Below are 72,089 nucleotides of genomic sequence, written 5' to 3'. Positions count from 1 at the left end.
TCACGGATGCTAAACAACCTGCATTTGTTTTTATATCACACTGAGATGTTGTTTGGGAATCAGACAGGCAATCTGAAGCTCGGAGGAGGCTGGCGGGTTGCTGATAACAAATGAAACCCAAAGGGCTCTAAGGTCAGAGCTATTCTCACTGATATTCTTCTTAAATCAGCCACTATCAATCAGATCAGTTCTGCTAAATTTATTCTGGAGGCAACAAAAAAAAACTTCAGTAGTTAATTAGGCAGTTAAGAGCATTCATTAAAACTAACTAGCTAGCAGGGCGGTGTCACAGGTGCCAGAATTGTACACACGTGATAACGCTGTGTCCCCACCCCCATGCTCCTTTGATATAAATGCTGTGTTTACCTGCCATACCCCGTGCTATTGGGCCACATATATTCTGATAATTCTACTTTAGTTTATAAAATGACTCAGACTTGAAGATGTCTGAGACAGTTGAATGCATCTCAAAGAACCAGGAGCTGAGGCTGCACTACAAATATGTGTTCTGTATTACAGAGGAGAAAGTTAATTATTAAATAACCCTCCTAGAACCTCCCAGCTTGTGATGCAACAGAGTCAGAACTGGCATTGATTTTCTCACTGTGTCCCATTACACTGGGGCAGAGAAAAGTTGACCAAAGGTAGGTAATGTGTGAGTGAGTAAAATAATCTTGTTAGTTGTGATATATTGATGCAATTTCAAACTAATTTTCCCTAAACACTGAGAAAGGTATCTTACTGGGATCAAAGAGAGAAGAAACAAGGCCAAAGCCTAATGGATTCCGCACTGAAATTGCTTTTCTGGCTATATTATTGGCAAAACAGAGATAAGAGTGTATAGTCCATAAGTACAATCTAAATAACTAGAGGCTATGACCCCAGATTTTAACTGGCCTAGATAGGAAAAAGCTGACTTGTCCCTGGAGCAACCTTTTAGACTTGAAATGTAGGATTTTGGGGTATTTTTGTTTGTTTGTTTTTAATGAAAACCATTGATGGCTATTTAAAAACTGAGTTCGTTTTTAATTGAAATAATCATTTAAATGATATGCACCATCATAAAAATGGAGTTGGATTTTCATAGTTGAATTAAAATGAGCAATTCAAAAGGTGACTGTGGGCTGAGAAAAAAAAAAAAAGGTCTCCAATTAAAGCCTGCGCTGTGGAGTCAGGTTCAAGGCTGCCCCTGTTACTCAAAGCATGGCTCAGGCCCCACTGAGCCCCAATGACCTTCAACCTTCTCAAGAACCAGTTTCTTCCTCTGGAAAATGTAGACAAAGCAAACCAGGCAACATTGTAAAGCAAGGTTAGCAGCATCGCTTCTAACACTGCAGGGAACTTCCTCTGGAAGTTGGTAGGATTAAGCACAAAATCATAGGCTGTGCTCAATAAATATCAGTTGAGTGAATGAACAAATTGGAAAATGTAGAGCAAGATTCCAGGGCCACCAAGGAAGCAAGATGGATGGCTTATGATGGAAGGTGCTTCCATCTGGAATTCAGAGTGGGACCAGGACAAAGGATGACTCAGCTGTGCCCCGTTTAAGTAGACAACAGACAAAAGATGATGGTGGGAGAAATTGGGCCCTTGTGAACTGAAGTTAGGGGTGTAAAATGGCACATCTGCTGTGGGAAACAGTGTGACTGGTCCACAAAGGCTTTAAGACGGAATTACTGTAAGAATCAGCAAGTTCACTTCTGGGTATGATCTAAAAGGCTTGGAGGTTGGAGTCTTGAAAAGATATTTCCCATCCTTGTCTACACTGAGGCATGATTCACAGTAGCCAAGACACAGTGCCGTGTCTGTTGACAGGTGACCAGACACATTCAGTGGAGTATGCCTGCCTGCTGTACAATGGAGCCAGCTTTCAGAAAGGAAGAACTCTTAAATACATGACAGAGTGGCTGTTATATCTGGAGATGTTGTGCTCAGTGAAATGAGCAAATCATAAAAGCACAGAACCTACCAGTCCCCATTGTTCTGAGGTGTCTAAAACAGTCTAACTCCTAGAATCAGAGAGGGGAATGCTGGTGGTAAGGGGCTGGAAGGGGGCATGAGGAGTTGTTGGTCAGCAAGCAATAAAGTATCTGTTACTGCAGGATGTATAAACTCTAAGCATAAGCATAAGCAGTGTGCCTATGGTCACAAGTACTGTATTGTACACGTGACAACTAAAAAGGAGAGACTTCATACTGAACGTTCTTACTACAATGAAAATAACCCAGAATACTCAGAACAAGGCTAGTCTAGGCTTAAGGTAGGAAAACAAGTGAAGCGTGCCTGGAATGGCCAAAATCTTATCAGGGAAGGAGTGTTGCCATGACAACAGAAGAGACTTCTGTCTGTACTTTCCATGTTAATCCTTAGCTGGAGAGGATGCTCCAAAGAGAAGGAAGCAAATTGTTTGCCTGTGGACCCCAGAGGAACAGGGAGCTGTCAGTCTCCCTGTGCATGACACAAAGCTAACGTCATCAGTTTGGACGTGAGGTGGCTTGTCCTGTTAGAATCGGAGTGAAGTCAATGGTTTCAACAGCTCTTAGCAATTGTGCTCCCACAGGACAGTAAACAGTTTATAGCCCTGCCCCAGAGACTAGGGAAAGGAGGAGATACGGAGAGAGAGTCTGCAATGAAGAAGAAACAAAAAGTCTGATTTAAAGTCCTACCAGGGAGACAATTTCACCTCACATGGCTGGGGATAGGGTGGAGTAACTCTCAGCAGTGCTCCCCAGGAGCACGGCCACACAGGAGTTTTAGAACATTCATGTGGCTTGATTGACCCGCACTCTACTCCAACATACAAACTATAAGCAAAACATACAAAGGTGAGATGAGTTTTAATGATTATTGAGAAAACAGCACAGCAACATGTAAGCCCCCAACTGTGCTTTTTATTATTATTATTACTAAGTATTGGATACAGTACACGTCCTGGAGATATGGGTTGCATTGGATTCAAGCCAATATCATAAAAGCTGCTGTCTGTCAGCTGGAGGCTTTGTGACACTTTCATCTTCCCTGTTTTAGTTCAAAAGAGAACTCCTCTCCGTAATTCAATTCCCAGACTACCTTTTGAAGGCGTCGCCTGTGTGCAGGTGGAGCAATCACTTCCTTTCTAGGTGGCTATTGTTGCAACACACTACTTCCTTTGAACCATCACCTGAGCAGAAGGCCCCAGAGACTCACTCAAGAACTGACAGCCACTGAAAGTCTTGAGAGCAGGGCCAGATGACACAACCAATGACCACTATGAGGACACACTAGCACCCCGAGGTGCTCCTGGGCGGCCCCTTTCTGCCACACACCGTCCAAGAGACACCTTGCTAAGACCTCGCTTGCCCATGCTGGTCCATACAAATTTTTGTGTAGTAAATGGGAAATTTCTAAGGCTGAATTTACACAAATAATGGAGTCCTTTCTTGGTGGCTGAGAAAGGGAGGGACCAAGGTTAGGGTGGTATTTGAAGTTCTTATGCAGAGCCTTCTAACTGGCCATCCTGGCAACAGGGGGAGGCAACTGGAAATTCTTGAGTTAATTTTTAAGCACCCATGAGGGAAGCAGAGTGTGTAAGATGTCTCAGTAGAGGCCGAGCACAGTGAGCCAAGTCCTCCCATTCCCAAAGCAAGCCAGGCATTTATAACGGTTGAAAGCACGGGAGGAGCATGCTAGCACGGTCCAGAAGGCCAACCACAGAGGAAGGGGGATAATCTCACTGTCCCAGGGCAGCAAGCAACTGGGATGAACAAAATAGGAGAGATTCAGCCACACAAGTCAACCTCCAGAGCGCGCTCAGTGAGAAGCTTCTCCGGAGAGATAGAAACAAGAAAAACCCCAGAAAGTGTGGTCAGAGACATCCTGACACTTGATAGGGCCTTTGACCTTGACAATTGAGTCAGCGAAGGGCTCTTTGAATATTGATTTCAAGGAATCAAAAATAACTGAGATGAGTGAGGGAGCCTTTCAAGATGGGCTAGACGTCTGCACATGCGAAATATGGAACCTATATTTATTTGCGTGTCAGTCGGCAGATAACTTTTGTGCAAAATGCATCTCAAGGAAGTTGGAGTGATCTTTACTCCATTGTTATTGTGTGAAGTTATAAAAATTTATTTCCTCTTGGGATGTTTTGAAATGCTGTAGCAAACGGAAATGTCTCCCACTCCCTGACGGAGAGAGAGAATAAGGGCTTCTATTGCCAATAGAGTTAAAGCAGAACTAAGTTGGCTTTATATTGTGTGTGTGTGTGTGTGTGTGTGTGTGTGTGTGTGTGTCTGTTAGACATTAAAGTCAGGCTGCCTTATGCAGAGCCATTACACTGACAAATTCCTGCCTAACAATTGGCTTCTTGTGCTCTCATGTTAGGCAGGTCTTTGCCCAAAGAGTGCCAACCCAATGAACCTTAGGACTGTACATACCAAGAATGCATCATTTGCTCATGTCTGACCTTTCTCTACAAATAAAAAACCAAAAACCCATAGCAAAAAGGCCTGCCCAATCCTCAGAAGGCTATCCAATAACACATTCATAAACACTTGAGTGTAAATCTAGAAGATATTTTTGCAAACACAGATAAACCCTTGGCACAAGGAAGCAACTCTGATCCCTTTTCTGTGTTTGGAGAAGGCTGACCGCCATCCCACCTGCTAATGGCTAGGGACATTCAATTCATTATCAAGCCCTTACTAGACTGGCACGGCTGCTGTTCTTAAACGAACAGGGTAAAGGAGAAAAATCAGAGGAAGAAAAAAGTGTGATAAAAAGTATAAATTAAACATTTGAGGTCTTAGGTAAGTGATTAATTGCCAGGGGAAATGAAGATAAAATTTTTCCTTCACTTGCAAAGAGAGGATGGCATAGGGGCGAATGTACAGCTAAGCCCCCAAGTCGGGGACACTTGGAAGAGTGGCTCCTGGTGCTTTAGCAACCAGCTGCCATTACTCTGACAGTATCTGATCTCATTCTTCCTATGCTACCTTTCCTACACTGAATGAAAACAGAACCCAGCCATGGAGTTGTGCAAAGGTGAGTATAATCTTTACAGGGAAAAGCATAAGGAAAAAAAAAGCTCCTTTGTTTTCCTGCTAGCAGTAAAATGTATATTCTCTCCAGTTCTAGGAGAAAACAAATGCATTTTGGGTCTAAACATTTCTATCAATATTAATCAAACTGAAAGTCTTTTCTCAAGGGCAGAAATAAATTTCAAAATATTGTCCAACCTCAACTATTTTGAGATGTCTTTTCTCTGTTACTTTTTATGCAGATGAATTCCTGAGCATAGCTGAGATGCTTGTATGGTGTCTGATAATGAGTCTAGAATGCTTGGGGGTGGTGAGCACATGGCGCGGGGGGCGGGGGGGGATCCCATCTATAAATACAAGAAAATTAAAAAATAAAGCATTGCTTTGAGATAATAGCAAGGACCTGAGACCATACGGTGAGAGTCAACAATCTGACTAAGGTATACAGCAGACCTCTGCCCCCCCTCTTCAAAGCCCCCCGAATCACTACAAATCAGAAATAGCAATAGGCTCCTCTGTGCCTTGTCAAGTTTTCTTTGATGGCCACTTAATTTTGCTTTCTTCATACTATTAAAATAAGTTTTCATATATTTCGCTTTTTTTCTTTTACAAAATATAACTAAAATCTTAAAACACAAAATAGCAGACTATTTCTTAGTCATCTCTCCAAAACCCGAATTACACTCTGCTCCTATCATTCACACACATGCCGGGTCACTGGGATCTGTGCCATCTCCTAATGAGCCGCAGCACCTCTGGTTGAAGCTCTGGCCCTTGGAGTTAAATGCCCTGAAGTGCATCCACAGAAGGATATCAGTTTAATCAGCAGATCCTAATAGCATCCTAGAAACCCCTTCTCTGTATGGTTCAGCCTGCCAAGGCTTCAAAGTGTCAGCTGAAACATTAGAAAGCAAATATCCAATCAAAGCCCTTCTCAAAAAGTCATTTAGTAGCATGTTTATATACTCAGGTTTGGCAGTATCTTATGGAGAACACACCTGTCTCAGGCATAGGTTTGTATAGCAAAAGTCAAAATAATCGCTTTTAAAATTATTTTATTTTTAATTTATTTTTAAAATAATAGTTTTAAACTTGAATTTTTCTATATTTCTTGATATGTTCATTTTGGACATATCTTTGGAGAAATGATTGGATCCAACATTTTATAAACCAGGTAAAATTTCTGGTTTGGGCTGAGAAGCAGACTTTTAACCAAGGCCAGGAAAACCACTATTCAAGGGCATCAATATTGTGTGTGTGTGTGTGTGTGTGTGTGTGTGTGTGTGTGTGTGTGTGCCTTTGTGTGTGCAAAGAACCCTAATAAATCAACAGCAGCCCTGCCCCAGGCTATAGTACATAAAGAAACTCAATGGCTTGTCAACATATCCAGCTCTAAGACCAGACTTTAAATCCTATATAATCGACAGGTTGAAAAATGTTAAGCGTGAGATAAACTGTAAAATATGCATTAGCTATACATAAGAAGGTTGAAGTTTACAAACGTCAAAATACTGTGTAATTAGCATTTAGTGAGATCTTTCCCTGATCTTGAGTTTTGCACCAAGAGGGAGGAGTGGATCCAAAAAAAAATACACAAACAAACAAACAAACAAACAAAAAACACATAAACTACTCGTGAGCCTTTTATTTCTCCTCAGACAAACGATCTGAGCCAGCCATACTAAACCTCTGTTTTCTTCCTAGAGATAGAGCTTTCCTTCCCTATTTGCATATCTGGCATTGGAAGCTGGGGGCTTTCTGCAGGTCAGCAGCCCCCTGGTCTAGTCACACAGCTACATGGAGCTTTAGCTTTGAGGTGTTTTCCACACAGTGATAAAGCGAAGTTCTTTTTTATTTTTTTTTTTTTCTTTCCTGGAAAGAAAGGCAAGAATCCTGTTGTTCAGTGACTCCGCAAGGCCCTCTTGAATCTAGAACAGCCTGATATCCTGGTGGGATTTTTTTTTTTTTTTGTTAGATTTGGTTAAATCTTATTTTCTGCAAAGGCAAAGAAAGGTGACTTCTGAATGATCCATGAATTAAGGAAGAAGGAGGAGAAGGAGGAGGAGGAGGAGGAGGAGGAAGAGGAGGAAGAGGAGGAGAAGGAAGCCCAGATCTTCTGTAAAGGTTAAAAGAAAAGGGAAGGCGCTAGAAAAGAATTCTCAGAAACTTATCTGAACTCCAGGTGTAACATCCCCCTTCCAGGGTGTCCTGCCCCTGTCTCCAACAAAGACTTCTAGGCCATATGGAGAAGGGTGGGTCCTAAATGATTTGCTTTGGAGAAAGCGAACTTCCTTCAGTGGTTTCCAGGGGAAAGTTGTATTCCTTAACATATGGCCCATCCATCCTCCTTGGCCTTGGGGACCTCACAACTTTTTGGCACTGTCATGGCATGCTGCTGCCCTGATGGTGGTCCCAGCCAAGCCCCGGTTGCTGACCCTACGGACCAGCACTTTGGAAACAGGGATTTTTGTTCTGGGCACCTCACTCCTGGCTGGTTGCTGGTGCACCACCGGATGGCTGGACGGAAGGTTGGAGAGATGCTTGATGCTAATAGGGATTTTAGAGTCCTTCAGCAAGCTGCCCGGTGTTCTCAGAGGACACGTGATGGTGCCTGGAGACACCGGCTTTAGCCGGGACAAGCAGGGTGGGTCCTCTGTGGCAGGAAGGGTGGCTGGGCTTGCTTCAGGTTCAACGTAGAGATCGCAGAGAGCATCGCCACTGTCGCTATCCCTGGGGATGACCACCTTCTTGCTGCTGCTGCTGTTGCTGATGCTCTCTTCTTCTGGGCCAGGGGTGGTGGAGTCCCAGTAGCCCTCATCGCTGTTAGGAACACCTTCTTGATGCTCCTTCTCCGGATGTTTGGGCTCCTCCTTCTGCTGGGACTCAATGGGAATTCTGTGGAGCCTCCTGCGCTTGACCGAGGACATGTCCTTGGCTGCTTCCCCACACCGGGTATCACTGGAGGTCTCAGGGGCCAACTTGATGTCGGAAGCAGTGGCTGCCTTCGCTGCGCCTTCTTGAGTTCCTTGTCCTTGGTCCTCAGTCTGGGACAACATGTCCCAGAATTCCGGGAGATAGGTGTCGTCCACCTGATCCGGGCTGGCCATCTCCTCCCCTCCTCCTTGGTAGGCCACCACGCTGGCGTTCTTTTTAGAGAGAACTGGCTTGCCTGGCCCGGGGACATGCTTGTCACAGCTGGGGCCTGCCTCTTCTTCTGGGTCTGCAATAATATCTCCACAGCCTGTAAGAGAGTCAAAGCTTTTCAGTGAAGTCACGTCAGAAAACATCAAACAAATACGATCTGCCGACGGGTCTGAGGGTGGATCAACAGAGGAAGGGTCAGGGACAGCAGACGCCCGGCCGCTGCCACCTTCGGAGTCGACAAGGGGGACGGTCTTTATCGGAACGTCACCTGTCTTGGACGCATCCTCGGCCGCCTGGACCTCACCGGCTCCCGACTCGAGGGCTGCCCCGGGCTTCTCCTCGCGCCGATGCCCCTCGGCGTCCTCTCCCCGGGAGCTTTGATCGCCAGAGCCGGTGGGGCTCCCGGCCTCGAGGCAGATCCGCTCCGGGGCGCTCTCGGCGGACGCGGGCGCCTGCTCTCCCCCTGCGGGCTCACCTGCTGCGTGTCGCGAGGCGTCCTGGCCCGGGCTGTCCGGGCGGCGCGCGGCTCGGGGCGGCTCCTCCTTGACGCACTCCAGGCTGGCGGTGAGCGAACCGGGCAGAACCAGGTTGCCCGGGCCCGCCGCGCGCACCGCCTTCTCCTCCTCCTCCTTGCCGCGCTTGTCCCTCCGGTGCCAGCGCATGCTGCTGAAGATCCCTTTCAGCCCCCTCTTTTGTTTGCCGCCAGCCTTGCTCGCCTCGGCATGGTCTCCCTTGCCGGTCTCCGATCGCCCGTTCTTTTTCAGCAGGGAGAAGAAGCTGTGGGACTTGGCCACCGAGCTGCTGGCCAGGGAGCCCAGGCCAGGCCCGGAGGGTTTGGGGGGTCCGGGGATCGGCCGGGCCCCGCTGTGATCGCTCCCGCCAGGCGGCTCCTCCTTCTTGCTGCCCTCCAGCACCAACACCTCGGCTAGTCCGTCGTGGGTCCTGCTTCTCACCATTCCCGTCGGCCCCGAGCTCTTCCCATCCCCTTTGTTTTTGACCCCAAAAATGCTGGGCATGGTGCCCCCCGATTTCCTTTTCTTGAATAACTTGAACGCAGCCTTATTGATCTTCCCCGACGGCGGCTCTGCGGCGGGCGTCTCCGCGGCGCACTCACAATGCGAGTCCATGTCTGCAGCGAGGGCCCCGGCCTGCTCCTGCCTCCCGCAGACCCCCGCGCGCGCGCCGCCGCCGCGCTCGCTGACAGCCGCGCCGCCGCCGCGGCTCCTGCCCGTCTCCATGGAAACCGAGTGGGATCAGCCGCTGTCGTCAGCCGTAGGCTCGCGCCAGGCCACTGTCACCCGCGTTCTAAATCAACCTGAGCGGCTCTCGCTGCTGCGCTGTGGCTACTGCAACTGCGGCGGCTGAAGCGCACAAACCGGACTATCTCCCCTCCTGCCAAGGGCTTATATAATATCCTGGGTGCCACATAGGTTTTTGTGTAGCAAGAGCCTTCATCGCAGCCTCGAGGCGAAAGAAAAAAATGAAATTCATAATTATGGGCTTTGGATCCCAGTGCGTTGATTCTCACCACCTCAGGTTCTTCTTCCTCTAGCCCAGCTTTTCCTAGGATCGCAGCTTCAAAAATTAACACATGCGTCCCCCATGTCCACAAAGAACAATGCCTTTTCCTTTATCATCTGTTTTGGACTTCATGCAGCCTCCTATCTTTCTCCGGTCCTTCACATAGGTCTTAGCGTGTGGGTACTAAGCCCAAGAGGCACCATGCCAATCTGTTCACGCCTGCGTCTGGTCCAGTGCCGAATGTAGTCCTCTTCAGGTTGATGCTGTATTCTGATCATGTGGCTCTGATTTCCTGTTACAGAAGCAACAGCCGTCAGTCAAATACCAATTAGCAGCTCTCAGCAACGAAAGTGCAACAGTCCCCTAGGGTTCGCTGGTCCTTTGGGAGACCACAAAGCTTTTATCCCCCACCCCAGTGACATGGGGCTTAAGTCACAGAAGCCACCAATTGGTCACAATAGACTGAGCACACTGAGAACTTAGGTTGGAGAATTCTGATCCCTCTGCAGGTGGGTCTTAGAGGCCTGGGCTCAGTCTTCCTCTTTCATTCAGGGGTATGGTAAGTATACCTCTCTCTGTTGTGCCCAGCCTACCCCTGTCTAAGAACACCCAAGGACCCCACTCGCTGTCTTTCCCAATAGGACAGGGGGGAAAACCAGACAGGGGTCAGAGGTCGTCCCTGTGGTTGCTTCTGACCCCACTGGTCTAGAGGCAAAGGGAACTGGGTTCCAGAGAACAACCTGTGTGGGTAAGGTTTCTGTGTTCTGACTTTGAAGACAACTGCTAACATTGTAGCTTTTCCTAACCAAGGGCTTGCCAGCAAAATAGGGAAGGATTTGGAAAAGATTCATGTTTTATAATCCTTAATAACCCTATTTTAAAAATATTGATTATATATAGTGATTATTTGATTGTATATACTATTTACATACAAACACCAGTCTTTCCTGCTTCTCTTGAATTTATTTTCCACAAGTTACTTATATTTTGCAGATTCAGAGTTACTTATATACTGTACTTATACTGAACTGCAGATTCAGTTGTTGGCCAAGGCAGCCTCCAGGGTTCACAGTTAGACCATGGAGTTGAGCAGTCATGTTGCTCTTTCTCATCTCAATGAAAAAACGGCTCTAAACTGAGACTGGAATCAAAGGACCTTTCTGTTTTCAGAGTTCAAACCCCACCAGCTCTTTCCACCTACTAACAGGACTCTTTATGGACAGAATATACAACAACAGACTTTTAAAAAAAAATGAGTTTTCTTTTCAAAATATTTACTTCTTTTGTATGTGTGTATTGTGTGTTATGTGTCTGGGCACACACGTACCACAGCAGAGGACAACCTGTGGAAGTTTTCATCTTCTACCTTGTGGGTCCTAAGGATCAGTTATCAAACTTGGGGGCAAGAATCCTCACCTACTGAGCCCTCTCACTGGCCCACTTCCTGAAGCTCTAATTGATCATGTGACATGATGGAACAGAGTCCCGTTTGCCCTGCAAAAGATTAGACATGAAGAACTATAAAGAGAAAGTCACTTGTTATTTCTTTGAAAGCTTTTGGAGGACAATTGGAAGTCTGTCTCAGTTCTTTACACACACACACACACACACACACACACACATCAACACACCATGCTGGCTAGAAAGTGTGTTACTATATATGTAACCATGCCAGTCTGAAATTGCTTTAGACCACAATTGGGAGGAACAGTCTAGAAAAACCACAAGTCTCGAAGTCTAAGAGCTGGAGTAGGTGGCCTGCTTAACCAGTAGAGCACTGCCATCTACCAAGATAGGCCAAAAGTAATTCATCTACATAAGAATTCTTGAATCCCCAGAGAGAAAACTGATCAAGGAACATGGGATTGCTACCATTCCTTTGGGACATAGATACTCAAAGAGAAAGACAAAGCAGCTTTCAGTGTAGGGAAGGCTCCTTGGTGGCGAGCCATGCCCCTGCGGAGGAAGGAAGCAGGACACTTAGAGTCTTCTGCTAACCCACTGCAGACCACAGGCAAGGTGAGCAAGGTGAGCTGTAGACTGAGTGTGGACTCCCAACTTCCTCTCCCATGTGAGAGAGAGCAGTTTCCAAGGACTTCATCAAAAGGACTGCACAGGTCAGGAAGAGGGCCAGAGCAGCAGGATGGCTGATGGGTAGAGCTAAAGGCCTGCTGTTGAGTGTCAGGCTGAAGTGAAAGTCCAGCGGTATGAATCAAGGCGAGTTGTTCTTCCCAGCTAAGAGGTGGGGCAACAGCCAGGCCTGGCGGTGCAAACCTGGAAGCTCAGCTGCATGGGAGTCTGAGGCAGAAGAATTCAAAGTTGAAGGCCCAACTAGGCTATGGAGAGGAGTCAAGAGCAGCCTGGGTGATGCAATAAGACCCTGTCTCAACATGAAGTAAAAAAGAGCTGGGATATAACAAAGAATTAGACCATTTTCTAGTTTGCCCAAGGCCCTAGAATCAAACCTCCTCCTCACCACCTCTGCAAAATGGGGCAAGTAGAGATTATATTTGTACAAACAGAAGCATTCTTCTAAGGACAAGCAAGACATTCAAGGTGATTTAACTAGAGGCACCTCAGTCTGTTACTGTGTCTCCTTGTATTCTTTCTCCTCTGTGGAGGCTTGATTTAGAGAGTGAAAGTTGGAGAGAATAAATAGGGGCGCTGGGGGGAACATCCAGCGGTTGACCGGCTCCAGAACTAATGAGGGTCTCTACAAAAGGGTGAGCAGCAGACTTTTCTGGAAAACCCATGTCAGCTTCCTGCTTGTGGGACCAGGGGAGATTCATTATTGAGTTGGTACTAGAGGACATTCACAACAAGAAAAAGACTGAGGAAAACACCTTCGAGATCTAGCACCAGTATTGCTGAAATCTTAATGTCTTCTACATCGCCTAGCCCTGCCTCTGTCCTAAGCTTGCTAGGTAGAATCTTCCACTAAGTGGAATCTTCCATCAGGTGAACCCCACACAGAGCACTGCCTACAAAGGGCTGGTTGAAGGGTTCCCTCAAGGTCCCTGTGTGGCTGCTCCTGGGGGGAGGACGACACTACAGGTCACAGCATTTAGGATGGGAGAGCAACTGGCCTTGAGCCTTTAAAGTATTTAACTGGGGCGATCTGGGGATGTGATTCCTGAGTTCGGACTAGCACTTGCCACCTGCAGACTAGTTAGCCAGTCTGGATCCCACCCAGCCTCTGCTCTTGTCCACTCTTGCCTATGACACTTTTCCAAGGTGTGCTCTTGAAGTGGTCATGTCAACAAGATCCAGCCCAAAGCCTTCGTGAGGGACAGCGTCAATATGTCCATAGGCCCAAGGCCAAGTTGTCATCTGGGTCCAGTCTTCACAGTTTCATGTTTAGATCAAAGGTGTAAGTGACCAATACAGGCAGAGTGAGTGCTTCTCTGCAGTGCTAGTGAGTGCCCCGGGGACACCAGCCAGGCAGTGGCTGACAGGTCTAGCAACCCCAGCAAGAGCAGTCAGTTTCCTGGAGCTACTATAACAGACAGCCACAAGCCTGGGGGCTTAAAAACAGCAGGAATTTCTCATCCTGTAGTTCCAGATGTCAGAAGTGCACATCCTGGTGGCAGAAGGGCTGGTTGTGACTGTGAGGTCTGTAGAGAGGCCCTGCTCCTTGCTTCCGACTGGTCCTGCTTATTGCGCAAATCCTTGCTGCCCCCTTGGCTTTGAAACATTTCATTCCAACCTCTGCCTCCATCGCCACGGACACGGACATTCTCTGTACGCCTGCCTGTGGTGCTTCTCAGAATGATGCCAATTGCGTCAAGGATCTACCCTTTGGAGGTGCCGAGGGCCTAAGTTTGAATCCCCAGTGCCTAAGTAGAAGGTCAGGTGTGATGGTAATCCCAGTTCTGTGAGGACAGAGACCAAAAGGATTCCTAAGGGTAACCAGTTGCCAGCCAGCCTAGCTCCAGGTTGAGCAAGAGATGCTGCCTCAGTGGAACAAAGCAGAAGGTGACAAAGCAAGATGTCCATCCTCCTCCTCTGGCCTCCACAGTTACACACATGTGTATACATATACAGAAGTCACATGCACATGTGTACATATACAGATCCCATGTACATGGTCCATCCTACCCTGGTACAGTGTCACCTTACCTTATACCTTAGTTACACTTGCAAAGGCTCTATTTTACAATAAGGTTCCACTCACAGGTGCCAGTGGTTAAAACGTCTCCGTATCTTTTGAAGCATACAGTTCAACCCACCGCAAGCATTGTTGCCTACAGTGGTGACAGCATGAGCCATTCATTCAGTCCTTGAACAAAGTCACCAATTCCATTGACCCAGACATTGTTGTTCTTTGACTCAGGCACAGGTCATGGTGGACATGGCCTGCTCCGCTATAAAGGTCCCCTAGAAGTATCCAGGCTGTGGATGGACTTTCTAGGGATGTCAGCGATGCGGAATTACACTATGATCTGCCCAAGTAAACAGAAATGGTGATAGGCAAGAAGAACAGGTTCTGCTGTATGACGTGAGACCCATAAGATACCCCAGGACGATCCAGGAGAAACATGTATGGGTATCAGAGTTCCCACACAGTAGGGAGAAGAGAACAGGGACATGTTGACTGGGTTTCTGACATTTCTGCTCATGCCCCTAAACTAGAAAAGTCTGAAAAATACCTCAGAGTCTCCAGCAGTCTATTCTTCCAAAGCCTTTTTTTCCCCCTCCTCCTGCTTTGTTTTGTCAGAGACAATCTCAAAAAAAGATTCCATTTTAGAATGCAGGGTGGGATGGGGTCTCTTCAGCTGTCATCTCCAAGGCAAAGCCAAAATCAGAACAAATGAGGTCAAATAGCAGAGGGTGTGCAGACAGGATGCCAAGGCTCTGGGCTTCAAGCAACAAGGGTAGAGAGCAGCCACACTGACAGCAGGGAGTCAGGAAGTTAGCTGATCCCAATGGAGGCAAGAAAAGATCAGCCTGCCAGGAGAGCCCAGGGCTGGGAGCTGGGAACTGAGGCTGGAAAGGGGATGCAGAGCCAGGCTACACCACAGTGCAGAGGTGATACAAGGGATACAGAGGAGCCCTTGCTCCTCTGAGGGAAACTCTCCTCTATATCCATTTCTCCATCTACAAAGTCGGCACCACACAGAGGCTTGGTCCAACCCACTCAGCAGACAGACAGGTGTGAGTCGCTCTAACGGGCTAGAGTAGGTCCTCCGTTCAGGTTCTTCTCCTTCCACCTCAGCCTCCAGCCATTAAAGAAAGCAGCAATAACATCCTAATCAAAATCCTTTCTGGAATTACCACCCTCCTCAGTCAGTGGCAGAACCCCTCTGCTCTCAAGTCCCTGAGCTCAGAGACAGCGTCTCCTCCCTACTCTTCTGGAGCTATCCAGGGTGGAGGGTGCAGGGACCCTCAGCTTGACTCTTACTCTCTTTCTGCGAAACAGGTTCACTGTGTACAGGGATAAAGTTCAGGGAGAGATGCTGAACACTCACCCAATACCACACACCAGTCCCCTTCTGCTTGCTCATGCTCAGAGAGGTAAACTTAACACCACCAGCTAGATGAAGCAACCAGATGCACACACTCGTACACACACCTGTCCAGACACCTGCACAAACCTCACACCTAGATAAGAGAAACACACCACACACACACACACACACACACACACCACACCACACCACACACACACACCACACACACCATACCACACCACACCACACATACCACACACACACACCACACCACACACACCACACACACACACACTACACACCACACACACACACCACACCACACCACACACACACACACACACCACACACACCATACCACACCACACCACACATACCACCGCACACACCACACCACACCACACCACATGCACACACACACATACACACACTGAACTCCAGGAACTGAGGCTCTTATTTTTTCTTGCATCTCTGCCTTTCTTTCCCAGAAAATTTTCCCACCCTGGCCCATCACTAAACCCCAACATACAACAATAACATATGCCCAAATGACTATGAACATATTCCTTGAAATGTTTTTTATTTGCCCCTATGTACACTGCATCTGAGTCCTAGGACACATCAGCTCACCTCTTGAGCTAGTAATTTTCTATGAACCAGAACCAGGCTACACCACAGTGCGGAGGTGATTTTCTAATTTTCTATGAACCTCATGCAGTGGTTGGGTCCACAGATGCCCGTGTCTCTCAGATGCCCTGCAGATTTCAGTGATATGTCACAGATGGTGAGACCATTTTCTACATAGTGTCGGTCAATTTGGTCGCTTCCCATAAACTGATCGTGACTGGGCTTAGCTGGCAGCTGATGGAGCTGCTATCAGGCACCCCTATCACATCAGGCAGGGGCTCATGGGTAGTCTTCTGGGGCAGTGAGCTCCACCAGCTTGTCACATGAGCGGTGTATTATTTCCCTTAATAGTTTGATATGTGATGTAGGGTTTTTGCTAGCTTTTGTATCAGATATAGCCCCAAATCGCAGGAGTCACTTGTCTCATCGTAGCAAAATACCACAGACTGAGTTATTCACAACTGTAATGACTATTATCTTATTTAATTTACTTATATATCCCATCACCACCATCACCACCATCAGTGTGTGTTCATGAGCAACTGTGCACATGTGGGGCACATAAAGGAGTCGGAGAACAACTTTCAAAAGTCAGTTCTTTCTTCCCACCGTGGGTTCCAGGAATCTCAGTCAGTTCTCCAAGCTTGAACATCAGCAAGTGTTTTTATCAGCTGCGCCCTCTCACTGGCCCCAGATTGTATATAAAGGATAGAAATGTGCTGTCTTCTGCTGGAGACAGAGAAGTCCAAGGTCAAGGCCACGAGCAGATGTTCTGTATGAGGGTTTGGCCTTGTGGTTCCTACGCGGCATTATCCACTTGCATCTTCCCATGGCCCCCTTCCCTCTGACCCTGTTATAAAGGCACTGATCTTAGCCACAAGGGCTCCACCCCCGTGACCTAATCACCCCCAAAGGCCATCACCTTGGAGGTTAGACTTTAAGCACATGAGTTTGGGGAGTTCAGACCACAGCACTCACCAACCAGTTCTAGACAGGACTACAAGAGAGGAAGGGAAAATGATCTGTCCCGGCCATATACCAAAGTCCAGGGGAGGAGCAAGCAAGTGAGAGCAGACCTGAGATCACCCCACTTTCCATCTCCTCTGTAGGTTTACTCTCCTTTATTTTCCACGTTCCTCAAAACCTGTGTTGTGTCTACTACCTGCCAAAAGCAAGGGAAACCCAAAGAAACCACCTGCTCTCAGCTTCCAAGTAAACCTGTTGCTTCACTCCCCCTCCCCATAGTCACTGGATTTTAAGTAACTATAATAATCTATCTATCTATCTATCTATCTATCTATCTATCTATCTATCTATCTATCTATCTATCTATCTATCTATCATTCAGAGTTGGGGATCAAACCCAGAGCCTTTCATACGCTAGGCAAACTAACTCTGACCTTAATAACTTTTTAAAAAGAGACTCTTACACAGGCTAACCTCAAACTCGTGTGTGTGTGTGTGTGTGTGTGTGTGTGTGTGTGTGTGTGTGCATACACAGCTAGGAATAACCTTAAACTTATGATATGCTTGCCTCTTCCTCCCAAGTGCTGAGATTACAGACCTCATGTATGCTAGGCAAGTAATCTACCAACTGAGCCCGACTGAAAATAACACTTCTGTCATGTGAGTCGTGTTGAAAACCTATCAATTGAGCGTGATCAATGCTTAGTCTAAAAACCTCCCCGAACCTTATCCTGAGGAAACCTATTTAGACTCGCTCTCCTGAGCCACACCCTTGGCTCTGTAACAAAGGAAGCTCTTCTCTTTTGCCAAAGTCATTGTCTCCACAGTTAGCCTGTCACAGGCCTGGCTCAGGAATTCCACTCTCAGCTTGGCTCTCAGGTCAATTTGCCTTTTCCTTAAAGGAGAATAAATATTTGGGGTTAAAGTAAATGCACTTAGTACCTGCATGAAACAGGCTAAACTAAACACCTGGCTGTAGTGATCCCACCCCCACCCCACCCCCACCTCCAGGGTATATTGAGGAGGGCCTCTGTCTAGTCCATTAGTCAGTTCACTAGGCCTGCCTGCTGGGTGCTGCTCTGAGCACAGAGGATGCCTGCTGCTGGCAGCACCAGGATGCTGGCCCATGTGAGGGTCCATGTGCAATCCTTTAGCTCATTAGGCTGGTGGCATCTTTGTTCCTTCCTTAGACACTGGGCCAGGAGAGCCAGGCTCAGCAGCTTGGATGTTATTTTGTGTCTTTGGGTATGGGGGTGGAAATCTGTTTTCCTCTATGATGGGTTAATCCCCACATAACCAGGCTTCCTTCTGTGCCACATCCTCACCACCTACTGGGTATTCTTCATGGGCTTCAGGGTAAGACCCTGATCTGGCTTTACTGGTCTGTCATTTGTGCTTCTCTTACATCCACCAAAGCAAGCTCCCCCTCTCCCCGCTCCCCCCCCCCAAAGACAGAATTCTTAGCAGATGTATTCAGTCTGGGTTTTATCCTGGGCTCACACCAGCGAGCTTATTAGCCAAGCTAACTAATGTCCCCCCTGTCTTTCTTTTAAGTTGGCGACAAAGACCAGAGTCATGAGATCTGCCTCTACCCGGCCCCCCAGTAGCTCTCCTTCCTATGTGATTTGAATTGCTCCTGAGCAGGGCGGTGATGCTCCCTAAGCATGCAGCCCTCTTACAAGTGTCTGTTTCTATTTAGCAGAAGACTGGAGCTCCTGTAGGAAATTTGTAGGTCAGCTGGACTACACAGGCATAAAAAGCAAGTCCAGCCAAAAGGAACAGCAAAGCTATGGCCTGGGCTTCTTGAGGTGTCCTGTCTGATTACCCAATTACTACGGCATAGATTAAGAAGGATTAACCCCCAGAGGCTGGACAGATGGAGAGCACTATTAAAACACCCCATGTAGGGGGCTTCAGAGGCAGTAGCAGGAACCACCTGTCCCCATTTCGTCAGTCAGTCTGTCCTCATTTGGAGCCCTAAGATCATTGGCTCTGGTTGAATAGCTCAGGACCAGCCCTCTTCTGGTCTAGCAGCTCTGCCCTCCTGGCTTCTCTCCCTATCTCTCACCATGTCCTAGATTGATGTGGTAGAAGAGCATTCTGTTGAATTACAAGGGACTTTGGGGCTATCTCCCAGGGCCCCCGAGGAACGGATCTGGACATGTTATGAGACTGTAACAGACAGGGCGTTTTCAACTCCAGACATGTTTCTCTTTCATTAACTATTAAACAGTTGGTGTCCCCTTTTGAGTGTCAGTAATTCAGACTCCATCAGAGCTATGGAGCTGTGATTTCAGAAGCAGCAAAGGAGAAATTGCTACCTGAGATTGTGTGCTTTTTCACGCACACACACTGGGAGGTGGGTAGGGAGCCTGGGCCTGCATCCACCCTGACTTTATGGGCAGAATGGTACAGAATGGACTATTCAGTAGCTGAAAACACACAGGTTTCTCCTCCACTCCCAAGTCTTTATCTTCTAGATTAGGGGTGCTGGCTTCATAAGAATGTATCTAGAAGCACTAATGGCTGATAAGAAAGCATACCAAGTCAAAGGCAGGGCAGCCTCCATTAGGGACGGTATAGCCAGACCAGTGCTTCTTTTTTTCATATCTAACTGAGCCAATTGAAAAAAAAAACAGTCTTAGGCACATTGAAAAACTGCTCCATCAACAGGGGCCTCAGCACCATCAAAATAGGGCCTGTGATGGAGGATCCACAAGTCCCTCAGGTACATCCAAGCTCTGCTAACACCACCTATTCATGATCAAGTGTGTCCAGGAAAGCTCCTCTCTCTCCCTCCCCCTCCCCCTCCCCTCCCCTCTTCCTCCCCCTCCCCTCCCCCTCCCCCTCCCCTGTTAGTGGATCAGGATGAAGTTCTCAGCTACTTCTCCAGCACTACACCTACCTGCCTCCCTGCTTCCTGCCATGATGATAATAGACTAAGCCTCTAAAGCTGGAAGAAAGCCCCCAGTTAAATGCTTTCTTTTATAATAGTTGCCTTGGTCATGGTATCTCTTACAGCAATAGACGGGTGACTATGGCATTCCTGGTTCTAAGCAGATTGAATGGCCGTCAACAATCCTGCTTCTGATAGTGTCTTACAAGCAGGCACAGCTGATCTGCTGAAAATGGCAGCTGCTTCTCTGGAAGGACCACATCAGCAACAGTGCTGCAATAGCCTACATTACCAAAAACCTCTCTTGACATTGAAATTCATCCACGGATCTGCAAGTTTCAAAAACTAATAAGGTTGTTGGTGCAGATCTAGATTCACCAGCCTAGCCTCACATACCTTTTCGTACCTTGCTGTACTGATGGGTTTTGTCAATCTGACACGAGATAGAGTCATCAGGGGATAGAAACCTCAGTTGAGAAAATGCCTCCATAAGATTGCCCGCAGGCAAGTCTGTGGGGCATCTTTTTGATTCGTGATTGATGTGAAGGGCACTGTGCACAATGAGCAGTGCCATCTCTGAGCAGGTGGTTATGGGGATGTATAAGAAAGCAGGCTGAGCAAGTCGTGAGGAGCAAGCCAATAAGCAGCATCCCTCCATAATCTCTGCATCAGCTCCTGCCTCCAGATTCTTGCCTTGTCATGTCCTGGTTTCCCTCAAAGATGGACTGTGATGTTCAAGGGGAAGCCAAATAAACCCTCTCTTCCCCAACTTGCTTCTGGTCAAGGTGTTTCCTCACAGCAATAACCCTCACTAAGATACCTGCTTCGGGAACACGGTGACAAACACAGCTGGTCCCAGGCTCAGGTGTCAAACAGGTGCTGCCTTCATTTCCCATGATCTTGGCTGTAATAGTAAGAATTAGGTCTGTCTGAATGACCCCCAGAGCTCTGGATTTCTAGGGATGACAAACTGTGGCTTTAGCACTCCAGGCTAGAGTCTCACCTCACCATAATACTGTCCATCAATTGCCAGCCTTCCCAATTCTCCAGAGACTGGCTCAGTGGGGGCAGCCTCGAATTAGTCAGTCTCTTTGAACTTGATCCTCTTATGAATCTGGGTCAGACATGGCATCATACTGACAGGAGCTGCTCCCTTATCTAACATGGTGTGGCAAGCCTGGAGTTCCAATGGAGGAGGAGTCCAAGCTACCTGTCATAATTTGAATCTCTGCCTCTAGGGTAGAATTTTATTCCCTTGCTGGTAGAGGGGAAACATTACAGAGGGGAGAAAATGTACCATTTCGTTTGTACAGGTCACAAAGGGCTTTGTAATGACTAAAGATAGGAAAGGGCCCTCCACAGCAGGCAGTTATCTGCAAGACTGTAGACCTACATCTTCCTGATGCGGCTCAGGAGCTCACCTGGCACAGTTCTTCCAAAAGCTTGTGCTATCTGACCTCAGGGTTCTAAAGTCCAGAAAAATAATCTAAACATGAAGTTGTTCCAAGTGTCATTTAAATGATTAAATAAGTTCAATGGAACCCAGAGCAACTGTCACCATCCTGGGACTTTCAGTCTGGCACCAGCCGAGGCACCCGAGAGGCCTTTCTTATGCTCTGATTAACATGCCCTATTTCTCCAGACTACAGTTTATGAAAAATGTAAACCCTCTCCATTTACTTTGTAGATCACTGAGGCCTTTCCTCCACAGGCTCTTTCTGGCTCTGCCCTGCCCTGCCCAGGGCTGCCTCGGCTCTCTGTTGTCTTCCTGTTTCTCATGATGTGGTGATGTACCATGATGATGAGGAGGGTCCACAAAGGGCCTGGGACCATGTTTCTCAGCTCTGTCTCTTACCCTCCTCTGGCTCACAATTCCCTGTAGCAACTGACAAATGATTCCCCAAGCTTCTCCCCACAGCTTTTCTTTCTTTCTTTCTTTCTTTCTTTCTTTCTTTCTTTCTCTCTCTCTTTTCTTTTTCTTGGGGGTGGGGTGGGGTGGGGGGAACCCGTTTTGCCCTAAAAGGAAATCTTGTCTCAGCTGCTAATAATATACATTCCCTCCTCACATTATCATATGAAGAATGTTTTTGTGACATGGAAAAATGCTTATGATAACATGAGCTAAGCAGGAAACAAGTGACACCATATTAAAGCTATACCACATATAGTCTTAACTGTGGAAAATATTGTGCTTCAGAGGGAATTTAAATCAAATATAGCTGGGTGGGTTTTGTTGTAGCAGTTACACACTGCTACTTCCCAGGCCTTCAGTAGTCACGCAGATATTTGAGCCAAGGTACCTGGGAAAATTATATTGCCATTTAGGAAAAAAAAATGTTAAAAGTCAAGAAGTGAGATACAGACAGTGTGGGAGAGGTAGGCGTGGCTCCCTTCTGTCTCCACGAGCAGATAGCACTGTTCCAACCAATGTGCTATCTTCCTGATTTGCATTCATAACTACCGGCATCAGGGTGGAAGCTGGTTTAAGGTCTGTGAAAGGCAGATCAGTCCAGCCTTCTGTTTTCCCCTCATCCTCCTTTTATACAGCCCCTGTGACCCACCAGCAAGATGTCTTGAGGGGAAGAGGAGTCAGTAGCCTACAGGGATGAGGTGAGGATCCTGTTGCAATTGAAGGACAGCTTAGCAATGTCACCTCTAGCATGTTACTTCTAGAGCAATAAGAAAGTTTGAATATAGATGGGTCTTCTTGTTTCCCTGGCTTAGGAGAACCTTGGTAGTCAGCCAGGGAAACCAGTTTCTTACCTCTGTTGAATATTTAGCCTCTGAATAATCTAAACCCATTGCACTGGATGCAAACAACACACTATGGTGCAGCTGACAGACATTAATTCAAAAGAACGTACGAGAGGGGCTCATATTTTTCTGTCTGAAGCAATTTCCCTGGCTTTCCTGATAACCATGTGCTAAAACTTTCTCATAAATGGTGTGTGCAGACATACTCCCATAACTTCTTTAAGTCATTATGAGAGATCCATTATCCCAACACGCTGGATGAGTTTCCTATTGTGTTTGTGAGAATGATACTGTTTTGTCATTCTGAAGGAGTGGAATTTCCTTCGTTTGTAAGTGAGGCACTGTATTTACATAGGGATACCCCCACCAGATCCCCTCTTAGGCTGTTCAATCTCCCTCATTCAACCCTAAGGGAGCGGAGCAAGAGTTCCCCATCATGATCAAACATTTGGAGCATGCTCCATGAAGGAGAGTGTCCTGGATAGTTTTACATCAACTTCATACAAGCTAGACTCATCTGAGAGAAGGGAACGTCAACTGAGAAAATATGTTTATAAGATCCAGCTGTAGGGCATTTTGTTAATTAGTGATTGAGGGGGGAGGCTCAGCCCATTGTGGGTGGTGTCATTCCTGGACTGGTGGTCTTGGGTTCTATAAGGAAATAGGCTGAACAAGCCATAAGAAGCAAGCCGGCAAGTAGCCCTTCTCCATGGTCTCCGCATCAGCTCCTGTCTCCAGGTTCCTGCCTTGTTTGAGTTCTTGCCCTCACTTCTTTCAATGGTGAACAGTGCTATGGAAGTATAAGCCAAATAAGCACTTCCCTCCTCAAATTTCTTTGGTCATGGTGTTTCATTACAGCAAGTGTGATTCTAACTAAGACAGAGGGAGACCATAGACCTCTCCTAGATGTGCATCCTATAGGAGAAAGAGAGATGGGGTGGTTCTGAGAGCACAGAGAGGGGCTGTACAAAGGAAGAGGGAAGGATCTAGAAGGAAGTTCCTGTTGGGAAGATTCCAGCTCCAACTAGGGTTCATAGGTAAACATTACAATAGGACCCAAACACCAGAGTGATGCGGCTTCTTCACCAGCAATCCCAACTTCTTATACATTGTGATGAGGATGCAGATAGTGTCAAAGCATTTGTCTTTCTTTCCAACCACATTATGACTTAGATCCCTTCCTCTACAGAAACTCTAGAAGGTTCTAAACTGAGGCAATGACAACTGACTTAGCTTTTAAGAATGATGCTTGACAGTTATGTGGAGGTTAAACTTGTGGCACAGAGTAGATAGGGTCTGTTTCAGTGACCTGGAGGACAGCTCATGCAGGTGCCATGCCTGCGGACCGTGTTCTCAGCCTCATCATTAGTGACAGCTCCGCATCGTAACGTGCAGCCTGTCAATAGAGACATTTTGAGAGCTCCCTGTGACCTCTGTGGCCGGATCTTTGACATTTATTCTCTAATGTATTGCTTACTGAGCCCAGGACATAAAGTATAATGTCCTAAGTCAGGAGCCAAGAAGTGTACTATAACTCCAGACACCTGGGAGGATGGAAAGAGGGTGATCGTTAAGTCCCCAGCCAGCCTCGCCTATAAAGCTTACAAAATCTACAATGAAGAGCTTTTCTGTGACTAGGTACAGTGAGTGACAACTCAAAGGTACAAGTGAAGGGACTTAAGCCCCTGTAGGTGTGAGGACCATTAGGTGCTTCCTGGGAACAGCTTCACGATGTTGACCTATGGAGGACGGCAGGGTCTTGCTGAGCAAGGTCTCTTAAGACCCAGTACCACCATGTGGGATAGGACAGGAGGATGGAGATAGGACATGTGTTCAGAAATTATGAGTGACGTTTTGGGGTATGACTGAAGATTCACAAAAGAAACAGATTCTATAAGGGAAGCTTAAGCATACGGCAAGACACGAAGGGAGCTATAGATGACATCACTCTCTGGGGATGAAGGATAGGGGGATAAAGGATGCTGATAGTCAGTGACTAGTCTATTTGCCTCTGGCTGACTTTCATCTGCATGCCATCCCCAAGAGTAGATGTGCCCTGGAGACATACACACTCCTAACTCAGGAAGTTTATAGGAATGTCTTCCTGAATCTTCTCCTTAGAGATAGCCATCAAAGCAACTGAGAAGCACGGCCTCCCCAAGAGACTGCCAGAGAACCAGTCAGCAAGGCCAGAAGGAGAGGGTGCACAGGGCCCAGCTTGGAGAAAGCTTACAGCAGAGGGCTGGAGGAAGAAGGAGAAGCCACGATGGTGTCCAGATGATGTCACAGCTCTGTAGACCTCAGATGTACTGGGGACCTGATGGTACAGCTGGTTTAGGGATGTTACTGATGGCCCATATCTTGCCTGTCTGGGTATTCTGTTATTTCACCGGATATGGTAATGTCCAGTAACAGGATCTGCTGTTGATGAGAACAATCTTCCACCCATATTCCTGTTGCTGCACAGGGTTCGTGTGCATCTTTGGCTGCCAGTGTAGCACAGTTCTCTGCTTTGAGGTTTCCAGGACTCTGTGGATAATATTTATGTTTTCATGACTGAGTATCTCAGAGGCACTCAGTGATGTTGCACTCCTAGGCCTGTGTGCCTTTTGGAAGTCTGGTTGGCAAAGGTACATCTCCTTCAGTGATGTTTGTGAGCTATGTCATACTGTCTGTGCACATCCAGGTAAGTAGAAAGGTCCTCACTTTTCTACTGGTAAGAACCCTCTCATCTGTGCACAGGTGCACACAATGGTGCACAGGTGCACACAATGGTGCACAGGTGCACACAATGGTGCACAGGTGCACCACAATGACCACAGTGGAGTCGGTAATTATGGCTCAGACTGAAAGCCAGGCTGGCTTCACCGCAGACAAGTGGCCCAGGGTCAGAGCTGGACTGATATTCCTGATATGTTGTGCTTTGGAATGCTTAATGCCTTCTAAACAAGGAGTCTTGCATTTATGTTTTGCACTAGACCTAGCAAATTATACAGCAGGTCCTGCACAGAGCTCAGCACATGTCCAAGCAGTAAGAGAGACGGCCAGTGGGGGATCTCCCATGGAAATCATGTTTGAAGTGGCTGCATTGGTTCATGGAAGCTGGGAGCACAGAACACAGCCCCCAGGGGCTTTCTAAAGTTCTCGTGGAGGTCACCCTGGGAGGGACAAGGACTCAGCCACAGTGGCTTGGGGAGCTTCTCCTTTGAGGCCTGTGTCTGGGCAACAGCTGCTGGCCCTGTTCAGCTGAAAAATTTAGCTGAGAAAAATCTAATTTGGAGCGCTCTAATGAAGCTAATGGAGTCTGTTTGCTTTAATCTGCTCTTGATCCAGCTCTGTCTAATCCTGGAATGAATAGGTAATTGTAACTCCATGGTACATGTATCCCTTTTCATTAGCATGTTCAAGTCAGGCAACAGATTTGTGTGAATTTTTTTTCTTTAAAAAAGAAAATGTGGCAAAGGGAAAATGAGTGTCTTTCCTTAACTCAGAGTTTGAAATAAATACAAAAACTGTACCGCCTTGAAACTAAATCATCCACGCTCCCATTTTTACAGCCTCGGGCTAGCTACCAAAAGCAATGCACACTGAATCATTCTTTATTCTATGAGGTCCCGTCGGGTCCTTGTTTTAATGGACACTTGTGGATTAGAAACACTGCCACGCAGAGACGTCCCCTGGAGCAGGCTCCAGTCAGTGGAGTTCACACACATTGGCCTTCCTCCTCTAGCCTCACACACCAGGATGCAGGAAACTTGCTGGATAACCTTCAAGCTACACCAAATCCCTGTCTGGAGAGTCAGCCATCTCTGTAATCAGAAAAGCCTGTCAAATCTAGACACTACAGGGATGGCTCTGCCCTTCCCTCTGTGCCTAGTTCTCTTTAGGAAATATTCCCACTTTCTTTTCAAATAACTAAACCCAAATCACTTCCGCCTTTGGAATTTATTTCTTCTGTTACCAGGCCTTAAAAATGTCAATCCAAGCATTTGGCTTCTTCTTCTAGTATGATCTGGTGTCCTCTTCACAGGGATTTGAGTCTACCTCCTAATGATTCAAATTTTAACAATATTATAAATCCAAGAAGCATTTCCCAAGATCCCAGTTGGGAATAACAGTAACAACAGTAGCTAATGTTTTTTTTTTTTAATTTAAACATTTAATTACTCGTAGTTATACATATCAATGGGGTGGAGTGTGACATTTTGATACATACAGTAGATAATGTTGATAGATTGCTTAGTATGTAGGTCAGGCGACATGTGAGGGCTTTGCATCTTTCACAATCTAATCCTCCCAGAACTGTTACCTGTGAGGAAGCTGAGGCACACTGGCTCTGCCCTTACCAGGGATGCTGGGAAAGGGAAGGGAGGTCCTGAGCTTGGGCACATGGTCCTTGTATCTGTGGGCAGAGCTCAGTGGCACTCACAGCAGGAAGAGCTCTAGAGCCTTGGACCAGCCTTCAGCTCAGCCAAGTCATAGCAATGCTGTTTCTGTTCCAGAGTCCCACCGAGAACTGGGTGAGAACTCAACACAGTCCATCTCCACCCTGGAGGGGGAAGCTCCCCAACCCCTCATTGTGTGTGTGTGTGTGTGAGGTTGGCTGCCCCATTCAGGGATTCACCAATCAGCAGCACAAAGAACCCAATAAAAACATGGATATTTTATGCATTTTTGTGATGGATAAAGTAGCCCATTGACCCTGATTTCTAAGAATAAGGGCTTTCCCAAGGCATAGGACTTGCTGTTTAAAAAGCTGGGAAAGTTCCCGGCAAACCAAGATGGGCTGGTCACTCAACTAAAAGAAAAGTAAGTGGTCCTCTTGTGTGCTTGGGAAAAATCAATGTAGACAGTGTTTGACTTAGGCATGCTTACCTAAGGTCTTTGACTTAGGATAGTATAAAACAATATACAGGGTAGAAAACATAATTTGGGGCTTAGTTTCTGTTTAGCAGTATTGGAGTATGGAACCCAGGGTCTCCATCATTCTAGAAAAGGGATCTACCTCTGAACTATACCAACAGCCCCAAGGAATTTGGAACTGGCTCCTAACTGGGACCAACACCATATGGTCAAGCCCTCTCTTGGGACACCAGGCAGTAGCAGTGCCCACACTTCTGCCATTCCCTGATGACAAGAGGAAGCTACAGCACTTGCAATGCGCTGCAGCCTGGAGCTAGAGGAGGTCACATTGACTAAAGGCATGTTTAATCATTAATGTACCGGCAAGTTTTGTGTCAACTTGACACAGGCTCGAGTTATCACAGAGAAAGGAGCTTCAGTTGGGGAAATGCCTCCATGAGATCCAGCTGTAAGGCATTTTCTCAATTAGTAATCAAGGGGGGAGATCCCCTTGTGGGTGGTACCATTTCTGGGCTGGTAGTCTTCGGTTCTATAAGAGAGCAGGCTGAGCAAGCCAGGGGAAGCAAGCCAGTAAATAACATCCCTCCATGGCCTCTGCATCAGCTCCTGCTTCCTGATCTGCTTGAGTTCCAGTCCTGACATCCTGTGGTGATCAAAAGCAATGTGGAAAGTGTAAGCTGAATAAACCCCTTTCCTCCCCAACTTGCTTCTTGGCCATGATGTTTGTGCAGGAATAGAAACCCTGACTAAGACAATTAATGTCTGACTGAATGTGTGTGTGTGTGTGTGTGTGTGTGTGTGTGTATTTTTTACTTATTTTATTTATGTGATTGCTGGGGATTGACTCAGGACCTCTGGAAGAACAGTCAGTACTCTTAACCACTGAGCCATCTCTCCAGCCCAGCATGTTTATCATATGAAAGATTTTCAACCTGATATTAGGTTTACCAGGATGTAACCTCATAGCAAGAAGAGATACATCTATGTCTAGAAGCCTTTTCTGAGCATGTGTGCATGCGCATGCGTGTGCATGCACACACACACACACACACGCACACACACACAAGTGTGCACGTGCATATACATACACACTAATAAACATGAAGGCAGGATGTGTCACCTATTTAAACAGTGTGTTCAAGACTAGAATCTGAGGTTTATGCATCCCTAAGGGCATCAAAGTGTTGGCTATAAGGAAACACACAGAGACCAGGTCAGGCAAGCTCATCTTCAAAGAAGACTCTGAAATGTTCCATGGTTAGGGAAAGAGACCCTGAACCTGAGCTATGTTCCGGAGAGACTTCTGGGAGCACACTTCCCTTTTCCCTCTCTCTTGAACTTTTCTCTGCCTTCTTCCCAATTACTCCTGACTCAACAGCAAATGTCATAGACCATAGCTCAGTTGGGCTTTGCTCCAGCTCCCCTATCTCAGTCACTCCTAATCCTCTCACTGATGACCAACAGAGTAGCAACATCCTGAAAGTCTCAGACGATCTCTCTCTCTCTCTGCATCCCATAACTACAGTGTGTGTTCAAGGGTCACCATGGCAGACATACTGAAGGAAGTGCATTTTTTCCATGCAGACACGAGAGCCTCTACCCAGAGAACTCCTTGCACATTTAGGTGGAAGTCAACCTCTAGGTTGACAAACCTAGAAGATTTTCATGAAGATCTGTAAAGAATCCAAAACTATGAGAAAAACAAAACAAAACAAGGCTACAGCTTTTATTTTTATCAGTATTTTAGTACGTCTCGTTAAACAGCTCTTGTTTACAATCCTTTGGGAACATATTCAATGCCCATGATGATGCCTGTGACAGAGTCCAAATGTGAAATGAAACTATTGTAGCCACAGATGTTCTGCTGGGGACTGGGCAGGGCTCCCGTAAGAGGGAGGCACATCAGCTGGGCAACAATGCTCTGCTCTGTGCTGTTTATCCTCTTCACAACCGCCCAGATGGAGAGCTGTTCACTGCAGGGCTGAAGACCTCAGTAAAGAAGAGAAGGGAAACGCCATTGCATCTTCATAGATGTAGAGTGTGTAAGTTCAAACAAACAGGGAGCCCTTGACTGTGGTCAGCCCCTGGCTGAGCCAGGAACAGTGTTGGTTGTTAACTTGCTGCTGGGCTTGGTTTACCATGTAGCCACATCTTCTGAAGACCACAGAGGCCTACATCCTATAATGAAGTCAACTACTTTAAGAGTTATAGGAACCCAGTTTAAGCATGACACTTGAATAACATTGTTTTACTCCTGTTTTAATTTGAGGTTAGAATGGGATCAGTTCTGAAAACAAGCATGAATCTCACAATTGCATAATCTCTCAGCATCAATGTGAGAGCCCACATCGCCAGTCACTGTTGATCTTCTTAAATTAATATAAGAATTATATAATCATTTACAGGGAATCTCTGTAAATAAGCATCCTGCCTCATTTTTATTCCTTACTTAGTTGTCTACATCTATGACTGGACCAAAATTTCTAGAAGAAGGATAGAACTATTTTTATCCTTTATGCTTTGTAGTGTCCAGCAAGCACACTGTAGCCCCTCTGTAATTACTTGTTAAATGTACGATTATAGTTTATTTGAAGCAGGATTCCCCACCTTTAATTTACAACTGTATACATTATAACACATGTATATGTAAAAATATATGTATATATCATATGCAAATTACACTAATTGACAGAGGTACCAACACCCATGCAGTCAACAAATATAATTGTGCTTCAGTGTCTGGTGCGGAATTAGTTGTAGAATCTTCTCTGGATACCAAATACTGTGAATGTTCCTGTCTTTTAAAGAAAACTGTGTAGCATTTGCAAATATATATATACATATATTTTCTAATAGTTATTAAGGCAGTACTAGATGACAAACTACTTAACAGAAGTACTATTAAAATGGATTTTATACTATATTGTTTATTAAATAATGAAGGAGGGAAAGACAGTACCTGCCCAGTGAAGATAGACTTTTTGGGAAGATTTTTGGTCTGTGGTTGGTTGAATCCATGGCTACAGAACGCATCCTTGTGTTCACGGGTTGATGGCTTTCTTTTTTTTTTTTTTTTTTTTTTTTTTTTTTTTTTTTTTTTTTGGTCTTTTAAAGACTTTTATTTTTTTTTTTCCATTTTTTATTAGGTATTTAGCTCATTTACATTTCCAATGCTATACCAAAAGTCCCCCTTACCCACCCACCCCCACTCCCCTACCCACCCACTCCCCCCCTTTGGCCCTGGCGTTCCCCTGTACCGGGGCACACAAAGTCTGCGTGTCCAATGGGCCTCTCTTTCCAGTGATGGCCGACTAGGCCATCTTTTGATACATATGCAGCTAGAGTCAAGAGCTCAGGGGTACTGGTTAGTTCATAATGTTTTTCCACCTATAGGGTTGAAGATCCCTTTAGCTCCTTGGATACTTTCTCTAGCTCCTCCATTGGGAGCCCTGTGATCCATCCATTAGCTGACTGTGAGCATCCACTTCTGTGTTTGCTAGGCCCCAGGATAGTCTCACAAGAGACAGCTACATCTGGGTCCTTTCGATAAAATCTTGCTAGTATATGCAATGGTGTCAGCGTTTGGATGCTGATTATGGGGTGGATCCCTGGATATGGCAGTCTCTACATGGTCCATCCTTTCATCTCAGCTCCAAACTTTGTTTCTGTAACTCCTTCCATGGGTGTTTTGTTCCCACTTCTAAGGAGGGGCATAGTGTCCACACTTCAGTCTTCATTTTTCTTGAGTTTCATGTGTTTAGGAAATTGTATCTTATATCGTGGGTATCCTAGGTTTTGGGCTAGTATCCACTTATCAGTGAGTACATATTGTGTGAGTTCCTTTGTGATTGTGTTACCTCACTCAGGATGATGCTCTCCAGGTCCATCCATTTGGCTAGGAATTTCATAAATTCATTCTTTTTAATAGCTGAGTAGTACTCCATTGTGTAGATGTACCACATTTTCTGTATCCATTCCTCTGTTGAGGGGCATCTGGGTTCTTTCCAGTTTCTGGCTATTATAAATAAGGCTGCTATGAACATAGTGGAGCATGTGTCCTTCTTACCAGTTGGGGCTTCTTCTGGATATATGCCCAGGAGAGGTATTGCTGGATCCTCCGGTAGTACTATGTCCAATTTTCTGAGGAACCGCCAGACTGATTTCCAGAGTGGTTGTACAAGCCTGCAATCCCACCAACAATGGAGGAGTGTTCCTCTTTCTCCACATCCTCGCCAGCATCTGCTGTCACCTGAATTTTTGATCTTAGCCATTCTGACTGGTGTGAGGTGGAATCTCAGGGTTGTTTTGATTTGCATTTCCCTGATGATTAAGGATGTTGAACATTTTTTCAGGTGCTTCTCTGCCATTCGGTATTCCTCAGGTGAGAATTCTTTGTTCAGTTCTGAGCCCCATTTTTTAAGGGGGTTATTTGATTTTCTGAGGTCCACCTTCTTGAGTTCTTTATATATGTTGGATATTAGTCCCCTATCTGATTTAGGATAGGTAAAGATCCTTTCCCAGTCTGTTGGTGGTCTTTTTGTCTTATAGACAGTGTCTTTTGCCTTGCAGAAACTTTGGAGTTTCATTAGGTCCCATTTGTCAATTCTCGATCTTACAGCACAAGCCATTGCTGTTCTGTTCAGGAATTTTTCCCCTGTGCCCATATCTTCAAGGCTTTTCCCCACTTTCTCCTCTATAAGTTTCAGTGTCTCTGGTTTTATGTGAAGTTCCTTGATCCACTTAGATTTGACCTTAGTACAAGGAGATAAGTATGGATCGATTCGCATTCTTCTACATGATAACAACCAGTTGTGCCAGCACCAATTGTTGAAAATGCTGTCTTTCTTCCACTGGATGGTTTTGGCTCCCTTGTCGAAGATCAAGTGACCATAGGTGTGTGGGTTCATTTCTGGGTCTTCAATTCTATTCCATTGGTCCACTTGTCTGTCTCTATACCAGTACCATGCAGTTTTTATCACAATTGCTCTGTAGTAAAGCTTTAGGTCAGGCATGGTGATTCCACCAGAGGTTCTTTTATCCTTGAGAAGAGTTTTTGCTATCCTCGGTTTTTTGTTATTCCAGATGAATTTGCAAATTGCTCCTTCTAATTCGTTGAAGAATTGAGTTGGAATTTTAATGGGGATTGCATTGAATCTGTAGATTGCTTTTGGCAAGATAGCCATTTTTACAATGTTGGTCCTGCCAATCCATGAGCATGGGAGATCTTTCCATCTTCTGAGATCTTCTTTAATTTCTTTCTTCAGGGACTTGAAGTTTTTATCATACAGATCTTTCACTTCCTTCGTTAGAGTCACGCCGAGATATTTTATATTATTTGTGGCTATTGAGAAGGGTGTTGTTTCCCTAATTTCTTTCTCAGCCTGTTTATTCTTTGTGTAGAGAAAGGCCATTGACTTGTTTGAGTTAATTTTATATCCAGCTACTTCACCGAAGCTGTTTATCAGGTTTAGGAGTTCTCTGTTGGAATTTTTAGGGTCACTTATATATACTATCATATCATCTGCAAAAAGTGATATTTTGACTTCCTCTTTTCCAATTTGTATCCCCTTGATCTCCTTTTGTTGTCGAATTGCTCTGGCTAATACTTCAAGTACTATGTTGAAAAGGTAGGGAGAAAGTGGGCAGCCTTGTCTAGTCCCTGATTTTAGTGGGATTGCTTCCAGCTTCTCTCCATTTACTTTGATGTTGGCTACTGGTTTGCTGTAGATTGCTTTTATCATGTTTAGGTATTGGCCTTGAATTCCTGATCTTTCCAGAACTTTTATCATGAATGGGTGTTGGATCTTGTCAAATGCTTTTTCTGCATCTAACGAGATGATCATGTGGTTTTTGTCTTTGAGTTTGTTTATATAATGGATTACATTGATGGATTTTCGTATATTAAACCATCCCTGCATCCCTGGAATAAAACCTACTTGGTCAGGATGGATGATTGCTTTAATGTGTTCTTGGATTCGGTTAGCGAGAATTTTATTAAGGATTTTTGCATCGATGTTCATAAGAGAAATTGGTCTGAAGTTCTCTATCTTTGTTGGGTCTTTCTGTGGTTTAGGTATCAGAGTAATAGTGGCTTCATAAAATGAGTTGGGTAGAATACCTTCTACTTCTATCTTGTGAAAAAGTTTGTGCAGAACTGGAGTTAGATCTTCTTTGAAGGTCTGATAGAACTCTGCACTAAACCCGTCTGGTCCTGGGCTTTTTTTGGCTGGGAGACTATTAATAACTGCTTCTATTTCTTTAGGGGATATGGGACTGTTTAGAAGGTCAACTTGATCCTGATTCAACTTTGGTACCTGGTATCTGTCCAGAAATTTGTCCATTTCGTCCAGGTTTTCCAGTTTTGTTGAGTATAGCCTTTTGTAGAAGGATCTGATGGTGTTTTGGATTTCTTCAGGATCTGTTGTTATGTCTCCCTTTTCATTTCTGATTTTGTTAATTAGGATTTTGTCCCTGTGCCCTTTAGTGAGTCTAGCTAAGGGTTTATCTATCTTGTTGATTTTCTCAAAGAACCAACTCCTCGTTTGGTTAATTCTTTGAATAGTTCTTCTTGTTTCCACTTGGTTGATTTCACCCCTGAGTTTGATTATTTCCTGCCGTCTACTCCTCTTGGGTGAATTTGCTTCCTTTTTTTCTAGAGCTTTTAGATGTGTTGTCAAGCTGCTAGTATGTGCTCTCTCCCGTTTTTTCTTGAAGGCACTCATAGCTATGAGTTTCCCTCTTAGAAATGCTTTCATTGTGTCCCAAAGGTTTGGGTACGTTGTGGCTTCATTTTCATTAAACTCTAAAAAGTCTTTAATTTCTTTCTTTATTCCTTCCTTGACCAAGGTATCATTGAGAAGAGTGTTGTTCAGTTTCCATGTGAATGTTGGCTTTCTGTTATTTATTTTGTTATTGAAGATCAGCCTTAGTGCATGGTGATCTGATAGGATACATGGGACAATTTCAATATTTTTGAATCTGTTGAGGCCTGATTTGTGACCTATTATGTGGTCAATTTTGGAGAAGGTACCATGAGGTGCTGAGAAGAAGGTATATCCTTTTGTTTTAGGATAAAATGTTCTGTAGATATCTGTCAGATCCATTTGTTTCATCACTTCTGTTAGTTTCAGTGTGTCCCTGTTTAGTTTCTGTTTCCATGATCTGTCCATTGGTGAAAGTGGTGTGTTGAAGTCTCCCACTATTATTGTGTGAGGCGCAATGTGTGCTTTGAGCTTTACTAAAGTTTCTTTAGTGAATGTGGCTGCTCTTGTATTTGGAGCATAGATATTCAGAATTGAGAGTTCCTCTTGGAGGATTTTACCTTTGATGAGAATGAAGTGTCCCTCCTTGTCTTTTTTGATGACTTTGGGTTGGAAGTCAATCTTATCAGATATTAGGATGGCTACTCCTGCTTGTTTCTTCATACCATTTGCTTGGAAAATTGTTTTCCAGCCTTTCATTCTGAGGTAGTGTCTATCTTTTTCTCTGAGATGAGTTTCCTGTAAGCAGCAAAATGTTGGGTCTTGTTTGTGTAGCCAGTTTGTTAGTCTATGTCTTTTTATTGGCGAGTTGAGACCATTGATGTTAAGAGATATTAAGGAAAAGTAATTGTTGCTTCCTGTTATTTTAGTTGTTAAAGGTGGCATTCTGTTCTTGTGGCTGTCTTCTTTTAGGTTTGTTGAGGGATTACCTTCTTGTTTTTTCTAGGGCGTTGTTCCCGTTCTTGTATTGGTTTTTTTCTGTTATTATCCTTTGAAGGGCTGGATTCGTGGAGAGATAATGCGTGAATTTGGTTTTGTCGTGGAATACTTTGGTTTCTCCCTCTATGATAATTGAGAGTTTGGCTGGGTATAGTAGCCTGGGCTGCAGTTTGTGTTCTCTTAGTGTCTGTATAACATCTGTCCAGGCTCTTCTGGCTTTCATAGTCTCTGGTGAAAAATCTGGTGTAATTCTGATAGGCTTGCCTTTATATGTTACTTGACCTTTTTCCCTTACTGCTTTTAGTATTCTATCTTTATTTAGTGCATTTGATGTTCTGATTATTATGTGTCGGGAGGAATTTCTTTTCTGGTCCAGTCTATTTGGAGTTCTGTAGGCTTCTTGTATGTTCATATGCATCTCATTCTTTAGATTTGGGAAGTTTTCTTCAATAATTTTGTTGAAGATGTTTGCTGGACCTTTGAGTTGAAAATCTTCATTCTCATCCACTCCTATTATCCGTACGTTTGGTCTTCTTATTGTGTCCTGGATTTCCTGGATATTTTGAGTTAGGATCTTTTTGCATTTTCCATTTTCTTTGATTGTTGTGCCGATGTTCTCTATGGAATCTTCTGCACCTGAGATTCTCTCTTCCATCTCTTGTATTCTGTTGCTGATGCTCAAATCTATGGTTCCAGATTTCTTTCCTAGGGTTTCTATCTCTAGTGTTGCCTCGCTTTGAGTTTTCTTTATTGTGTCTACTTCCCTTTTTAGGTCTAGTATGGTTTTGTTCATTTCCATCACCTGTTTGTATGTTTTTTCCTCTTTTTCTGTAAGGACTTCTACCTGTTTGATTGTGTTTTCCTGTTTTTCTTTAAGGACTTGTAACTCTTTAGCAGTGTTCTCCTGTATTTCTTTAAGTGATTTATTAAAGTCCTTCTTGATGTCCTCTACCATCATCATGAGATATGCTTTTAAATCTAGGTCTAGGTTCTCAGGTGTGTTGGGGTTCTCTGGACTGGGCGAAGTGGGTGTGCTGGGTTCTGGTGATGGTGAGTGGTCTTGGTTCCTGTTAGTAAGATTCCTCCGTTTACCTTTCGCCATCTGGTAATCTCTGGAGTTAGTAGTTATAGTTGACTCTGTTTAGAGATTGTTCTTCTGGTGATTCTGTTACCGTCTATCAGCAGACCTGGGAGACAGATTCTCTCCTCTGAGTTTCAGTGCTCAGAGCACTCTCTGCTGGCAAGCTCTCTTACAGGGAAGGTGCGCAGATATCTTGTATTTGGACCTCCTCCTGGCCGAAGAAGAAGGCCCAAAACAGGACCTTTCTCAGACACTGTGTTGCTTTGGCAGTTCCCAGGTGGTACAGACTCTCACCTAAGCAGACTAAATTCCTAAGTTCCTTGGAGTCCCGGGACCAAGATGGCGACCGCTGCTGCTGTGGCTTAGGCCGCCTCCCCTGCCGGGTGGGCACCTGTCCTCCGGTCCGGAAGGTGGCCGGCTGTCCCCGGCCCACACAGGGTGCTGCCTCAGCGCCTCTGTGCTTCTGCCTGTTCCAGAAGCTGTCAGGTTCTCTGGCGCACCCTCTCACCTGTTCAGACTAATTCCCTAAGTTCGGCGGGTCCCGGACCAAGATGGCGACCGCTGCTGCTGTGGCTTAGGCCGCCTCCCCAGCCGGGCGGGCACCTGTCCTCCGGTCCGGACGGTGGCTGGCTGTCCCCGGCCCACAAAGGGTGCTGCCTCAGCGCCTCTGTGCTTCCGCCTGTTCCAGAAGCTGTCAGGTTCTCTGGCGCACCCTCTCACCTGTTCAGACTAATTTCCTCGGTTGATGGCTTTCTAGCTTGCAATGGTCCTGATCATTTTTCTCAGCTGTGATGAAACACCCAGGAAAAGATTTCTTTTGTCTCCTTGTCCAACATTTATGGGCTCCAGTCTTTCTTCACCATGACAAGACAGATCAGGACAGAGGGATATGACAGAGCCAAGTTATTCACCTTGTGGACAAACATGCAGAGACAGACAGGTTTGAGCCCAGGTATAGCCTTCATACATTAATTAAAATTTTACTTCATGATAAAAGTTTTAGCAAACAAGAAATACAGGATGACTATTTTAACTTGATAAAAAAAAAAAACTACAAAGTACCTACAGATAACAAATTTAATGTGTGATGACCGTGGGAGACTGAAAACTCGCCCAGCAAAGTCAGAGATGAGGTGAGGGTCCTCGATAGAGAAGATGTGAGAAAGCTGACCAGAAACTTCTAGAACCAATAAGTGATTATAGTGAATCACAAGATGAAAGAGTAAGATGTAAAAGTCAGCTATAGCCCAGGTACCCATAGCAAAAAGTAGAACTTGATATTAAAAAGCACAATGCCATATATGTACATACACATACATATTTATTTCTCTAAAGTAAAAACCTAACTCTTTCATATATATATATATATATATATATATATATATATATATATATATACATACACACACACATATATATACATACACATATATGATCATACACACACACATATGATCTCTGTTTGAATGACTAAAAACTATTGGGAACAAAGATTAAAAGAATGAAATAATAATGAGAGACGGCTGAGATGTCTCTCAAACCTCTTACAGAAGACCCAGGTTTGGTTCCCAGCACCCACATGATGGCTCACAACCATCTGTAACTCCAATTCCACAGGATTCCACATCATCATCCCCCCCCCCCCCATCTCAGGCAACATGCATGCATATGATACACATCTGTACATGCAAACAAAACACTCATGCACATAAAATAAAAATAATTCTTAAAAAATAAAACCCAAAGATGGGCCTTCCATAATCTGTGAATTCTGGGTGCACATTAACCATCATAACAAATACAAGTAGTGTGGACAATGGAGACAACTGTGCATGGGGGAGATCTGACTCTGTGACTTCAGCAGAATTCTGCTTTGAACCTAAAGCTACCATAAAAATCAGTCTATTAAAACTGTGCTCAGAAAAGCCAGGTGCGGTGGTGCACATACCCTTAATCCCAGCACGCAGGGGGAGGGGGGCACAGAGGCAGGTGGATCTCTGTGAGTTCAGGGTCAGCCTGGTTTACAGAGCTAGTTCCAGGACAGCCAGCAGAAAGAGCATGACCTAACTACAATCCCCTCTCCAACACCATTTACTTCTTTACCAGTCCTTGCTGCCCTGGTTTTGGTGCACTGTGCTCAGGTTGGTGGGGTCATTGAGGATCCCTTCTGTGATGTCACTGAACAGGTCTTTGCTGACCCAACACAGGAGCATCTTGGTCACAGTGAACCCCTCAGGGTCCTCAGTCTAGGAGGCTGTCTCTGCTAGCTCATTTGAGTTACTGACAGCACTGCCAGGGTAAGCCAAGATTTGTCTCCTGCTCAGAAAGTCTTCAGTTCAGAGAGGCTCTGGCCTAGGGTTGGCTCCCAGTATTCTAGCTGGCAGGAGGGCAGACAGCCTTCGCTGCTGTTAGTCTAAGAGCTGCCTCCTTGTTCTGGTAAATGCCTCACCATGGCTGCCATTATGTATCAAGCTAACCAAGCCAGGGTTGCCAGATTACAGTCCCCAACTCTGTACCAGATTATAGAACCCTTCCTTGCCCCAGATCACAGTCTCCAACCCCCACCCCCAGATCACAGTCCCCCTAATGTGATTGGCAGAATCAAGCCCTCATATCCTTCCCATGAATCATATGGTCCCTCGGGGTCTTAGATTTCAACAAACCCACAGGGCTAGCTGTGCCATTAGTGGTATGTGATCCTACATCAAATAAGCTTATTTCTCAGCAAGGATGCTCTAAGTCTGGCCTTAAAACTTTGCTTCTACATCTCTACACCTCTAAGTTGCCTTCTCAGAAGGTATGAATCATGGGAGAAGCCATCTTTCTTCACCATGTCCTGAATGCCCCTTCTATGCCTTGCCTTCTGTGCTTTTTACTATCTAAAGTCCGCTGTGGCTTAAAGGCATTACATCAAAGATCCTGCCTCATAAATCAAGCTGGGTTGCTTCTGACATATGACACCTGAGTTTGCTCAACACACCTGCACACATGGATATACACATCACTGCCAGGATGTGAGTGAAACCAACATCTGAAACCTCATGATGATGAGACAGGCCTTCAGGAAGCACAATAGCCCAATGGAAGGATTCTTTCACCACAGTTGGCCTTCAACCTTCAGCTTGGCCTCTACCCTGGCCAGGATTTACAGCCTGTTTGCCCTACTCATTCTGAGCTTGCAGGCTCCCACAATCACATGCCCAGTCTCCCCCCACCCCCTCTCTGTCTCCTCTCTTCTCTCTCTTTCTCTGTGTTTATTTTTTTTCCAAGATATATATTGCTATATGGCTCTGGCTGTCCTGGAATTCACTAAGTTGACCAGTCTCTCAGTCTCTCTCTCTCTCTCTCTCTCTCTGTCTGTGTGTGTGTGTGTGTGTGTGTCTCTCCTCTCTCTCTCTCTCTCTCTCCTCTTGGTTTGGGTTTTCTTTTTTCAAGATACATATTGCTGTGTAGCCCTGGATGTCCTGGAATTCACTGTGCAGACCAGACTGACCTTGAACTCACCTGCCTCTGCCTCTATCGTGCCGGTATTAAAGGCATGCCACCACCACGCACCACCCAGCTATGACCCAGTCTCTTAAGATAAAATCATGTGTATAAAAATGTGCACCCTCTTAGAGAATCAAGACTAGCCCAAGGCTCTGGTTGTAGACCTCTGATGAGTGCCTGCCCAGTTATAGAGTTGGGCCAGTGGCTCCAGTACTCCACCGGGGAACATGGCTCCAAAGTACCCTCCCTGTTGTAACCGGCCTTACAAAAGCAGGAGGGAAAACCATCCTGTGGGAAGCAGCACCACTGTAAAGTGAGGTGGAAGAGGTGAGGATGCCTCATTTGGGAGGAGAAGCAGAGATGTGAAGAGAGGGACTTCAGCATCCCAGTGCTCCCATCCCAGGCTCCTTCCTCCTCCCCTGTCCCCTGCAGTGCTCAGAGGACCTGCCCAGAGGAGAACAAGAACAGTCAAAAGCTAGGAAAGGAACAGGAAGGAAAGAGAGGGTGAGGGGAAGGAGGAAGAAAGGAGGGAAGGGAGAAAGGGAGGGAGGATGTTATTTGGATACATGTGACAAGACTCAGTGAGGAGAAAAGGCAAGGTTTGCTTGCCGCCCATGCTGTTTGTTGCTGTTTTATAAAAATACTGTGAAATTTGTTAGAATAAAAATGAAGTCACATCTGCTCCCAAAAGGAAGTGTAGTGTCTCCAGTGGAGTCTCTGTGGGTGCATAAGCCACACTCAAGGGCAGGCTCCATGGTGGATGTAGATGGCAGACACAAAATGAGCTCAATGGCCTTGGTGTCAACTTTTTGTCTCAAGTTTGGAGTTGTGGGGAGGAGGTGGGGAGGTAGGCAGCTTGCTCATTATCTTCTGGAGCCTGTGTCATGAGTGTGTGTTGTCTTCAGCAATAGGGGCTGAATCCCTGAGAGGCAACCAAGGTCTATGTTGTCTTGGGAGTCACTGGGACTACCCTGACCAACCATTTGAAAGAGTTATTGTGCCTGATACTGGGGTTCCTGCTACGCTATGATTCCTGTGGGGAACACTGTCAGCCCAAGTAGCCCAACTTGCTTTTATATGAATGTAAAATACTATGACTCCTTGAGGATTTATCAAACAACCTCAGTGTCATTTGTTTCTCTTTCCTTGTTTTTCCATTTGCATTTCTCTCTGTTTTCTCCCCCATTGGAGCTCTCTCCTTGTTACTCCATTTTCCACAGGTTTTCACTCCCTTCCCCACCCCTACCTATGGCCCCTTTATACTTCTTGGTTTCTGTGGTTACTCTATGCTATACGCTCACATGTTTTGGAGATAGGAACTGCAGATGAGAGCGAAAATGTGACATTCGTCTTTCTGGGTCTGGATGACCTCACTCAATATAATCTTTTCCAGGCCCCATCCATTTACCTGCACAATTCATGATTTCATTTTCCTCTACAGCTGGACACCATTCTATTGTACCACATCTTCATTATCTGCTAATCTATTGAAGGACATTTAGGTTGTTTTCATTTCCTGACTGTAAGCAAGGGCTCAGTGAAACCACTGAACTAGACCACTCCACGGTAGAAAGATTTATTTCAGATCAAACTGCCAAGAGCATGGGTTGGAGGTGGGGGTAAAGAGAAGCAAAATGACAGAAAATCAAGTGGATCTTATATGGCAGTCAGCAGTGTGTGTGTGTGTGTGTGTGTGTGTGTGTGTGTGTGTGTGTGTGTGTGTGTTGGATCTTAGATCTGATAGATATTCTTCCTCGGGGTAATTGAACGTTGGGGTGGATTACGGGAGGTTCCTGGTGAACAGAAAGCACCTCATGAGATCTGCTATTCTGATAAAGACAGAAAACCACCTTTAAGCTTCTGTTTACCCAGTAATGAGCCTCCGGTTTAGGATACTGCCACCAGCGCTGCCATTTTGGTGGGCATCTTAGGACTATAGGGCATCTTAGCGCTGGCTATAGGTCAAATATACTTATTTTGGGATTTTGTTGTTGTTTGTTTGAGACAGCATCTCAACTATGGAGCCCTGGCTGTCATGGAGCTCACTCTCTAGACCAGGTTGGCCTTAAACTCACAGAGAGCTGCCTGCCTCTGTCTCCTGAGTACAGGGACTAAAAGTGTGCACCACCAAGCCCAACAAACACTTCAATATCCACTTTCCCCCCAAATTCCTTGTCTTTGAAGACTGTTCTGTGTTCTTTATTTATGTTAACAATGATAGTTTTTACTTATTCACTGCTGTAAAACCTCAGTATGTAGCAGTGAGCTTATGCTACTTAGTAACAAAGAACCCCAAAGCTTAGGGAACCACAACCAAAAACATTTGTCCCTCACAGCCCTGCTTCTTTTTCCAAAATGTATTTCGTCACATGGAAGTAAGTGTTCCTGAAAGACTGGTAGGCTCCCTCAGCAGAGGCAGAGACTTGGCTTTGGCTTCATGGGATGAAGCAAGCAAAACCACAATCTCCAGGGAGACCAGACATGGGGTACTTCCTCCTTTTCCTTCTCCACTCAGTGTGATAACATGTCCATTATTCTAGAAGGTTGTCTGTCAATCCAAGTGTCCTGGGGAGAGCAGGGGCTCCTGGGCTGGGTTCGTGCGCAATCACCATCAATGGCAGCCCACACATCAAAATGGCTGACGGGCTGTCTCACTAGGACCATCCATCCTGCAGGGTGGAAGCACCACTGCAGACATGGTTTGTCCACAGAAGTGCGTGGCCACCTCTAGCATGTGCTCCCACTGGTACTTGGTCAGCTGCAGAATTTTGTGGCCCACGATCAGCTGTTCTTTTTTTTTTTTTTTAACCCATTGTCCTTGGAGAGTTTATCGTACTCTGTACCTTCATGGTGTCCTACAGGACAAGTGTCCTCTGGGTTTCAGAGAAGACAGCACCTAGCTCTTCAACCCCATTGTGTAAGCATGTATTAGCATGACATTTTAATATGTGAGCTCTCTCACTTCATTTCCATCAATCGCCCATCCAGGTACACACTGCTTTTCTCATTACCAACAAAAACCCTCAGGCTACACATTTAGTTCACTTGCCCAGAGCTAGATGTGAATTAGGGAAGGTCCCTTGGCTCTCATCTGCTAGAAGTCCTTCCTCCAGTGTCTGGCTTTTTGTAATTAAACCTATCCATTTTTATGTAAGTTCAAAGCTGCGCATTCATTGATAGGGAACTGTGTCTCCATATAGAGCTAGACTTTAAATATAATTTCCCACTAGGAAGAATTGGGGCTCCTGGGAGAAACTGCTCATGAAAGATCTGTGGAAGGAGATCTACAAGGAGAGCCCAAGATATCTTGAGCATGCCAGCAAGAAAATCATAGAAAGGAGTTTTTAAACTCCAAAGGACCCAGTTGGAGGTTGACTGGCACACCAGATGGGACCATTTAAACATCTTTAAACGACAACAATAAAATTGGTGGCCATTGGTCAGGCTATGTTAGTTACTTTTCTTAGGAAGGATGTTCTTGAAGTTTGAGAGGATTCAGTCTATCACCTTGGAAAAGGCACTATAGTGTTGGGAACAAGCAAAAGAAACCTATTCTAATTTTCTATTCAGAGTCCATTTAATCATAGGGAGAAACTAAATTCAAAGTCTCAGGCTCTGGGGAGCTGGGGATTTACCTATAGCTGAACAGCTTCTGCTGTAAAGAGTTATCTGAGTCCAGACATCTCAGGGACACCGTTTCCATTTTGCTGGCAGGGTCAAACAGTTCATGTTCTCAGGCCTAGGAATGAATCTCTATCCCACTTCTCCAAATGTTTTAATTATCTTTTAGCCAGTAAAGAGTACAGAAATTGGTGTTATCTAAACCAAGGTGTATATATAATCAATTACCTGCTCTGCCCTAATTAACTACATATAGCCACTCTTTTGTCCCTATATCACTCTGAGCTCCGAACCTAATGTCTAGGAGAATGAACTAAGGACCTTGAAACCCTGGACACAGCCCAGTTTCCAACAGATACCCCTTGCTTAACCCATAATAACAAAGTACAAATGGATAACATTGAAGCTCACCCCAGCTCCCTGCTCACTTTGTATTCCCATCCTTTAAAAAATGTGCAATCTCCCTTCAGGGATGCAGTTCAGATCCAGAAATGGCTGCCTCTCTAAGCGCTCAGAAAATATAGCTTTCATTTTCTAAGCTTCCAGATCTGAAGTGAGTTTTCTCAGCTTCTGCTCAGAACCCAACAATAGCAGGAGTGAAGAGTGGGTAATTACTTCCAGTCTGCAATCTGAAAACAAACAGTGGACAGGAAGAGGGGCTGAGTGATTGAACCTCAAGACCTGTCTCCAGTGAACACTTCCTTCAACAAGGACTCACCTCCTAAAGGTTCTTCAATCTTCCAAAACTGTGCTACCATCTGGGAGCCAAATAAACACAGGAGTCTGTGGGAACCATACCAAGGCAAAAAAAAAAAAAAAAGCCAGGACATGAGTGCTTAGGATGTAAGGTGCTAGTGTTACAGGAGAGGCACCATCCTGCCTGGAGACCAAGCACCCTAGTCCCTCCACTGGGCAATGCTGCTATCTTGGCTTCATTTCTGCCTGGACCTCCACAGCTGGAAACCTGGATGAGGTGAATGAACAGAGAAACTAGGCCAGCTGTGATGTAATAATGGACATAAAGGATGTTGAGGGGCTGCGCCCAAGAGAAGAGGTGAAAGAAGAGCTAAGATGGGAGATGAGGATCTAACGCAAGCTCTACTTGGGCACCACTTGAGAATACACGGTTGATGTAGCTGCTACCCAGACCAGGTGAGGTTAGCATGCAGCCTCATCAAGATGGTCCTGGGAGAAGTGGGGGTGGAGGGAGAGCAGGGATGCAGGAGGCTGGAAGAGAGGGGGAGGATGGGAGAATAACAGACAGAAGTAGAGAGTAGAAAATGGGAGGCTGGGGAGCCGGGGAGGTGGGATGCTGGCCCTGGCTTTGTATTTTGTACACCTACTGGTGTCTGGTGTATAGCTGACACAGGAGTTGCAGCAGTTGCTGGTTTAAATTTATTTTAATGACTAGGAACAGGGCTTGCTAGTTAGCTTAATTTTACCTGGTGGACCAGACAAAAACATATTCTTCTCGTGGGAAGTTTGAAGGCAAACACAGAGTTGGAAAACAATGGGGGCAAACTGCAAGAGAAGGAGGCCTCGGGGACTAGGGGGTAATGGAGACCAGAGCAAGGGAGCAGATGCATGGAGGAAACCTTGCAACAAGGAGCCTTGGGGAAATCAGTACTCCCTCCCTCAGAGCCAAGTCCTCATCCCAGGGCCTTGACTGGTGCTTAGGGATGCATAGGGAGTGCTAAGGATGCCACAGCTGCATAGGGAAGTATGGGCTGCATCTGCCGCAGAGCTACACAGGCTGCAGGCTGCAGCCCAATTCTTCTGTGACAGCTCCTGGCCCCCAACACACACACACACACACACACACACACACACACACACACACACACACATACACACACACACATACACACACAAACACACACACACACACACAAACACACACACACACATACACACACACACATACACACACACACATACACACACACACACACATACACACACACACATACACACACACATACACACACATACACACACATACACATACACACACACATACACACACACATACACACACACATACACACACACACACACACACACACACACACACACACACACACAGCAGCAGCAGCCTGCTCCTGCCACGGTCCAATCGTGCATGTATTGCCACTGTGGGGGCCAACAAGCTGCAGGCTGCAGCCCACCTCTGTTGCTACCCGCTCACTCAGGCTGACTCATGCTGAGGGGGTCATACAGGTTGCTTTAGGAGCTGACTGGCAGTCAGCAGGAGAAACAGCCTTCTGGTTTACTCTCTTAGGATCCCTGACAGTCAAGTGCAGTCTTCACTAAGACCCTCTCCCTAAGGCAATCAGATGAGCATGTGTCTTCTCATTTGGGGCACTGATAAGTTATCTAAGATCACGTCTGGGTACGTACTGTTCTTTCACCTCCAGTTTTGAGTCTGGACCAACAATAATGTGCTTTGAACAATGATGTATTTTCCAGTTCTGAACTCCCAAGTGCTGTGATTGCTGGGGTTGGGGATTTGTAGACCGTGTGTGTGTGTGTGTGTGTTTGTGTAGGTGTGTGTCTGGAGACAAAACAAATTCATTCATGGGCTCACTACTTACTGTACACAAGTAATACACACTGGGATGGTTCCTGACATGGATGGACATTCCAGCCTTTCAGGTTTCCTCAGGAAAGAGTCGGGGAACACAAGGACAAGTGAGTGGAGACAAAGACATTGAGAAGATGCTCTGTGACTTGAAGAAGAAGGAAATAGGGAAGCCCAATTGTGGTATATGAATAAGAATGGATCCTGTGGGTTCATAGACTTGAATATTTGATTATTAGGGAGTGGCACTGCTTGAGAGGGATTAGGAAGTGTGGCCTTGTGGGAGTAGATGTGACTTTGTTGAAGGAAGTATGTCACTTGTTGAAGGATAGGCTTTGGGGTTTCAAATGGTCAAGCCAAGTCTAGTGGCTCTCTTCATGCTGCCTAAAAGACTCAGATGTAGTACTCTCAACTGCTTCTCCAGCACCAGTCTGCCTGCCTACCACCATTCTCCCACCATGATAGTGCTAAACCTCCAAAACTGTAAGCCAGCCCCAGTTAAGAGCTTTCCTTTATAAGAGTTGCTGTGGTCATGGTGTCTCTTCATAGCAATAGAGCACTGACTAAGACGCCAGTCCACCTCCCACTGGAGGCAGAAAGGAAGCACGGGAACAATACAGTGCAGAGCAGGTGACAATGGCACCCCTCAATACTATTTTATTCTCTCCAAGACGGGAGCTTGTCCTCAGGGATGAAGTGACTGACCCCTGTCAGGAACCCTGGAGTACAGTCCCACTGGGACCTGGGTGTTCCTGTCATGTGGAAACCAAGCAAAGGCCTAGCTCTGCCTGCCCTGGAGGCCCAAAGCTGCAAACGCAGTTTAGTACCCATTCTTCAGACAGTGACTACAGTGTACTCATCTTTAAAAAATAAGCAAGGTCAGGTATGACAGCATCTTTTCAGTAGTTCCCCAAATGGGCCATCTAGCTGAGGGACTTTGGGGAGCCAGGATTTCAGCTTCTTCCAGATAGAGGAAATAGACTTCGATGTCAGATACCAGCTTTCCTCATGAGACCCTGAGCTGAACATTCAGAATGGCTCAGAAGGAGCCACCATAGCTAATTTCCTGGCTGATCCAAGCCCCAGGTCATAGACTACCCGGCAAGCTTGTCACATGAGTGAGTCAAAAGGAGACTGCAGCCTGCAGAAGACAAGCTGATGGTGTGCTCACACATGCTTGCACAGCAGAGATGTGCTCCAAGTGAGTCAGAAACGACTTTCCTTCTTAATGTATCAGCCTGATCCCGCTTGATCAGTCTCTGCACATGGTTACTGTCCAAGTCTGCACTGCCCAGATGTAACACAGGCCTAAGATAAAACAAAGCAAAACAAACAGTCAAACAAAACAATGACTGACAAGAAACAAAGCCTTGTCTTGCAATTCAAAGATCTTAAAATAATTTGGCCTAGTTATGTGAATTAAAATCAGATAAAACAAAAAAGATGAAACTTTTTATTTTAAAAAAAGACTATGAATTTTCACACTACCAAAATTCTCAACACTCTGGCTGACTTCACCTGAACTCACAGACTGCTTGGTTCAAATCCTTCTAGAACCTTCTATGCATGTGGGAAAAGGTGTTTTGTATGTGAAAACTGCTTCTTCTTGTATTTTAAGGCCCATTTATCTGCGGGAAGTGGGTGCGGCCACAGGCCCTGTGAAACCCACTTGTTTACTGCCTTGCCCTAGCATGCTCAGTGAGGCTGCATGCGTGGGCTGCCTGCCAGGCTGGACAGTTTCTCATAATTGGGACCTGTCAGCCTATCTGTGAAAGACCCCTAAGCTTGTGCCTGGAGCGTGTGTGAATTCTGATTGGATGAGGTGGGGTGGAGCTAGAAGGAGGTGAGTCTGAGAGTAGTGAAAAGAGTAGTTTTAGCCCTTGCGGTGAGTAGAAGTAGAGTAAGAGAAGCTGTTGTAATAGGAGTAGTTTAGCCCTTGCCCTAAGAAGAAGCTGCTGGGGAAGAGAGCTGTAAAAGAAACCCGAAGTAAAGTTGCTGTGTGAACCCGACTTGGTGTCCGAGTTGTTCTTTTCGCCTCAGGCCGGAGACTGCAGAGACCGGAGACCAGAGACCGGAGACCAGAACATTTATCCATACCAAATACCCTTTACATGCACAGAATATTCTAGAAGGAAGCAAAACAAAGCTATGCCTGCGACTGTCTTTTTTTTCCCCATTTTTATTAAGTATTTAGCTCATTTACATTTCCAATGCTATACCAAAAGTCCCCCATACCCACTCCCCCCAACTCCCCTACCCACCCACTCCCCCTTTTTGGCACTGGCGTTCCCCTGTACTGGGGCATATAAAGTTTGCAAGTCCAATGGGCCTCTCTTTGCAGTGATGGCCGACTAGGCCATCTTTTGATACATATGCAGCTAGAGACAAGAGCTCCGGGGTACTGCTTAGTTCATATTGTTGTTCCACCTATAGGGTTGCAGTTCCCTTTAGTTCCTTGGGTGCTTTCTCTAGTTCCTCCATTGGGGGCCCTGTGGTCCATTCAATAGCTGACTGTGAGCATCCACTTCTGTGTTTGCTAGGCCCCGGCATAGTCTCACAAGAGACAGCTATATCTGGGTCCTTTCAGCAAAATCTTGCTAGTGTATGCAATGGTGTCAGCGTTTGGAAGCTGATCATGGGATGGATCTCTGGATATGGCAATCACTAGATGGTCCATCCTTTCGTCACACTTCCAAATTTTGTCTCTGTAACTCCTACCACGGGTGTTTTGTTTCCTATTCTAAGAAGGGGCAAAGTGTCCACACTTTGGTCTTCATTCTCTTGAGTTTAATGTGTTTAGCAAATTGTATCTTATATCTTGGGTATCCTAAGTTTCTGGGCTAATACCCACTTATCAGTGAGTACATATTGTGAGAGTTCGTTTGTGATTGGGTTACCTCACTCAGGATGATGCCCTCCAGGTCCATCCATTTGGCTAGGAATTTCATAAATTCATTCTTTTAAATAGCTGAGTAGTACTCCATTGTGTAAATGTGCCACATTTTCTGTATCCATTCCTCTGTTGAGGGGCATCTGGGTTCTTTCCAGCTTCTGGCTATTATAAATAAGGCTGCTATGAACATAGTGGAGCATGTGTCCTTCTTACCGGTTGGGGCATCTTCTGGATATATGCCCAGAAGAGGTATTGCTGGATCTTCCGGTAGTACTATGTCCAATTTTCTGAGGAACCGCCAGACTGATTTCCAGAGTGGTTGTACAAGCTTGCAATCCCACCAACAATGGAGGAGTGTTCCTCTTTTTCCACATCCTCACCAGCATCTGCTGTCATCTGAATTTTTGATCTTAGCCATTCTGACTGGTGTGAGGTGGAATCTCAGGGTTGTTTTGATTTGCATTTCCCTGATGATTAAGGATATTGAACATTTTTTCAGGTGCTTCTCTGCCATTCGGTATTCCTCGGGTGAGAAATCTTTGTTCAGTTCTGAGCCCCATTTTTAATGGGGTTATTTGATTTTATGGAGTCCACCTTCTTGAGTTCTTTATATATATTGGATATTAGTCCCCTGTCCGATTTGGGGTAGGTAAAGATCCTTTCCCAATAGGTTGGTGGTCTTTTTGTCTTACTGACGGTGTCTTTTGCCTTGCAGAAGCTTTGCAATTTTATTAGGTCCCATTTATCGATTCTTGATCTTACAGCACAAGCCATTGCTGTTCTATTCAGGAATTTTTCCCCTGTACCCATATCTTCGAGGCTTTTCCCTACTTTCTCCTCTATAAATTTCAGTGTCTCAGGTTTTATGTGGAGTTCCTTAATCCACTTAGATTTGACCTTAGTACAAGGAGATAGTAATGGATCAATTCGTAATCTTCTACATGATAACAGCCAGCACCATTTGTTGAAAATGCTGTCTTTTTTCCACTGGATGGTTTTAGCTCCCTTGTCAAAGATCAAGTGACCATAGGTGTGTGGGTTCATCTCTGGGTCTTTAATTCTGTTCCATTGGTCTACTTGTCTGTCGCTATACCAGTACCATGCAGTTTTTATCACAATTGCTCTGTAGTACAGCTTTAGGTCGGCCATGGTGATTCCGCCAGAGGTTCTTTTATCCTTGAGAAGAGTTTTTGCTATCCTAGGTTTTTTGTTATTCCAGATGAATCTGCCGATTGCCCTTTCTAATTTGTTGAAGAATTGAGTTGGAATTTTCATGGAGATTGCATTGAATCTGTAGATTGCTTTTGGCAAGATAGCCATTTTTACTATATTGATCCTGCCAATCCATGAGCATGGGAGATCTTTCCATCTTCTGAGATCTTCTTTAATTTCTTTCTTCAGAGACATGAAGTTCTTGTCATACAGATCTTTCACTTCCTTAGTTAGAGTCACGCCTAGGTATTTTATACTATTTGTGGCTATTGAGAAGGGTGTTGTTTCCCTAATTTCTTTCTCAGCCTGTTTGTCCTTTGTGTAGAGAAAGGCCATTGACTTGTTTGAGTTAATTTTATATCCAGCTACTTCACTGAACCTGTTTATCAGGCTTAGGAGTTCTCTGGTGGAATTTTTAGGGTCACGTATATATACTATCATATCATCTGCAAAAAGTGATATTTTGACTTCTTCCTTTCCAATTTGTATCCCCTTGACCTCCTTTTGTTGTCTAATTGCTCTGGCTAGGACTTCAAGTACAATGTTGAATAGGTAGGGAGAGAGTGGACAGCCTTGTCTAGTCCCTGATTTTAGTGGGATTGCTTCAAGCTTCTCACCATTTACTTTGATGCTGGCTACTGGTTTGCTGTAGATTGCTTTTATCATGTTTAGGTATGGGCCTTGAATTCCTGATCTTTCCAAGACTTTTATCATGAATGGGTATTGGATTTTGTCAAATGCTTTCTCAGCATCTAACGAGATGATCATGTGGTTTTTGTCTTTGAGTTTGTTTATATACTGGATTACGTTGATGGATTTCCGTATATTGAACCATCCCTGCATCCCTGGGATGAAACCTACTTGGTCAGGATGGATGATTGTTTTGATGTGTTCTTGGATTCGGTTAGCAAGAACTTTATTGAGGATTTTTGCATCAATATTCATAAGGGATATTGGTCTGAAGTTCTCTATCTTTGTGGGGCCTTTTGTGGTTTAGGTATCAGAGTAATTGTGGCTTCATAGAATGAGTTGGGTAGAGTACCTTCTGTTTCTATTTTGTGGAATAGTTTGTGAAGAACTGGGATTAGATCTTCTTTGAAGGTCTGATAGAACTCTGCACTAAACCCATCTGGTCCTGGGCTTTTTTTGGTTGGGAGACTATTAATGACTGCTTCTATTTCCTTTTTGTATATCGGGCTGTTTAGATCATTAACCTGATCGTGATTCAACTTAGTTACCTGGTATCTGTCTAGAAACTTCTCCATTTCATCCAGGTTCTCCAGTTTTGTTGAGTATAGCCTTTTGTAGAAGGATCTGATGGTGTTTTGGATTTCTTCAGGATCTGTTGTTATGTCTCCCTTTTCATTTCTGATTTTGTTAATTAGAATGCTTTCCCTGTGCCCTCTAGTGAGTCTGGCTAAGGGTTTGTCTATCTTGTTGATTTTCTCAAAGAACCAGCTCCTTGATTGGTTGATTCTCTGAATAGTTCTTCTTGTTTCCACTTGGTTGATTTCACCCCTGAGTTTGATTATTTCCTGCCTTCTACTCCTCTTGGGTGAATTTGCTTCCTTTTGTTCTAGAGCTTTTAGGTGTGTTGTCGAGCTGCTAATGTATGCTCTCTCTAGTTTCTTTTTGGAGGCACTTAGAGCTATGAGTTTTCCTCTTAGAAATGCTTTCATTATGTCCCATAAGTTTGGGTATGAAGTGGCTTCATTTTCATTGAACTCTAAGAAGTCCTTAATTTCTTTCTTTATTCCTTCCTTGACCAAGGTATCATTGAGAAGAGTGTTGTTCAGTTTCCACGTGAATGTTGGCTTTCTATTATTTATTTTGTTATTGAAGATCAGCCTTAGTGCATGGTGATCTGATAGGATGCATGGGACAATTTCAATATTTTTGTATCTGTTGAGGCCTGTTTTGTGACCTATTATGTGGTCAATTTTGGAGAAGGCACCATGAGGTGCTGAGAAGAAGGTATATCCTTTTGTTTTAGGATAAAATGTTCTGTAGATATCTGTCAGATCCATTTGTTTCATAACTTCTGTTAGTTTCACTGTGTCCCTGTTTAGTTTCTGTTTCCATGATCTGTCCATTGGTTAAAGTGGTGTGTTGAAGTCTCCCACTATTATTGTGTGAGGTGCAATATGTGCTTTGAGATTTACTAAAGTTTCTTTAATGAATGTGGCTGCCCTTGTATTTGGAGCATAGATATTCAGAATTGATAGTTCCTCTTGGAGGATTTTACCTTTGATGAGAATGAAGTGCCCCTCCTTGTCTTTTTTGATGACTTTGGGTTGGAAGTCAATCTTATCAGATATTAGGATGGCTACTCCAGCTTGTTTCTTCATGCCATTTGCTTGGAAAATTGTTTTCCAGCCTTTCATTCTGAGGTAGTGTCTATCCTTTTCTCTGAGTTTAGTTTCCTGTAAGCAGCAAAATGTTGGGTCTTGTTTGTGTAGCCAGTTTGTTAGTCTATGTCTTTTTATTGGGGAGTTGAGACCATTGATATTAGGAGATATTAAGGAAAAGCAATTGTTGGTTCCTCTTATTTTTGTTGTTAAAGTTGGCATTCTGTTTTTGTGGCTGTCTTCTTTTAGGTTTGTTGAGGGATTACCTTCTTGTTTTTTTCTAGGGCGAGGTTCCCGTCCTTGTATTGGTTTTTTTCTGTTATTATCCTTTGAAGGGCTGGATTCGTGGAAAGGTAATGTGTGAATTTGGTTTTGTCGTGGAATACTTTGGGTTCTCCGTCTATGGTAATTGAGAGTTTGGCTGGGTATAGTAGCCTTGGCTGGAATTTGTGTTCTCTTAGTGTCTGTATAACGTCTGTCCAGGCTCTTCTGGCTTTCATAGTCTCTGGTGAAAAATCTGGTGTAATTCTGATTGGCTTGCCTTTATAAGTTACTTGACCTTTTTCCCTTACTGCTTTTAGTATTCTATCTTTATTTAGTGCATTTGTTGTTCTGATTATTATGTGTCGGGAGGAATTTCTTTTCTGGTCCAGTCTATTTGGAGTTCTGTATGCTTTTTGTATGTTCATGGGCATCTCTTTCTTTAGATTTGGGAAGTTTTCTTCTATAATTTTGTTGAAGATGTTTGCTGGTCCTTTGAGTTGAAAATCTTCATTCTCATCCACTCCTATTATCCGTAGGTTTGGTCTTCTCATTGTGTCCTGGATTTCCTGGGTATTTTGAGTTAGGATCTTTTTCCATTTTCCATTTTCTTTGATTGTTGTGCCGATGTTCTCTATGGAATCTTCTGCACCTGAGATTCTCTCTTCCATCTCTTGTATTCTGTTGCTGATGCTCGAATCTACGGTTCCAGATTTCTTTCCTAGGGTTTCTATCTCCAGTGTTGCCTCACTTTGAGTTTTCTTTATTGTGTCTACTTCCCTTTTTAGGTCTAGTATGGTTTTGTTCATTTCCATCACCTGTTTGGATGTATTTTCCTCTTTTTCTGTAAGGACTTCTACCTGTTTGATTGTGTTTTCCTGTTTTTCTTTAAGGACTTGTAACTCTTTAGCAGTGTTCTCCTGTATTTCTTTAAGTGATTTATTAAAGTCCTTCTTGATGTCCTCTACCATCATCATGAGATATGCTTTTAAATCTGGGTCTAGGTTTTTAGGTGTGTTGGGGTGCCCTGGATTGGGCGAAGTGGGAGTGCTGGGTTCTGATGATGGTGAATAGTCTTGGTTCCTGTTAGTAAGATTCCTAAGTTTGATCTTGGTCCGAGACCCGCCGAACTTAGGAAATTAGTCTGAACAGGTGAGAGGGTGCGCCAGAGAACCTGACAGCTTCTGGAACAGGCGGAAGCACAGAGGCGCTGAGGCAGCACCCTTTGTGGGCCGGGGACAGCCAGCCACCGTCCGGACCGGAGGACAGGTGCCCGCCCGGCTGGGGAGGCAGCCTAAGCCACAGCAGCAGCGGTCGCCATCTTGGTCCGAGACCCGCCGAACTTAGGAAATTAGTCTGAACAGGTGAGAGGGTGCGCCAGAGAACCTGACAGCTTCTGGAACAGGCGGAAGCACAGAGGCGCTGAGGCAGCACCCTGTGTGGGCCGGGGACAGCCGGCCACCTTCCGGACCGGAGGACAGGTGCCCGCCCGGCTGGGGAGGCGGCCTAAGCCACAGCAGCAGTGGTCGCCATCTTGGTCCCGGGACTCCAAGGAACTTAGGAATTTAGTCTGCTTAGGTGAGAGTCTGTACCACCTGGGAACTGCCAAAGCAACACAGTGTCTGAGAAAGGTCCTGTTTTGGGCCTTCTTCTTCGGCCAGGAGGAGGTCCAAATACAAGATATCTGCGCACCTTCCCTGTAAGAGAGCTTGCCAGCAGAGAGTGCTCTGAGCACTGAAACTCAGAGGAGAGAATCTGTCTCCCAGGTCTGCTGATAGACGGTAACAGAATCACCAGAAGAACAATCTCTAAACAGAGTCAACTATAACTACTAACTCCAGAGATTACCAGATGGCGAAAGGTAAACGGAGGAATCTTACTAACAGGAACCAAGACCACTCACCATCACCAGAACCCAGCACACCCACTTCGCCCAGTCCAGGGAACCCCAACACACCTGAGAACCTAGACCTAGATTTAAAAGCATATCTCATGATGATGGTAGAGGACATCAAGAAGGACTTTAATAACTCACTTAAAGAAATACAGGAGAACACTGCTAAAGAGTTACAAGTCCTTAAAGAAAAACAGGAAAACACAATCAAACAGGTAGAAGTCCTTACAGAAAAAGAGGAAAAAACATACAAACAGGTGATGGAAATGAACAAAACCATACTAGACCTAAAAAGGGAAGTAGACACAATAAAGAAAACTCAAAGCGAGGCAACACTAGAGATAGAAACCCTAGGAAAGAAATCTGGAACCATAGATTTGAGCATCAGCAACAGAATACAAGAGATGGAAGAGAGAATCTCAGGTGCAGAAGATTCCATAGAGAACATCGGCACAACAATCAAAGAAAATGGAAAATGCAAAAAGATCCTAACTCAAAATATCCAGGAAATCCAGGACACAATAAGAAGACCAAACGTACGGATAATAGGAGTGGATGAGAATGAAGATTTTCAACTCAAAGGTCCAGCAAACATCTTCAACAAAATTATTGAAGAAAACTTCCCAAATCTAAAGAATGAGATGCATATGAACATACAAGAAGCCTACAGAACTCCAAATAGACTGGACCAGAAAAGAAATTCCTCCCGACACATAATAATCAGAACATCAAATGCACTAAATAAAGATAGAATACTAAAAGCAGTAAGGGAAAAAGGTCAAGTAACATATAAAGGCAAGCCTATCAGAATTACACCAGATTTTTCACCAGAGACTATGAAAGCCAGAAGAGCCTGGACAGATGTTATACAGACACTAAGAGAACACAAACTGCAGCCCAGGCTACTATACCCAGCCAAACTCTCAATTATCATAGAGGGAGAAACCAAGGTATTCCACGACAAAACCAAATTCACGCATTATCTCTCCACGAATCCAGCCCTTCAAAGGATAATAACAGAAAAAAACCAATACAAGAACGGGAACAACGCCCTAGAAAAAACAAGAAGGTAATCCTTCAACAAACCTAAAAGAAGACAGCCACAAGAACAGAATGCCACCTTTAACAACTAAAATAACAGGAAGCAACAATTACTTTTCCTTAATATCTCTTAACATCAATGGTCTCAACTCGCCAATAAAAAGACATAGACTAACAAACTGGCTACACAAACAAGACCCAACATTTTGCTGCTTACAGGAAACTCATCTCAGAGAAAAAGATAGACACTACCTCAGAATGAAAGGCTGGAAAACAATTTTCCAAGCAAATGGTATGAAGAAACAAGCAGGAGTAGCCATCCTAATATCTGATAAGATTGACTTCCAACCCAAAGTCATCAAAAAAGACAAGGAGGGACACTTCATTCTCATCAAAGGTAAAATCCTCCAAGAGGAACTCTCAATTCTGAATATCTATGCTCCAAATACAAGAGCAGCCACATTCACTAAAGAAACTTTAGTAAAGCTCAAAGCACACATTGCGCCTCACACAATAATAGTGGGAGACTTCAACACACCTCTTTCACCAATGGACAGATCATGGAAACAGAAACTAAACAGGGACACACTGAAACTAACAGAAGTGATGAAACAAATGGATCTGACAGATATCTACAGAACATTTTATCCTAAAACAAAAGGATATACCTTCTTCTCAGCACCTCATGGTACCTTCTCCAAAATTGACCACATAATAGGTCACAAATCAGGCCTCAACAGATTCAAAAATATTGAAATTGTCCCATGTATCCTATCAGATCACCATGCACTAAGGCTGATCTTCAATAACAAAATAAATAACAGAAAGCCAACATTCACATGGAAACTGAACAACACTCTTCTCAATGATACCTTGGTCAAGGAAGAAATAAAGAAAGAAATTAAAGACTTTTTAGAGTTTAATGAAAATGAAGCCACAACGTACCCAAACCTTTGGGACACAATGAAAGCATTTCTAAGAGGGAAACTCATAGCTATGAGTGCCTTCAAGAAAAAACGGGAGAGAGCACATACTAGCAGCTTGACAACACATCTAAAAGCTCTAGAAAAAAAGGAAGCAAATTCACCCAAGAGGAGTAGACGGCAGGAAATAATCAAACTCAGGGGTGAAATCAACCAAGTGGAAACAAGAAGAACTATTCAAAGAATTAACCAAACGAGGAGTTGGTTCTTTGAGAAAATCAACAAGATAGATAAACCCTTAGCTAGACTCACTAAAGGGCACAGGGACAAAATCCTAATTAACAAAATCAGAAATGAAAAGGGAGACATAACAACAGATCCTGAAGAAATCCAAAACACCATCAGATCCTTCTACAAAAGGCTATACTCAACAAAACTGGAAAACCTGGACGAAATGGACAAATTTCTGGACAGATACCAGGTACCAAAGTTGAATCAGGATCAAGTTGACCTTCTAAACAGTCCCATATCCCCTAAAGAAATAGAAGCAGTTATTAATAGTCTCCCAGCCAAAAAAAGCCCAGGACCAGACGGGTTTAGTGCAGAGTTCTATCAGACCTTCAAAGAAGATCTAACTCCAGTTCTGCACAAACTTTTTCACAAGATAGAAGTAGAAGGTATTCTACCCAACTCATTTTATAAAGCCACTATTACTCTGATACCTAAACCACAGAAAGATCCAACAAAGATAGAGAACTTCAGACCAATTTCTCTTATGAACATCGATGCAAAAATCCTTAATAAAATTCTCGCTAACCGAATCCAAGAACATATTAAAGCAATCATCCATCCTGACCAAGTAGGTTTTATTCCAGGGATGCAGGGATGGTTTAATATACGAAAATCCATCAATGTAATCCATTATATAAACAAACTCAAAGACAAAAACCACATGATCATCTCGTTAGATGCAGAAAAAGCATTTGACAAGATCCAACACCCATTCATGATAAAAGTTCTGGAAAGATCAGGAATTCAAGGCCAATACCTAAACATGATAAAAGCAATCTACAGCAAACCAGTAGCCAACATCAAAGTAAATGGAGAGAAGCTGGAAACAATCCCACTAAAATCAGGGACTAGACAAGGCTGCCCACTTTCTCCCTACCTTTTCAACATAGTACTTGAAGTATTAGCCAGAGCAATTCGACAACAAAAGGAGATCAAGGGGATACAAATTGGAAAAGAGGAAGTCAAAATATCACTTTTTGCAGATGATATGATAGTATATATAAGTGACCCTAAAAATTCCAACAGAGAACTCCTAAACCTGATAAACAGCTTCGGTGAAGTAGCTGGATATAAAATTAACTCAAACAAGTCAATGGCCTTTCTCTACACAAAGAATAAACAGGCTGAGAAAGAAATTAGGGAAACAACACCCTTCTCAATAGCCACAAATAGTATAAAATATCTCGGCGTGACTCTAACGAAGGAAGTGAAAGATCTGTATGATAAAAACTTCAAATCTCTGAAGAAAGAAATTAAAGAAGATCTCAGAAGATGGAAAGATCTCCCATGCTCATGGATTGGCAGGACCAACATTGTAAAAATGGCTATCTTGCCAAAAGCAATCTACAGATTCAATGCAATCCCCATTAAAATTCCAACTCAATTCTTCAACGAATTAGAAGGAGCAATTTGCAAATTCATCTGGAATAACAAAAAACCGAGGATAGCAAAAACTCTTCTCAAGGATAAAAGAACCTCTGGTGGAATCACCATGCCTGACCTAAAGCTTTACTACAGAGCAATTGTGATAAAAACTGCATGGTACTGGTATAGAGACAGACAAGTGGACCAATGGAATAGAATTGAAGACCCAGAAATGAACCCACACACCTATGGTCACTTGATCTTCGACAAGGGAGCCAAAACCATCCAGTGGAAGAAAGACAGCATTTTCAACAATTGGTGCTGGCACAACTGGTTGTTATCATGTAGAAGAATGCGAATCGATCCATACTTATCTCCTTGTACTAAGGTCAAATCTAAGTGGATCAAGGATCTTCACATAAAACCAGAGACACTGAAACTTATAGAGGAGAAAGTGGGGAAAAGCCTTGAAGATATGGGCACAGGGGAAAAATTCCTGAACAGAACAGCAATGGCTTGTGCTGTAAGATCGAGAATTGACAAATGGGACCTAATGAAACTCCAAAGTTTCTGCAAGGCAAAAGACACTGTCTATAAGACAAAAAGACCACCAACAGACTGGGAAAGGATCTTTACCTATCCTAAATCAGATAGGGGACTAATATCCAACATATATAAAGAACTCAAGAAGGTGGACTTCAGAAAATCAAATAACCCCCTTAAAAAATGGGGCTCAGAACTGAACAAAGAATTCTCACCTGAGGAATACCGAATGGCAGAGAAGCACCTGAAAAAATGTTCAACATCCTTAATCATCAGGGAAATGCAAATCAAAACAACCCTGAGATTCCACCTCACACCAGTCAGAATGGCTAAGATCAAAAATTCAGGTGACAGCAGATGCTGGCGAGGATGTGGAGAAAGAGGAACACTCCTCCATTGTTGGTGGGATTGCAGGCTTGTACAACCACTCTGGAAATCAGTCTGGCGGTTCCTCAGAAAATTGGACATAGTACTACCGGAGGATCCAGCAATACCTCTCCTGGGCATATATCCAGAAGAAGCCCCAACTGGTAAGAAGGACACATGCTCCACTATGTTCATAGCAGCCTTATTTATAATAGCCAGAAACTGGAAAGAACCCAGATGCCCCTCAACAGAGGAATGGATACAGAAAATGTGGTACATCTACACAATGGAGTACTACTCAGCTATTAAAAAGAATGAATTTATGAAATTCCTAGCCAAATGGATGGACCTGGAGGGCATCATCCTGAGTGAGGTAACACAATCACAAAGGAACTCACACAATATGTACTCACTGATAAGTGGATACTAGCCCAAAACCTAGGATACCCACGATATAAGATACAATTTCCTAAACACATGAAACTCAAGAAAAATGAAGACTGAAGTGTGGACACTATGCTGCTCCTTAGAAGTGGGAACAAAACACCCATGGAAGGAGTTACAGAAACAAAGTATGGAGCTGAGATGAAAGGATGGACCATGTAGAGACTGCCATATCCAGGGATCCACCCCATAATCAGCTTCCAAATACTGACACCATTGCATACACTAGCAAGATTTTACTGAAAGGACCCAGATGTAGCTGTCTCTTGTGAGACTATGCCGGGGCCTAGCAAACACAGAAGTGGATGCTCACAGTCAGCTAATGGATGGATCACAGGGCTCCCAATGGAGGAGCTAGAGAAAGTACCCAAGGAGCTAAAGGGATCTTCAACCCTATAGGTGGAACAACATTATGAACTAACCAGTACCCCTGAGCTCTTGACTCTAGCTGCATATGTATCAAAAGATGGCCTAGTCGGCCATCACTGGAAAGAGAGGCCCATTGGACACGCAGACTTTGTGTGCCCTGGTACAGGGGAACGCCAGGGCCAAAGGGGGGGAGTGGGTGGGTAGGGGAGTGGGGGTGGGTGGGTAAGGGGGACTTTTGGTATAGCATTGGAAATGTAAATGAGCTAAATACCTAATAAAAAATGGAAAAAAAAAAAAAAAAAGATTCCTAAGTTTACCTTTCGCCATCTGGTAATCTCTGGAGTTAGTTGTTATAGTTGACTCTGTTTAGAGATTGTTCTTCTGGTGATTCTGTTACCGTCTATCAGCAGACCTGGGAGACAGATTCTCTCCTCTGAGTTTCAGTGCTCAGAGCACTCTCTGCTGGCAAGCTCTCCTCTTACAGGGAAGGTGCGCAGATATCTTGTGTTTGGACCTCCTCCTGGCCGAAGAAGAAGGCCCAAAACAGGACCTTTTCCCGAAGCTGTGTTGCTTTGGCAGGTCCCAGAAGCTGTCAGCTTCTGTGGTGCATACTCTCACCTGTGCAGACTAAGTTCCTAAGTTCAGCGGAGTCCCGGAACCAAGGTGGCGCCCGCTGCTCCTGAGGCTGAGGCCTTCCGAGCCAGGTGGACACCTGTCCTCTGGTCGGGACGGTGGCCGGCTGTCTGCGGCCCGAAAAGGGTGCTGCCTCAGCGGCTCTGTGGCTCTGCCTGTCCCAGAAGCTGTCCGGTTCTGTGGTGCACCCTCTCACCTGTTCATACTGCGACTGTCTTTTTACTCCAACTCTGGCTGTATTCTATTCATCTGCTGAGTTCAAGTCAGCTATTCCTCCAAGTGCCCTTCCTAACTTACTGAGCCCCAGCTTCTGCCAGCCTTCCTCTACTCCATCCCACAGCCCACTCAGGCAAGTCAGAACTCCCCTAGGAAAATAACCCTCTGCTATCAGTGTGACTTCCACTAAGAAGTTCCCTGAAGTTTGGGAGTGGCAGCTCAGAGGGCAGAAGCAGAGGCTCTGAAGTTCCAAGCTCCTTGGACTACATAGTCTAGCACTGGCTGTCTCAAAACCCAAAAAGTTTTCTGCAATGGCTCTTGGGCACCCTGTGCCCTCCTCCATCCCCCACCCCACCCAGCACACATTTTATCTAGAAGTGGAGGCAGACTCTCACCTGTACTGGTCTTCATAATTAGTAGTACCACAGTGAATTCTTGGGACAATAGGAAGGAGGGAAGATGAGAGTGTAAAGGAGAGTAAGAGAGGATAACAGAGAGGGAAGGAGGGAGCAGAAGGGAGGAAGAGAGAGGGAATAGTTTTTGAGGGGAGGAAGGGGCCCTCATACAACAAAAGTCCCATTCTGATGGTTTGTATATGCTTGGCTCAGAGAGTGGCACTATTAAGAGGTGTGGCCCTGTTGGAGTAGGTGTGTCAGTGTTGGTGTGGGCTTAAGACCCTCACTCTAGCTGCCTGGAAGCGAGTCTTCTCTTAGAGGCCTGCAGATGAAGATGTAGAACTCTCAGCTCCTCCTGCACCATGCCTGCCTGGATGCTGTCATGCTCTTGCCTTGACGATAATGGACTGAATCTCTGAACCTGTAAGCCAGACCCAATTAACTGTTGTCCTTTCAAGAGTTGCTTTAGTCATGGTGTCTGTTCAAAGCAGTAAAACCCTAAGACACCCACTCTACTGCCTACTAACCCACAGGTACCACAAGGAGGTCACAAAACCTCATCATAAACTCCACCATAACTCACTTCACTTCTGATTCATGCTCCAAAGAAATAGTCTATTTCTCTCAAAGCTTTGTGGGTTTCACCATCTTTCTGCTTGAAGTACTTAAGTTGCTTTGTTTTTCCTGAGACAAGCTTTCACCATGGTAGCCCTATATAAACCAGGATCGCCTGCCTAGGGATGGCACCACCCACAGTGGGCTTGGCCCTCCTACATCAATTGACAATCAGTAAAAGGACCTACAGACATGCCCATAGCCCAGCCTCATTGAGACAATTCCTCAATGGAGACTCCCTCTTCCCAGGCATGTCAAGTTGACAAGTGAAGCTCAGGTGACAGATTATAAATGCCACGATTATAAATACACATTCTAAGGGGCCACCCAAGTTAGCCTTTGGGTTTCTGCTCTGTCCATCTCTCCGGTTATTTTAAGAAACAACGGAATGCCTGGTTCCCACGTGTTGGCCAGAGAACCTAGGGGAGAACCATCATTTCCCAAACTCTCCTTTTGGACTGCAGGCACAGGCTAGCCCATCTCTGGGCTGTGAGGGCAAAGGAGAGGGACTGTGCACATACCAGAAAGCTCTGCCTAAGTGTATAACGTAACCATTCCCACCATCCCTCTTTGGGGGGAAAGTTTTCTGATTTTCTTGCATAGTTGGCACTATGTATTGAGTCACTGTGTGCCCCAGAGTGGTCGGGAGAATTGGACACACATAAAGTTTCACATGGTGTTCAGTTCTCCCTCAGACACATCCCGTAGTGTTCATGCCTGGTGACGCAGCATGGGAGGCAGGTTCTACTTGCAGCATCTCTCAGTAAAAAAATCCTGGCTCTCCCGAATGCATGTGCTGGGTGTTCACACACAGCTCTAGCCTTCTGAGAACAGTGTGACTGATAGACTATTTCCTGGACAGCATTTCTTCACGTCTACATATAAAATAATATTTATGGAGTATTTTAAGCTTCTGGTTGAAAGTGAAACATGAGGGTCATAAATATACCATAGAGCTCATTAGGAAAGTCCCAGGCTGCATAAAATGGGTCTGTAGCTCCAGGCCCCATCCATCATTCAGCCCGGTGGCTATTCTGAAGCCCATAGAGTCCCCTGCATGGGGTGATGATAGAAGACCACACTTCCCTTGGAAGCACAGACGCCCAGATCTGTTGGCTGATGCGTGAACACGTGTTGGGTTCATGAGAACCTGAGGGATGGTTTGGGGGTGTGACCCTGGATACAAAAGGTTCATTTGGAAATGCAGCACACTGGAGCAGGCCCCACACTTACCCCTCACACACACACACACACACACACACACACACACACACACACACAAAAACACTCACACACAGACTGTCTCTGCTTTCTCTACAGCTAAACCACCTATGATCAGGAGACCCCAGCAATGAAGGGAGATCAGGCGAAGAGCAAAATGGACCAGGATTCAGCTAATCCAGCCTGATGGAGTCACCTCAGCCTCACCTGCAGTATGTGCTCAGGCTCTTCATGTAAAATGCCTGAGGCCTCTCTGAGGTGTCCCCTCTGCCTGCTCTTCTACAGCAGTGTCTTTGAGGGGAAAGATGTGCACCAGCCAGCTTCCTATCCTTTGCTGTGACAAATGCCAGAGATAATCGATGCAGCAGGAGGAAAGCTTCGTTCGGCCCCCAGTTTCAGAGATTTCAATCTACAGTCAATAAGCCTGTTTGTTGGGGCCCAAGGCAGCCCATCGCATCCTGGTGGTCAATCAATGCTAGAGAAAGCTGCTTACCTTACTGCAACCAGGAAGTAAAAGAAAGAAGAGGGGTAGAGTCTCAATTCTCCCCTCAAGGGCACACCCCAATGATCTAACTTCCTCCCACTTAGCTCACTTCCTAAAGATTCTAATATGTCCCAATAGTGCCATAGCCTAGAGCCCAAGACTTCAATATAGGAACCTTTGGGGGACATTCCAGACCCAAACACCACAGGGCAGCTCATGAAAGCACATGGCACTGGGGAAACTAACTCTGTCTTCCAGAGAGCTCCTGTTCTTTGGAACAATAGTTACTCTGATTGGGGCCAACCTTGGATTAACCAAGAAGTGACTGGTTCAGTAGAAAGGGAGCAATGTGGTCACCACCCTCCCCGACCCTCACCCTCAACACTCAGGACTCCTCGTCACTGTCAGCCCACATGGCTTATGTGAGCAGACTTTCCTCAGTTACAGGGCACTTCTAAGTCCCTTAAATACACACCACAACCAAAGAGCAGCACCCCCATAGAAGTGCACATCATCATGTCATTGGTAGACCAGATGGACCACTTTTAGAACTAGTGACAGCTACAAAAATGGCCTCAAAGAAGATCCTGGGTGACAGCAAACCTGCTGGGTTAATTTTCATTAATATAAGTAAATGAAAGAGCTGAGATGTGTGTACCTTCCTAAGGAATTGCAGACCATTCATGTACCCACTCTCTCCACAAAGAAATGCCTCATCCAATTGGCCCTTAAGCATGTGATAGACCTAGTGACTTGCTTCCAAAACCCAGAATGTGAGAAAGTTGGAGAAAGTCACTTAACCCTGCCTCAGGCAAGTGACCAACACTGACAGAGCACAACCCCTGACATGGAGTGATGAGAGAGGAGTTATGCCTTCTGTGATTGTCCTTCCAAGAACACTTAACCTAGTCTCCTTGTGAGTAAATTATCAGGCAAGCTTAAAAGGAGTTCCTAGGAAACCGCTAGTCACTCTTCCTCAGAGCTCTAAAGTCTGTGAAAAGCAAGGAGAGATGGGAGTTGGCCCAGAGGATGGGGACAAGGAGCTTGGATAGACTCCTAAAATGAGAACACCAACTAAGAACCAGTGACATCAGAATAAAGCACACATTTTAGTCAATAGCTGTGACCAGTAATAGACTGCAGTTGTGACATAAATACTATAAGATGTAAGGTAGTGGCATATGCTTGTGATTCCAGGACTTCGAAGGTAGAGGCAGAATCAGGAGTTCAAGACCAGCCTAAGCTGCATATGACTTATCTCAACCCTCTTCACCAAAGCCACAAAACACTAATAGTGAGGGAGATGAGGGGCATGGATTCTCTAAGGCACAGTTAAAGTTGTCTTATAAAGCTGACTATCTAAAATCAAAACTTTACAGATAGAGATCTGTGGTAGAGCACCTGCCTGGCCCTCCTTAGCACTGGGGAGTCATGTTGGGGGGGAGGGGGGAGGGATATGGTTCAGGGGCAAAACCCTAGCTGTTCAAGTGTGAAGACTGAAGTTTGGATCCTCAGAGCTCTCCTATAATTCTTGTCTGCGGGGATCAAAGAAGTACCAAGAAGACCACCAACTCTGGGTTCAGTGAGAGTCCCCACCTCCTTATGTTAGGTGAAGAGCGAGATGGTAGAAGACACTGCTGTCAGCCTATTCTCCATGCGCATGAGTGCACACACATGCACACACACTTGAACACACATACTCATATGCATGCACACTAGATGGCATCTAAGCTAGAATAATAGCATAATTTATAGGAGACTAGGAATAGAAGATGGGCCTGTGTGTGACCCTGGTGCCACCTGGCTCTCTCAAGACGTCACAAGTGGAATCAAATACCCTTAATGGCTTTAGCAAAGTGTGATTACCTCTGACTTGGGACTCAGGGTTTTGAAATGATCAAATACTGTATGTGGAGTAATTACTTATAAAAGATTAACTAAGCCAGGCAGTGGTGGCGCATGCCTTTAATCCCAGCACTTGGGAGGCAGAGGCAGGCCGATTTCTGAGTTCGAGGCCAGCCTGGTCTACAGAGTGAGTTCTAGGACAGCCAGGGACTATACAGAGAAACCCTGTCTCAAAAACCAAAACCAAAACAATAATAATAATAATAATAATAATAATAATAATAATAATAATAATAAAAGACTAACTAGACAGTAATCTGGTTTAAATCTGTAGTTTCACAGTGTGCTCCCTTTTCTCCTGGGAAATTGTAAGGTCCTCGGCTAGGACAGCAAGGGAACTGGAGTTACCAACTCCTCTCTGCAGGATGACAACCATGCTCATGAGTGAGCTGGTCCTCTCTGCTGCGGTGGCACTTAGCATACCCCCTGCAGGACTGGTGCCAGAGAGGAGCACCTGAAGGATTTGCTTCTCCAGAGGTTCAGCTCCCAGTGTGATGGAGATCTTGCTGGGGAGAGCTCTGTGGAGATGGTCCACACAGTTTTACTTAGCTTTGTCATGGAGGTTGCCTGCTTTTAGTCCCACTACCACTTGACTAGCAGTTCAGTGGGAGGCCAGGATGAGCACAATGCAGGCCCTGCTCTCCCAAGCTGACCAAATAACCTCGGAGCTCCTTTCCCAGGCCAAAGGTGCTGTGTGAAGGCCTTATTTCCTGCTTCCCTTTGTTTCATTTCCCATCATCGCTCCTTCAGTAGCCCGGCATTCCTACTTGCAGAGAGGTAATAGCTCAGCCTTGTCCTGTACTTGGATGTGTCTTCCAAGGAGGACACAGGTCCCTTTCATCACACTTAGCACAGCACACAAGAGAAGGGTTGGGGAGAAGGGTCCATATACTGTGAGGGGTTCAAATTTCTTTCCATGGAACTCTTTGAAAGGTGCAGATGTGCAAGGACTTTGCATCAGGGAACTTCAGAGACCTGCCTGGAACTGGGATTATGTTTATCAACTCTGTTACTGCCCTTACAAGTTTTAATGACATGGTAGAAAATTGAGATCAAAAGAAAAAAAATCCCCATAGTCTTTGTCTCCCGAGAGGGTTTGAAGAAGCTTATAAAGGATCCTGCCATACACAGGATACAGGTTTGAAGAATGGAAGCTTGGATCACTGGGGCAATGGGAAGCATCTTCCCACTAACCAGTCAGTGGGCATGTAGTTAGTGCTAGCAATGCTCTGCCTAGGCACTGCTGTGAGCCATGAATCCTAATAGGCTGTGGGCCTCCAGACACTCACAGCTCAGCTCTGCAAGAAGGCAGGAGGCACACCACCAGCTGGAAAACCAAGCTTTCATACATTTCATACATCTAACTTGCCCCATAACTAGACATCATCTTTGAAGTGATTTCAGAACAAATTTCCAAGGGCTGGGTGGATGGCGTTAAGATCGCTTCTTGTTCCTCTAGGGGGACCAGAGCTCAGGTCCTAGCATCAGGCAGCTTGCAAACACCTGTAACCCAGTTCCAGGCCCTCTTGTGGCCTCTGCAGACACTTACATGAGAAGTCACATACCCACCCCACCCCCCAACACACACACAAATAAGATTTGTAAAAAGCAAAACAAACAAACTTTTTGTTGACATGAATGAATTGGCCAGAGTCAACAGTTGATTGTATAGATACCCAAGAGAGATGACATGTTCGAGTGCAAAAGAATAATTCATGCCAGGGGGATGCACTTAGCCACTTGATCCATACATAGGGAATCACCATATTGTCCTTCATTTGGCAACACCTGGAAAAGCTTCGTTATGATCTGAGGTCAGCAGCTCACAGAGTACCTGGAATCTGAAGACAGAAACCATCTCTCTTTGGTTTTGTGCAGAGCGTGTGTGTGTGTGTGTGTGTGTGTGTGTGTGTGTGTGTGCTCATTCCAGTGTGTGCAGGTGCACATAAGCATGTGCAGCCCAGAAGACAAACTCAGTGTCCTCAGGCACATCCATCATTTCACTGGTCTGGAGCCAGGATAGTAGGCTAGGCTGGCCAGCCAAAGAGCCCCATAAACCCTCCTATCTCTGCCTCTCTGGCACTGGGGTTATAAGCACGCACCCCCACACCTGGCTTTGCAAAATTCTGATCCTCATGCTTGCAAGGCAACCATGCTCTTCACTACAGAGCCATCCCTAAATCCTTCCTAGGTGAAAAGATATTAGATGCCATTGTAGTGACAAAATGCCTAAAATAGCTTAAGTGGAGGTTAAAGGTCTAGTCTGGCTCACACTTTCAGAGGCTTCAGTCTGTGTTCAGCTGGCTCTGCTATTATGGTCTTGAGTGAGGCCGTGCATGATGGAAGAACATAGCAGAGGAAGCTGCTTGCCTTAAGGCAGTCAGGAAGCCACAGCTGTGAGGAGCAGGCTTGTAGTACTGTCTTCCAGGCGGCATCCCCGGGGACCTACTTCCGCCAGCCACGTTGCAAGCCTGAAATTTCCATCACTTCCAGGGACCACATTTTTAACAGATGCAACTTGAGGAAGATTGAATTGGGATGCTGAGGTGGCATCATTTGGTTTCCTCTGTGTGTGCAACTCTTTTCTGATCGGCAGCAACTGGGCTGTAGAGACAAGGACACAAAACTCATGATTTCCTAGGTTCCTTTATCCAGAAAGCAGTGTCACCTTCTAGCACGTTTTTTTTTTTTTTTAATGCTACGGCTTCATGTGATGCATTTCCTGCCAGTGCTTAATGAACCCTTGATCTCCTTTTCCAAAAAGGAACACTTAAAGGTTTTAAAGTATTTAACTTGTGGCGATTACTATCGGCTTCCAAGGTAATGCTCTTTCCCGCCACCTCTTTCTATAGCACAAAAATGCTGTGTGTGTTGCTCTTCCTAGCATCTGTCTTACTTAGCTGGCTCTTGCCTTTAAGATTAATTTTAATCAGAGCTTCTCCAACTACCCTCCTAACTTCCCTGTGGGTTGACATCATGTGACATGCTACCCAGAGGAGGAAAGATACAGAGCTGGATCCTTGGGGTGATAGTGTTTTCTTGATAAAATGACTTCAGTTCTACTTCTGAGTCATGACAAACTATTTGCTTTTGCCTAAGTAAAGAAGGGAGCAGTTGGCACACAACTGCGCAAACCATTTTCAGATCTGGGTCATATATCCAGGATCTTTGCTAATTTTTGTCCAGATGAAATGGTTTTTTAAGTTGATAGTCACATTTACTTGGGTAGATTATAATACTGGCTGCCCATTTTGCTTCTAAGTGTTTTTAATCATTTTGTGTCTTACTACTCTTTGGCATCTAACTGTACAGCTGACAACTTCAGGCAACAGTGAATATTGATAGTGGGATCCTGGGGCCTGCTTTCTGATTTTCATAGAAATACGTCTGTAAACAGAACTGTAAAGTCTCTCGTAGAAATGTGTCTTCCTACCCTTAGAACTTGCAGGATTTTTCTGGTCCCGATGAGACAAAAGCCCTAAATTTCACAAGAATCTCTTCAGGATCTAGAAAGAAAAGTTCATTCTTTCAAAGTTATTGACTCATGGCCATATTCTATGATGGTTCTCCTGTGGTAAGTCCTATATGATCATAGTTAATTGTTTATTACTGCTAAGCATTAATCATGTGCACATGGTTTCCTCTCTGTGTTTGGAGATGAGGGTGGTTTAAGGTCCTGCCATGGAGGACCTGTCATAGGGGTGTAGTTGCCTGATGCTGACTAAGCTGCTGGCCCCGGAGGTGTGGGAGACTGGAAAAGTCCAGTTCTGAGATTGCTTGCATCCTGCTAGGGGACCGTAAATGAAGTTAAGAAACTGATGGTAGACAAAAGCCACAGGCAAGTATGGCTGCCTGGGTCCAGAGGCCATAGATGAGGTCTCTGACCAAGGAAGGAGCTAAGGCTTAAGGGACGCTCACTTGCCAAGGTTGGTGGTGAGTGTTCCTTGGCTAGGAGAACAGCATAGTGCCATGGCTCCCAAGCCAGAGGAAACACAGCAGGCCAAAGAACAAGATGAAGGACAGGAAAAAAGGCAGGCAGTATAAAGGAAGCAAAGAAGAGGCACAGTGGGAACACAAAGCCCTCCAGGCTGGACATAGCTAGAGTAACAGGGATCACATGCCGGGAGTACACTGGATGATAGTGTGTTGGGTGGCCACATGGAGTGATGGAGCAGAAATGGATTGCTCTGAGTTTTGGAGGCTGGATGTCTAGTAGAACCCATGCTTGGGATTTGGTCTTCCAAGATGGCAGGCTCCTTCTGTCCACACATGATGGATGGGAAGGGGTGATGGAGATCACCCTAGCCACTTGCCAGGGCACTACTTGCTTCATAAGGGCAGATCCCCACAGTTTAACCACTTCCCAAAATCCATGGTTACCTCCTCATACCACCACACAGGCATATTGGGTTCCAACATCTGAATTTTAAGAAAACATCACACCAGACTGGGCAGGAAATGGCAGCAAGGGTTCTGTAGCAGTCCCTGACTTGGATATTACTGTTTTTTTTTTTCCTTTTCTTGTTGGATCAATTATTGTTTCCCCCTTGAATAGATATTCTGAAATAAAACCTGATTTAGTATTGTTTAAGAAATGGGTCTTGGGGCTCTTGATTTCTGGTTTGTCTTTCAAACATTCAGTGATGATGTTTTTAACCCTGAAGTTGTTCTCTCCCTTTCCCTCTTTGTTTCTTTCTGTTTGTTTGTAATATCTTGTTTTGTTTGTTGAGACAGAGTTTTTCTATATAGTCCTGGCTGTAGACAGTGCTGGCCTCGAACTCAGAGATTCACCTGCCTCTGATTCCAAGTACTGGGATTAAAGATATGCATCAACACCTATGTACATTGGTATTTTGCATCCATGTGTGTCTTTGTGTCTGTGTGTTGGATCCCCTGGAACTGGAGTTGTAGACAGTTGTGAGCTGCCATGTGGGTGCTGGGAATTGAACCAGGTCCTCTGAAAATGCAGACAATGCCCTTAACTACTGAGCTACTTCTCCAGCTCCCTCATACCAGTCTTGACTGCACAGTGAGACTCTCTCAAGAAAAGCAAAAAGGAAAGGAGTGAGAGAGGAGAGGCAGTAAGTGTTTTCATATTTTACTGACTCTTTATTGAAGACACGTGGCTCTTCTAATCATTTCATTCTTTTTTAAATTTAAGTTCCTAGTATACATATACAAAGATTTGAATAAAGTTTGTTAAGAACAAATAATAAGGTTGGGTGACGCTTAGAATTCTCCAACAGGTTGGTAATGCATACTTGTAATCCCAGTGTCAGGGAGGTGGAGACAGAAGCATCTCTAGGGTTTTTACTGGTTCCAAATTCAGCCTTATCAGTGAGCCTTGTGTCCCAAAGAGAAGCACTGTCTCCGAAAGTATTGGGAGATGACTCCAGAACAGCACCCAAAGTTAACCTTGGGCCTAACACAGACAGACACACACAAATGCATAATTCAAACAGATAAGAACCAATTCTTTATGGCCTTTGTTTCATCAGAGCCCATATGAGTTCAAATCCAGTGGCAGAAGACATAGCTTTCATGAGGAAATGAAACAACCAGGGGAGACTAAGCATGGCTTCATTGTAGGCAAAACCAGCCTGCTATTCAGAACTGTTCCCCCCCACCCCCACCCCTACCCCCAATGACCTGTCACCATTGGTAAGTTACAATTGAAGTGGAAATTTCTGGTTTCTTTGGAGACTCAGTTGTGTCAAGTGATGTTTTTCTGGGAGCTGTTTTATGAGAGGATGCTTTGCTGAGAACAGATACATAATGTTTTTCTTGAAGCTGTCTGGAAAGGGGGCATGTGATGTTTTGCTAGAGTGGATGCTTGAGAGAACACGAGATGTTTGGAAAGGATATAGATATATCCCAATAAACAATGGATGAGGCCTTGCCACTCTTGGCTAGTCTTAGTTGGGCTTTGCTGATGCTGGTCTTTGCTGACAAACTCTGGCATTGGTTTGCCTTGCCTTCTTCACTGATTATCATTTCTCATGCCTTTCTAGAAAGAAATGCACCCAAGAACTTCTGGTGGTGTTCAGTGACTTCTTGCTGCTTCTGCAGACTTGGAACGATTGGCGGAGCCTTGCAGTTTCTTTTGGCTTGAACTGCCATTGCTACTTTGTGAATGGTGTTTGTAAGTTGTGTGAACTGGATTGCTGCTATCCTGACAATGAAGACTCGAAGCACCACAAAGAATTATTTCTAAACACGTCCACATCCTCCTTTGCCCTATTAACCTTTTCTTTCCACTACCTCTGGTGAGTAGTGGGATAGAAAAGAGGTTAAAGCATTTAAGAACCCCTATTAAAGTAGGATTTGAAAAATATAAGCCTACAATTAATGGGGTCTTATATTGTTCACCTTCCTTCACATTTCTATGGCTGCTCTCCTTTCCAAATCTCTTTTCTTGACTCCCTAGAAACAGTCTTCACTGAGTGTCCACTGTGTCTGAGACTGTTGAGTGACATCACACATGTGTACATACCTGGTCTAGTGGAGCACACGTCCAGGAAAGCACACTGACAGATTAAAAGGATCATCCTGTGTTGCATTGAAAATGTTCTATCTTTCATTCATTCTCTTACCCTTCACCCTTTCCATCCAAGGCTTGCTCCTCACCAGGCCCCATTTCTCCTACATGGCCTCCTTGGTAAGGTGATGTCACTCTATATACACACAGCCTTCCCTTCCTCCTAAGCCCAAGGACTCATTTTTTCATATCATCCCTTGGTTTCCACCACACAAAATAAGCTAGCCTCAGCCACATTGATTATAGCACCTGCTGGTTCTGCCTGGTGTCTCATGGCCTGCCTTAGTGCCTTTTATAGTCCCTTGGGGGCTAAGTTTGGAGTGAAGCTGATACTCTACCTTGTGGATCACAACCTAACTTGACCCCATGAAATCTACTCTTGTATGAAGTTGCAGAGTCTCAACCAATCAAAGCAGCCAAA

At 44.9% G+C, this 72,089-nt stretch overlaps 1 protein-coding gene and 1 long non-coding RNA gene across 5 annotated transcripts in view; one reads left to right on the top strand and one right to left on the bottom strand.

The window, feature by feature from the left end:
- Positions 1-14,359, bottom strand: part of Amer2 (APC membrane recruitment 2) — a 14,910-nt gene extending 551 nt beyond the window's left edge. Inside the window, exons 1-2 of one of the 4 annotated variants that reach the window (XM_006519590.4) lie at positions 14,333-14,359; positions 1-9,975 (exon numbers count right to left, since the gene is read on the bottom strand). The exon at positions 1-9,975 is cut by the window's left edge and continues 551 nt beyond it. In XM_006519590.4, coding sequence (XP_006519653.1) covers positions 7,382-9,400 — 2,019 coding nt within the window. In that variant the 5' untranslated portion in view covers positions 9,401-9,975; positions 14,333-14,359 and the 3' untranslated portion in view covers positions 1-7,381. Of the gene's footprint in view, positions 9,976-14,332 lie in introns of those variants that run through there. The other 3 variants (NM_001368677.1, NM_001164705.2, NM_028113.4) reach the window with 3 other exon arrangements.
- Positions 14,360-44,167: 29,808 nt separating this feature from the next.
- On the top strand, positions 44,168-71,168 carry Gm34874. Its single transcript, XR_383475.1, has 3 exons — positions 44,168-44,282; positions 62,841-62,953; positions 71,142-71,168. It is a non-coding gene; the product is annotated as a predicted gene, 34874 (long non-coding RNA).
- Positions 71,169-72,089: the final 921 nt, after the last annotated feature.

The sequence above is a fragment of the Mus musculus genome, chromosome 14 (assembly GCF_000001635.26).
Source record: "Mus musculus strain C57BL/6J chromosome 14, GRCm38.p6 C57BL/6J".
Taxonomy (NCBI): domain Eukaryota; kingdom Metazoa; phylum Chordata; class Mammalia; order Rodentia; family Muridae; genus Mus; species Mus musculus.
Note: the sequence above shows the minus strand (reverse complement) of the source record. Positions and strands in the feature narration are given on the sequence as shown.